The sequence below is a fragment of the Pipistrellus kuhlii genome, unplaced genomic scaffold (assembly GCF_014108245.1).
Source record: "Pipistrellus kuhlii isolate mPipKuh1 unplaced genomic scaffold, mPipKuh1.p scaffold_m20_p_2, whole genome shotgun sequence".
Classification (NCBI taxonomy): Eukaryota; Metazoa; Chordata; class Mammalia; order Chiroptera; family Vespertilionidae; genus Pipistrellus; species Pipistrellus kuhlii.
Window position 1 is genome coordinate 93,301,180 of NW_023425515.1, and position 68,325 is coordinate 93,369,504.

Sequence of the window (68,325 nt, forward strand, 5' to 3'; positions counted from 1 at the left end):
TGTAAGGGAGCATTGAGAAGAAGAGAATGGTGAGGAAGGATACAGCCTCAAGTAAAGTCCAGCTGTGGCCTGATCTAGAGATCTTTTGTAGAGTTTCCATCCCTTAGGATGAGAAGGTGGGCCTTTTGTAGCCTCTTCATAGTCAGTTATTGAGGGGAGTGCCTAGCTTTCCTGGCAAGGTAACTCCCATCAACTGAGGGCAATTCTTTGAAGAAATATGAGCCCTTAGAGTCAACAGTCATAACACCTGGGAAGTGTGGAGGGTGGTCAAACAGCTAAACAACAGTAACTATCACCCCATATTAATATACTTTCTATTAAAATGTTGACAGCATAAGATTGCATTATATTGTAATACTTTAAAAATATGAGGCAAAAAGAGTTAGCTTTGCAATGAAATTCTTTGCCTTTATGTTTTCCATTTTCTTAGATTTCTTAAAGTTAGAACTCAAGTTGGGAATCAAAACAAAATCAATCAACATGTTAACATTTACCAAGCACCTGTTATATCAGTCACATTGAGCTAAGTGCCATTAAGAATAAAAACTAAAGCAAGATGAGGATTCTGTCCTAGATCAGGAGGAATTTCAGGAATTTCTTTACATATGTATAAGAAAAAATGATCAGACTTAATCACATTAAATTAGATATAACATACAGGGGATTTCAGAGGACAGTCTTAAAATTAAGTTTTAAGTAAAATGTTTACTCTACGAATTTGAGTATTGGTGCTGAATATGTTTGGTCATTTATTGAGTGAGGTTTGAAATATTTTCCACCAACAAGTTTTAGGAAGTTGAAAAATATAATGGCAAATTGTTCTAAATAACATAAAGGTGGGGCTAAAAGAAATACCAACTATATTTATTGTGCTGCTGCTGGGCAGAGATGAAAAGGGAAAGCCACAGAGTCCTTTGCCTACATATTCATCTCCCTGGTGCTAGTGGATATTCTATCCCGTGGCAGAATTAGAAATACTGCTGGGGAACAAGTATACAAAGTTGTTATGGAAACCAGAATGCTTCAACTGAGAGTTATTTACAGAGAACTTTAAGGATTAGCACTGTCAATAAAAGCAACTCTGCTTTGCTTTACTCTGTCCCAGTGCATCCAAATTAAATACCTGTTTTGCAGGGACTTTCAATAAGCTGCCAGTGGATGGTGGTCACATTACAAAAGAGTGATTTATATTTGGCTTTTTATATTACGTGCTTGACTGTTGTTCACATTTGCCTCAACTATTGTCAAGTTTGCTAGTTTCTACCATATAGGAACAAGGTGGCTATTGACTGCTGCCATTGGCTGAGAAACGTTTCCCCAAACATAGCTGCTGTGTTGCCAATACTGTGATACTGTGGGACTTGTCTCTTCACATTCTCTCTGCTCACCTTTGAGTCTAAACTGTAATAGTAGCCTCTGCACACCATTTTTGTCCTTAATTGAAAATTGGATTTTTTTCAGCTAACCAACAGGATATTTTTTTTTAATTGTGGGGTTTGTTTTATGTGTGTGTGTTCTGTTTTTGCAGAAATGAGGATTTTCATAGCCTTTGAGGAATCTTTTGAACCATTTGAAGTTTCAGCAGATGAAACCGTTGAAGCTGTCAAGCAGATGATAAAGGTGTGTATGTACTTTGTAACTGAGTCACTAAGATGTATATTAATTTTAACTATGCAGTGAAGTTTAAACTGCACACAGGGCAGAGATTTTGCTACTGGATACATTTGCAACAAACAGGGAACTAAAAATTTTTCAAAATATCTTTGTTTGCTTACACAATCTATACTAATAAAAGGCTAATATGCTATTTAGATAGGATAGACTGGACATTGTCTGGATTTCCTCCTGGAGAATGCCACAGTGGCAGGGGCTGAGGCATTAGGGGTGATCAGGCGGGCAGGGGAGAGCGGTTACAGGAGATCAGGCTGGCAGGCAGAATGGTTAGGGACAGTCAGGCAGGTGACGTCCTGCAGTCAGACATTCCCTAAAGGGTCCCAGACTGGAGAGGGTGCAGGCCTGGCTGAAGGACGTGTGTCTCCCCTCCCTCCCCCCCGCACAAATTTCATGCATTGGGCCTCTAGTCTATATAGTAAAAGGGTAATATCCTAATTAGACCGGATGTCTTCTAGACATCATTCTAGACAGAACTTCCCCATGAAGCCTGGGTGAAAGGAAAGCCAGCCCGGGTCCTGGGTCCTGGGTGCCTGCTGGTGGCCGGAGGAGGGAAGCCCAGGACCAGGGTGCTGGCAGCTGGGAGAAGGAAGGCATCTTAGAATAGGAAATAATTTGGGTGCAATATTTTTTTGTAAACATATTCACTCTAAAATGAGAAATTAAGATAAATATTTAAGTCTTGACCATTCAATGGCATTTAACTTGGATATGATCATTCCCATTTGCTAAGGAGCATATAGTGAATCAAGTTATTTAGTGAATTACTATGACCACTGCAAGCTAGATCTTTTAACACGGAGGCTCTTAAACTTTATGGGTTGTAGATCCCTTTGGCATCTGGCAAGCCTCTGGACTCCTCAGAATACCTTTAAATGCATAAAAAAATTAAAATACATACAAAGAAAAAGTAATCATTATATTAAAATACAACTTGCAAACATTAAAAAACAAATTTGTGATATAGTGACATGTGGACTTCATTATAAACACATTAACAAATTCTAGCAGTATATCTAATAGCTATTGTAATTTCAAAGTAGTGATCAGCATATTTTGAAATATCTGCAGCAACTGTAAGGTAATATTAAAATATCAATGATTCCTATTGGTAACAGTCACATAGTATGTGTCCTACAGGCATAATTTTTTTAAAATCTCAATTTCATTTAGAATTAATAAAAATAAATTATAGTTTTTCACATATAAATTGTATCCATAAACTTTGGGGAGGTCTATAGACCCTGTCTAATACTTCTTTCCTCTGTACTAAACTCTTTTATAACGCTTAGTGGAAAATGTGAACAAAAATGTGAACATTGTTGGTCCAGTAACATAAAGGTGTACTGTTTTCATAATATGCTATTGGGAGGGGCAGGGCATGTGCAGGACAAAGGGAAGTGAGGCTGGAGCTGCAGGCTCTTTGTCTGCCCACAGTGTCTCAGATTCATTCTTAAGGAACTGAGGAGTTAACTTTCCAAAATGTCAAAAAGGCCATCTTGTGCCCCACCTCTCACCCCAATTCATGCAACACAAATGCCTAGCACACCAGGATTTGTGGGATACAGTCCATACAGTCATCTCGCTTACAGCTGCATACTGGGAGGGAACCCAGGCGCCAACTGCTGGGTCACGAGAGAATCTACTACTACAGCATCCAGCAAATAACTGGAATTGACCAGAAATGTTATCAGAGTTAGGACCTTGTGAATCACCAGCACAGACATTAAAAAATTTTTGGAATATATATATATATATATATATATATATATATATATATATATATATATATATATATATAACCAGGAATGATCATATCCAAGTTAAATGCCATTATATATAATATATATATATATAAAATTAGTGAGATCTAGATATGTATATAGAATAAAAAAACTCATTCTTTTTGGTGGTTGGTAGAGATAAAACCTCGGGCACTTAATGCTTGTACAAGGTGTAGACAAACCTAGAATTTCTAAAGGTTAAAATACCCTAGTCGAGGTGAAGCATTATCTTTCATTTAAGGTAATTGTCATTAGGCTCAAGAACTCAAGTTTCTTAGTAAAAGCTGGGCTTACAGACCTGGATTTTGTTGACTGGCCTACTAGTTTGAATTGCTACACATAATTATTTGTCTTCTGGATTTAATAGTTGACTTTCTAACTGAGATTCATTTGTCTTCAGTTAAAAAGAGAAAAAGCCGAAAGCGGTTTGGCTCAGTGGATGGAGCTTCGGCCTGCGGACTGAAAGGTCCCAGGTTTAATTCCAGTCAAGGGCATGTACCTTGGTTGTGGGCACATCCCCAGTGGGGGATATGCAGGAGGTAGCTGGTCAATGTTTCTCTCTCATCAATGTTTCTAACTCTCTATCCCTCTCTCTTCTCTGTAAAAAATCAATAAAATATATTTTTTTAAAAAGAGAGAGAAAAAGACTGTTGTGTCACATCAAAGAATTACAGAATAAAAGTTGGGTGAAATTAATTTGAAGTACCAGACTAGATATCTACAGCTAAAAGTGTGCTTATAATCCTTAGGATATGGGATATGATTTCTGTAACTGAAGATGTTTCATTTAACAGATCAACCTAAGTAAAAACAAATGTAAAAGTAAAATAAATGATAAACCTAAGACAATAAAAATTGGGTGATATACTTTTTACTTTAGAACCATATTAAACTCCTATTCAAGGAAGTTTAGGTACCAAAAAACAAATAGCTGTAAAAATGGTTTACCAAAAATAAATAAAATTAATCCAAAAGCCAAATACCTGCATACGTTGGAATATGATACTGGTGATAATTTATATAACCCGGAATAGCTGTAAACTTCTCAGTACCTGGTTTTTGTTTGCTGTATTCAGAAATAATTCAATTGCTGTGTCTTCAAAAAGCTCTCTCTGTTGTCAAGCTAGAGCAGAAGGCTTGTAACTATCAAACTATCTTGCTTAGCTTGCTAGGTTTTGTCCATTTAAATTTTTCATTTTTTTCTGCATATCAATTTCATTAGCAAATCAATGAACCAGGCACATTTCATGGTACCTGAAAGGAATTCTGACAAAGTGTGTGTAGTGTATGCATTTCACAATTTTTATGTGCATGGATACATGTTTTTCCCCTGGCATATATGTGTTGTTTCATGAGTCTAATGGGTGGCAAAGTTATCAACTGGCAAAGAACATTTTAATTTAAACTAAGAACAGAATAAATTTTGGACCATTCATGTTTTTGTTTGTTGTTGTTTTTTTAAATATATTTTATTATTTTTTACAGAGAGGAAGAGAGAAGGATAGAGAGTTAGAAACATTGATGAGAGAGAATCATCAATCAGCTGCCTCTAGCACACCCACTACTGGGGATGTGCCCGAAACTAAGGTACATGCCCTTGACCGGAATCGAACTGGGAATCTTTCAGTCCACAGGCTGACACTCTATCCACTGAGCCAAACCAGTTTCAGCTGGACTATTCATGTTAATGCAGAAAATTACTCATCCGCAATACACTAGAATAATTATATTTTAATTACTCTATACAGGCTAGCTCTTTATTATCTATGTTAATGGAATAGAAATTGTGGTAACTGTAATATTAGAAGCATTTGTATTTTGGTTTGTGTAAGCATTTTTTTTCTTAACTTGGATGTACCTGTGAGAATTCTCTCTTAATAAAGTGAGATCATTTAATGGAGAAAAAAATGCTATTGATTTTTAAGGATTATTTCTACATTCCGCTCTCTGAAGATGAACAAGGCAGACAGTATCTGGAGCTGATGTATGCTGGAGCAGCCCTGAAGAACAGCTGGAGTCTTGCTGATGTTGGAATATCTTTTTTTTCAACTCTCAAGTGCTTTGTTAAGGTTTGATGATCAAAATAACATTTGTCCAAGATATCGATATCATTTTGAATAACATTGTGGATAATTCAATGAAAGTAATTTCACAGCTTAGGAAGAGGTTTTCTTTTCTTGCCTTCTTTCTTTTTCAATTTGTGCTGTAAGGCCCAATAGGTTATGAAAATTACAGAGTCCCCCTGTTTACTCCTTCTCTCCCCTCCTTCCCTCTCTAACTTGTTGCCTGCCCCAAGGAGTCACCACAGAGCAACCTACAAATCAATATTGGAACAAGACCAAAGGGAAGATCTGAAATATTGATTCAGGTAGAGCACGTCCATGGGTCCACAATGGATTAGGATCACTCTAATGAGGAAAGAGAAGTACTTCTTAGCAACCACAAACATGAAGGGGCAGGTTCCATAATCAAATCCAGCAGAGTAGCCATTCATGAATTAGGTACATATACAATGGAGATAACGTTTTCCATTTATAGGGCCCTTAATCTGTGGTGCTTAATTTGGGGGTCCTTGGATGGGCTTTAAGAACTTGACAAAACCCTAAAATTGCAATATATGCAAAATTATTTTACTTGGAGACTTTTTGGGTGAAGGACTTTTTAAAAAAATATATTTTTAAATTGATTTTTTACAGAGAGGAAGGGAGAGATTAGAGAGTTAGAAATATCAATCAGCCACCTCCTGCACCCCACCCCCCAATGGGGATGTGCCCACAACCAAAGTACATGCCCTTGACCGGAATTGAACCTGGGACCCCCCAGTCCGAAAGCTGATGGTCTATCCATTGAGCCAGACCAGTTAGTGTGGTGAAGGACTTTTAACTTTTAGCAATTTATTAAAAAAACAGGTGGCCTACAGAGTTTATTTTATTTTATTTTTAATATATTTTTATTGATTCCAGAGAGGAAGGAAGAGGGAAAGATAGAAATGATGAGAGAGAATCATTGATTGGCTGCCTCCTGCATGCCCCCTACTGGGGACTGAGCAAGGAACTGGGCATGTGCTAAACTGGAATAAAACCATCATCTCCTGGTTCATAGGTTGATGCTCAACCACTGACCCACACCGACTGGGCCCTACAGACGTTAAGAGCTATTCTCTAGGGCAGAAGTATTATTCAGTACCAGCTGTTTTCCCCATATGAAAACATGAGCCCTAGTAGTAAAATACATATTCTCTGCTACATGAGACACTAATTTTCTTATATTTAACATTAAAAAATTTTATGGTAAACAAAGTTAACTCTTGTTTTCTGTTTAAATTCTTCCTTGTTTAAAGTATTGTATATGTATCCTTTTCCCCCTTGATCTCTCTCAGGCTGCTCCCATCCCCCTACAAATGCCCTCACCCCCCAACTGTCTGTGTCCATTGGTCCACCATTACTTCTCTTTTTTCTTTTCTTTATTGATTACATATGTGTCCTTATCTCCCCACTGCCCCCTACCTCAATCCCGCTCATGCCCTCACCCCCCTAGTGTCTGTGTCCATTGGTTATGCTTATATGTATGCACACAAGTCTCCCCCATCCCCCTCTACCTTCCCTGGCCTTCCCTCTGAGGGTTGACAGTCTGATCAATAAAGCTAACTCTTTGTTTTAACATTTTTACTGATTGACTAAGAGAGAAGACTATATAAAAGGAATATTCTAAAATATTATTATTAAGTAACTAGTGTCACTGTGCATGAAATTCATGCATGGGGGGGAGGTGTCCCTCAGCATGGCCTGCACCCTCTCCAATCTGGAACCCCTTAGAGGATGTCTAACTATCAATTTAGTCCAGATACCATTAATCTTACTTATCTTTTCAAAGAACCAACTCTTGGTTTCATTGATTTTTTTTTTTTTTGTATTCTTTTTTTAGTCTATATGTCATTTATTTCTTCTGTAATCTTTTTATTTCCTTCTCCTTACTCTGGGCATTTCTTGTTGTTCTCTTTCTAATTCTTTCAGGGTTAAATAGTTTATTATTAATTTTTTGTTTGTTACAAACAAACATATGACTCCTTTCCATATGACTCTTTTTTCCCTAACCCTAACTCTCCCCCCACACCAAGCACTCTGACCCTGCAGGACAAGCCACAATGACTGCAGGGTCTGTGTCCATTGGTTATGTTAATGTGCATGAATACAAGTCATTTGATTGATCTCTAACACCCCTTCTTCCTCTGCCTTGTCTCTGAGGTTGGTGGTGTGTTCAATGTTATCTTGTCTCTGGATATATTTCTGTTCATCACTTTATGTTGTTCATTATATCCCACATATGAGTGAGAACATGTAATATTTATCTTTCTCTGACTGGCTCATTTCGATTAGCATAATGCTCTCCAGTTCTATCCAGTTGCAAATGGCAAAAGTTTCTTCACTTTTATTGGAACATAGTATTCCATTGTCTAGATATACCAGTTTTCTAATCCACTCATCTGCTGATGGGTACTTAGGCTGTTTCAAAATCTTAGCTATTGTAAATTGTGCTGCTATGAATATAGGGGTGCACATATCCTTTCTGATTATATTTCTGGTTTATTGGGGTATAGTCCTAGAAGTGGGATTACTGAGTCAAATGGGAGCTCCATTTTTAATTTTTTGAGGAAACTCCTTATTGTCTTTCACAGTGGCTGCATCAGTCTGCATTTCCACCAGCAGTGCACGAGGGTTCTTTTTTATCCACATCCTCTCAAGCACTTGCAGTTTGTTGATTTGTTGATGATAAACATTCTGACAGGTATAAGATGGTACCTCATTGTTGTTTTGATTTGCATCTCTCAGATGATTAGTGACTCTGAGCATGTTTTCATGTGTCTCTTGGCTTTCTGAATGTCCTCTTTTGAAAAGTGTCTAGATCCTTTGCCCATTTTTGATTGGGTTGTTTATCTTTCTTTTGTTAAGTAGTAAGAGTTCCCTGTAAATGTTGGAGATTAAATCCTTATCTGAAATAGCATTGGCAAATATGTTCTCCCATGCAGTGGGCTTTCTTGTTGTTTTGTTTATTTTTTGTTTGTTTTTTTGCTCTGCAGAAGCTGTTTGTTTGTTTGTTTGTTTGTTTTAATATATTTTATTGATTTATTTTATTTTATTTTTTTTACAGAGGGGAAGAGAGAGGGATAGAGAATTAAAAACATCGATGAGAGAGAAACATCGATCAGCTGCCTCTTGTACACCCCCTACTGGCGTTGTGCCCGCAACCAAGGCACATGCCCTTGACCAGAATCAAACCTGGGACCTTTCAAGTCCGCAGGCTGATGCTCTATCCACTGAGCCAAACCGCTTTCGGCTGCAGTAGCTTTTTATTTTGATGTAGGCCCATTTGTTTATTTTCTCCTTAGTTTCCATTGCCCTAGGAGCTGTATCAGTGCAGAAATTGCTTCGGCATATGTCTAAAATTTCTCTGCCTCTGGTTTCCCGTTTTATGTTAAGTCCTGTATCCATTTTGAATTTATTTTTGTGTATGGTATAATTTGGTGATCTAGTTTCATTTTTTTTTTGCATGTATTTGTCCAATTTTCCTAGCACCATTTGTTGAAGAGACTGTCTTGACTCCATTGTATGTTCATGCCTCCTTCATCAAATATTAATTAAACATAGTGGTTTGAATCAATATCTGGGTTCTATATTCTATTCCATTGGTCTATATGTCTGTTCTTGTGCCAGTACCAGGCTGTTTTGAGAACAGTGGCTTTGTAATACAACTTGAAATATGGTATTGTCATCCCTCAAAATTTCTTCATCCTCAGGATTGTTGAAGCTATTTGGAGTCTTTTTTTATTACAGATAAATTTTTGGAGAGTTCTTTCTAGGTCTGTGAAATATGCCATTGGTATTTTAATGGGGAATGAATTGAATCTATAGATTGTTTTGGGTAGTATGGACATTTTATTTTCTTAATTTTTTTTAATTTTTTTATTACGGTATTATATGTATACATATCTTACCATTGCCCCCACTACTCCCATAGACACCCTCACCCCCCAGAGATTTGCATCCATTGGTTATGCTTATATGCATGTATACAAGTCCTTCAGTTGATCTCTTATCTTCCCCATATTTCCCTAACCTTCCCACTGTAATTTGATAGTTGCTTTGTTGCTTTACTGTCTCTGTATCTATCTTTTTGTTCATCAGTTTATAATATTCTTTATTATCCACAAATGAGTGAGATCATGTGGTACTTTTTTTTCATTGACTGGCTTATTTCACTCAGCATAATGTTCTCCAATTCCATCCAGGTTGCTGCAAATGATAAAAATCCCTTCCTTTTTATGGCAGCATAGTATTCCATTGTGTAGATGTACCACGGTTTTCTGACCCAATCATCTGCTGACGGGCACCTAGGCTGTTTCCAAATCATATCTATTGTAAATTGTGCTGCTATGAACATAGGGGTACATACATCCTTTCTGATTGGTGTTTCTATATTCCTAGGAGTGGGATTACTGGGTCAAATGGAAGTTCCATTTTCAGTTTTCTGAGGAAACTCCATACTGTTTTCCACAGTGGTTGCACCAGTCTGCATTCCCACCAATGTGAGGGTTCCTTTTTCTCTGCATCCTCACAAACACTTGTGATTTGTTGATTTGTTGATGATAGCCATTCTGACAGGTATGAGATGATACTGTATTGTCATTTTGATTTGCATCTCTCAGATAATTAGTGACTTTGAGCATGTTTTCATATGTCTCTTGGCTTTCCTTTTGTCTTCTTTTGAAAAGATTCTATTTAGGTCAGTTGCCCATTTTGTCATTGGATCATTTATCTTCCTTTTATTAAGTTGTATAAGCTGCCTGTAGATGCTGGAGATTAAACTTTTATCAGTGATAACATTTGCAAATATGTTCTCCCACACAGTGGGCTTTCTTGTTGTTTTGGTGATGGTTTCTTTTGCTATAAAAAAGCTTTTTATTTTGATGTAGTCCCATTTGTTTATTTTCTCTTTAGCTTCCATTGCCCTAGGGGCAGTATCATTGAAGAAATTCTTTTGGCATATGCCTGAGATTTTGCTGCCTGTGGATGCCTCTAGTATTTTTATGGTTTCCCATCTTATGTTTAAGTCCTGTATCCATTTTGAGTTTATTTTTGTGTATGGTGTAAGTTGGTGGTTTTGTTTCATTTTCTTTTCTTTTTTCATTTTTTTTTTTGCATGTATCTGTCCAATTTTCCCAACACCATTTATTGAAGAGACTGTCTTGACTCCATTGTATGTTCATGCCTCCTTTGTCAAGTATTAATTGAGCATAGTGGTTTGGGTCAATATCCAGATTCTCTATTCTATTCCATTGATCTACATGTCTGTTCTTGTGCCATTACCATGCTGTTTTGAGAACAGTGGCTTTGTAATACACCTTGAAACCTGGTATTGAAATACCTCCTACTTTATTCTTTCTCAGGATTGCTGTGGCTATTTGGGGTCCTTTTTTTTTATTCCAGATGAATTTTTGGAGTGTTCTTTTTAGGTCTGTGAAATATGCCATTGGTATCTTAATGGGGATTGCATTGAATTTACAGATTTCTTTGGGTAGTATGGACATTTTAATGATACTGATTCTACCAATAAATGAACACATTATATGCTTCCATTTGTTTATGTCTTCCTCTATCAATTTTTTCAGGGACCTGTAATTTTCTGAATACAGGTCCTTTACCTCCTTGGTTACATTTATTCCTAGTATCTTAATTTTTGTTTGTTTGTTTGTTTGTTTTAATGGTAAATGGGATTATTTTTTAAGAGTCTCTTTCTTTCTTTTTTTTTTATAGCTATATTTTATTGATTTTTTTTACAGAGAGGAAGGAAGAGAGATAGAGCCAGAAACATCAAAGAGAGAGAAACATCGATCAGCTGCCTCCTGCACATTCCTTACTGGGAATGTGCCCACAACCAAGGCACATGCCCTTGATCGGAATCAAACCTGGGACCCTTCAGTCCACGGCCCAATGCTCTATCCACTGAGCCAAACTGGTTTTGGCTAGAGTATTTTTCTATGAGTTCATTATTGGTGTATAAAAAAGCCATAGATTTCTGGGTGTTAATTTTGTATCCTGCTACATTGCTGAATTCATTTATTAAGTCTAGTATTTTGTTTGTTTTTTATGGAGTCTTTAGGGTTTTCTATGTACAAAATCATGTCATCTGTGAATTATGACAGTTTTACTTCTTTTCCAATTTGTATGCTTTGTATTTCTTCTTCTTGTCTGATCATCATGGCTAGTACTTCCAGTACTATATTGAACAGGAGTGGTGAAAGTGGGCATCCCTGTCTTGTTCCTCTTCTTAGAGAAAATGGTTTTAGCTTTTTCCCTTTGAGTTGGCTATAGGTTTGTCATATAAGTCTTTTATTATGTTGAGGTATGATCCCTCTATTCCCACCTTGCTAAGAATTTTTATCAAGAACGGTGTTGGATTTTGTGCATTGCTTTTTCTGCATCAATGGATATGATTATACGGTTTGTATCTCTCAGTTTGTTTATGTGGTGTAACACATTTATTGATCTGCAGATATTGTACCATCTTCAGAATAAATCCCACCTGGTCATGATGTCTGATCTTTCTAAAATAATTCTAGATTTGATTTGCTAGAATTTTGTTGGGAATTTTATTATCTATGTTCATGAGGGATATTGGCCTGTAATTTTTTTTTCTTTGTACTGTCTTTAAGTGGTTTTGGGAGTAGGGTAATTCCTTTTGATTTAAGAAAGAGCTTGGAAGTGTTCCCACCTCTTAAATTTTTTTGGGAATAGTCTGAGGAAGATATCTTTGAATGTTTGATAAAACTCCCTTTGTAGCTATCTGGTGAAGGACTCTGTTTGTTGGAAGTTTGTTAATGCTTCAATTTTCTCCATAGTTATCAGCCTATTCAGATTTTTTTATTCTTCCTGATTGAGTTTTGGAAGGTTGTATCTTCTTATGAACATTTCTTCTAGGTTGAGCAGTTTGTTGGAATAGTTGCTCATAGTATTTTTAAATAATTCTTCATATTTCTGTAGAGTCTGTTGTAATTTCACCTCTTTAATTTCTGATTTTGTTTACATAGGTCCTCTCTCTTTGCTTCTTGGTGAGTTTGGCTAGAGGTTCATCAATCTTGTTTATCCTTTCAAAGAACCATTTCTTGGTTTCATTGATTTTTTTAAATCTCTATATCATTTATTTCCACTCTGATATTTATTATCTCCTTCCTTCTGCTCACTCTGGGCCTTTCTTGTTGCTCTCTTTCTAATTCTTTAAATTTTTCTAGTTTTTGAGGTAGGCCTGTAATGCTATGAACTTCCTTCTCAGTACTGCTTTCACTATGTCCCATAGATTTTGGATTGTTGTGTTTTCATTGTCATTTGTTGCCAGGATACTATTTACTTCTTCTTTGATCTTTTTGGTAACCCAGTCATTGTTTAATAGCATGCTATTCAGCTTCCAAGTGTTTGAATTTTTGTGATTATTTTTATTTTAGTTTATTTCCAATATTTTGCCATTGTGATCTGAGAAAAGGAGTGATATGATTTTAATCTTCTTGAATTTGTATAGACTTTGTGTTTCAATATATGGTCTATCTTTGAAAATGTCTCATGTGCACTTGAGAAGAATGTATATTTCGTAGATTTGTGGTGGGATGCTCTGAAAATGTCGATTAAATACTTCTGATCTAGTGAATCATTTAGCATACTATTTCTTTGCTTTTTTTTTTTTATAGGGTTTAACCAGGGATGTTAATTCAGTATTAAAGTTTCCTACTATGATTCTATTGCTGTCAATCTCAACCTTGATATCTTCCAGAATTTTTTTTTATGTCTTTGGGTGCTCCTGCTTTGGGTGCATATATGTTTACCAGAGTTATATCCTCTTGTATCAATTCCTTTGAAATTATTAAGTGGCCTTCCTTGTCTCTTGTTATGGCCCTCACTTTGAAGTAAAATTTTTCAGATATAAGTATTTCTACCCTAGCCTGTTTTTCATGTCCATTTGCCAGAAAGATATTTTTCCATCCCTTCATGATCAGTCTCTGTGAGTCCCTTGTTGTGAGGTATGTTTCTTGTAGACAGCATATATATATATATATATATATATATATATATATATATATATATATATATAGTTTTCTTATCCAATCAGTCATTCTATGTTTTTTTGTCTTTTTTAAAAAATAAATCTTTATTGTTCATATTATTACAAAAGTTCCTCATTTTTCCCCCTCCATTACTCCCCTCCACCAGATTCCCACCCCATCCTCCACCCTTTCCCCAACTCCCATTGTCCTCATCCATAGGTACACAGTTTATATTCAGTCTCTTCCTGCATCCCCCACTCCTCTTTTCCCCAAGAATCGTTAGTCCACTCCCCTTCCATACCTCTAATTCTGTTATATTCAACAGTTAATATTGTACATCATGTTTTTTAATTCCCTTGGTTTTTAGATTCACTTGTTGATAGTTACATATTTGTTGTTCATAATTTTTATCTTTATTTTCTTTCTCTTTCTAAAGAACCCCCTTCAGCAATTCATATAATTCTGGTTTGGTGGTGATGAGCTCCTTTAGCTTTTTTTTATTTGTGAAGCTCTTCATCTGTCCTTTGATTCTGAGTGATAGCTTTGCTGGGTAGAGTATTTTTGGCTGTAGGTTCTTAATATTCATCACCTTGAATATTTCTTGCCATTCCCTTCTGGCCTGCATGGTTTCTGTTGAGAAATCAGCTGACAATCGTATGGGTGCTCCTTTATAGGTAACTATCTCTGCTTTACTCTTGCTGCTTTTAATATTCTCTCTTTGTCTTTTGCTCTTGGAATTTTAATTATGATGTGCCTTGGTGTGGTCCTCTTTGGCTTCCTTTTGTTTGAGGTTCTGTGCACTTCCTGGACTTGTAAGTCTATTTCTTTCACCAGGTGGAGGAAGTTTTCTGTCACTATTTCTTTCAATATGTTTTCGATATCTTGCTCTCTGTCATCTTCTGGGACACCCATAATTCTGATGTTGTTTCACTTAAAGTTGTCCCAGAGGTTTCTTACACTATCTTCAACTTTCTGGATTCTCTTGTCTTCTTGCTTCTGTGGAGGAGTGTCTTCTGGCCCTTTGAGTTCCAAATCTTTGACTTGATTCTTGCGATCTTCCAATCTGTTTTTAGGACTCTGTATAATATTTTTTATTTCTGACAATGTATTTTTTTATTTTTAGTTGATCCCTTATCATAACCTCATCGGTCTCCTTTATTTTATTAGCCTTTTCTAGGAAATTCTTGAAAAACCTTATAACCGTGGTTTTGAACTCTTTATCCAGTCACTTTTTTCCTCCATTTCTTTCATTGTGATCTGTTTCCTTGTCTCAACATTTTCACAGCTTCTCTGAGTTGGTAGGGTGGCTTTGTGTGTTAGGGTGTCCTATATGGTTCAGTGGGTCAGCCTCCCAATTATCTGAGGTGGACCCTCTTGGTGCACCCCTCTGTGGACTGTGTGTACAGCCTTTTGTAGTTAAGTTTTTTTTTGTTGTTGTTTTTTTTTTGTAGTTAAGTCTTAATTGTTGTTGGTATCACTGGGAGGAACTGACCTCCAGGCCAATTGGCTGTGAGGATCAGCTGTGTCTTTGCTGGGAGACAGCTTTATTCAAAAGCCTCTGTGCTCAGCTTGGCTGGGGCAGAGTTTCAAGGTGGAGTGTACAGCCTTGGCTTCCTGTCAGCCCCACCCTATGAGGTTTCTGAGCCTCAGTGTTCCTGTGTCCTTTGGTACTCAGTGCTTTGGTACTCGCTGCAAGCACAGCTGAGAGAAAGGTGCCCTCAAGTTTTGCCGACTACCAGACAGTCTAGTCTCTCCCCCAATGAACCCAGAACTGGGGTTCAGTGCAGTTGGAAGTGGGGTTTGCAGGGGGGTTCAGTGCAGTCTGAAGCTTCTGTCTTCTTCCTGCTAGAGCAGTCCAGTGGCACAGTCAACAGTTTATCCTCTGCGCAAAATGTGCGTGACTCTGGGGCTCTGCCTTTCACCACTCCCCTGAGTTTCCGCCTTACAGTTTAGAATCCCTCTGTGTGAGCCTGGGTCCCCAGGGTCTCGCCCAGAACTGGGGTTCAGTGCAGTTGGAACTGGGGCTCAGCACAGTCCGGAGCTTTTATCTCCTTCCCACTAGGGAATGTCAACCAGGCACTCAGCCCCCCCTCCTCTCTGGCTCCGTCCTCTCCCCACACGCGCACCATGTCTCTGTACCTTAGGCTTTTACAGCTCCTCTGATTTTCCTTCTGGTTTTCTCTTTCCTTCTAGTTGTAGAATTTCCAGTCAGTCAACTTTCTTGTAGTTCTAGATAATGTCCACTTTATGTTTTAGTTGTATTTTTTGAAATTGTTGTGTGGCTGGAGTTAGGCATTTACATATGCCACCATATTGGTTTCTCTCCCATTCTATGTTTTTTGATTGGAGCATTTAAGCCATTCATGTTTAATGTTATTATTGACATAGTACTGGAAGTACTAGCCATTGCAATTAGATAAGAAGAAGAAATAAAAGGCATCCAAATTGGAAAAGAAGAAGTAAAATTATCCTTATTTGCAGATGACATGATATTGTACATAAAAAAAACCAAAAGACTCCATCAAAAAACTAATAGACGAAATTAATTTGGCAATGTAGCACAATACAAAAAAGTCACACAAGTATAGAGGTTCCCAAACAACATGAACCCCAAAAGACCCACACCAAAATACATCATAATTATAATGGCAAACATTAATGAAAAAGAGAGAATCTTAAAGGCTGTAAGACAGAGACAGAGAGTTACCTACAAAGGATCCCTCATCAGATTATCAAATGATTTCTCAACTGAAACACATCAGGCCAGAAGGGAATTGAATGAAGTAAACAAAGTGATGCAAAGCAAAGGTCTGAATTCAAGAATACTCTATCCAGCAAGGCTATCAATCAAAATTGAAGGGGAAGTAAGGAGCTTCACAGACAAAATAAGCTATACACCAATAGTGCACTTACAGAAAGAGACTAAAAAAGCAATCCAATTTACCACCACACCAAAAAAATTAAGGTACTTAGGAATAAACTTAATTAAGGAAATAAAAGACTATATGCAGAAAACTACATGACACTAATGTTATTATTGATAGGTACTTGTTTGTAGCGATTTCAGTTCTTTATGTCTGTGCTCCTTTCTCCCTTCCTATTTCTTCTTTTTACTGCATTCTCTTTAGTATTTCTTGCATTGCTGGCTTGGTAGTGATAAATTCCCTTAGCTTATTTTGCAGGTAACTCTCTGTCTCTGTCTTACAGCCTTTAAGATTCTCTCTTTTTCATTAATGTTTGCCATTATAATTATGATGTATTTTGGTGTGGGTCTTTTGGGGTTCATGTTGTTTGGGAACCTCTATACTTGTGTGACTTTTTTCTTCCCCATATCAGGGAAGTTTTCTGTCAATATTTCTTCAAATAGATTCTCTAATCTTTGCTGCTTTTCTTATACTTCTGGCACCCCTATTATTTGTATGTTACTTCATTTCGTGATGTCCCAGAGCTCCCTTAGGCTCTCCTCCTGCTTTTTAATTATTTTTTTCTCCAATTGCTGTTCAGATTGGGTTTGTTTCTGTACCTTATCTTCTAACTCACTAATTTGGTCCCCAACTTCTCCTAGTCTACTGTTAAAACCTTCCATCATATATTTTTTAATTTCTTTCTGATTTTTGCATAGGCTGTTGATTTTCTTGTCCATCCAGTTTATGAACTCTATGACCATTATGCTGAATTATTTTTCTGACATATTGCATGCCTCCATTTCATTTAGTTCCTTTCTTGGTGATTCCTCTTTTTCTTTCTTTTTTGGATTTTTTCATTGTCTCCCCATTCTACTGTGTTTCCCTGAAAATAAAACATCCTCTGAAAATAAGACCTACTTACAGGTTTCCTTCTGAGTGAAATATAATGCATCCCCCTGAAAATAAGCCCCCCCCTCCCCCCCAGGCTCTGTCTCAGAATGCTATTGCTAAACATGAGAGATTTGGTCTACTGATTCTGAAAGAAATGGAGTCACAGGAAATTCACCAGGAAATTCAGGAATTGGATTGTTATGATGATGTTCCAGAAGATGATGACATGATTGTCATTGAATAAATGAGTAAATTCTTGATACTGTAGGATTCACAGTTTTTCTGGTTTGTGTTGACAACTACCGTACTACCGTACCATATACAGGTAATAAATTTCCTTTATTTCCATTTAACAATAAATGTGTACCGTATTCTTTTTCATGGAAAAATAAGACATCCCCTGAAAATAAGACCTAGCACATCTTTGGGAGCAAAAATTAATATAAGACACTGTCTTATTTTCAGGGAAACAGGGTAGCTATCACCAAAAGCTCCAAGTGCCAAGTTGTGAGGGCCAGTTCCACCTGAGATGGGAGTATCGCACCACCTGAGCACCACTTGAAGAGCTCAGACACTGAGACATGTGGCTGCTGTGGGTCAGCAGGAGCCGTGTATGCCAAGAATCAATCACCAACACTCAGTGCAGCCTTGTGTCCCCACATGTACTCTGAGAATCAGGGTCCCTGTATGTGTGCACTGAGAAACAGTCCCTGCATGTGTACACCTAAAATCCCTAATCATGCACCAGGAATCAGAGTCCCTGTGTGCACGTGCTGAGAATCAAGATTTCTGAATTTCTGGTGCTCTATGTAGCCTTGCGCTCTCAACAAGGATCAGTGTCCCTATGCATGTGTATGCTGAGAATCAGAGTCACTGGCCCTTGGTGTGTGCACGCTGAGAATCAGGGTTCCCGTGCATGTGTGTAATGAGAAGTAGAGTCCCTGAGGGTGAGTGCCAAGAATCAGTCACTGATGCTTATGCCAAGAATCAGTTCATGCACATGCACCAATAATCAGAGTTCCCAACCTGCTAGGGGAGCCAAGTTGTACAGCTGCCCTGTGTTGATGGGAGGCCTGCTTACACACCATGGATTGGGTAGGACCTATACTACTGCAGTAGGCCATCAGGGAGAAGCATGCATTCTGTGACTCACAGAAATCTGAGGCCAAGATGTCTGGAGTCTCAGTGTCCATGGTCTGCAGCTGTGGTACCAGGTCTTTGTCCAGAGTGGATGTAGGGTCCCGGTTTGAGCCTGTAACTAGATTGGGTGGTAGTGAGACTAGGACCCTAGTCTCAAGCAGTTCTGTTCTTCAAGATAGCATGGTTTCTGTGCCAGCTCCAGCTGGCTGGCAGTGTTTGCAGGGGCAGCATCGTCTCACAGCCTAATATTGTCTGGTCCACCAGCCCCTCAATGTCCTGCAGGATCTAACTGTCCCTAGCTTACACACACACACACACCATGTCCACACACTCCTTTTTTGCTCCCTCATTCTCTCACACTCTCTCTCTCCCTGCCATCTTGCCGGTCACCATCTTTCTAGTGTCAGATACATTTCTTATCTCCATTTCATTTATCTCTTCTTCTGGAGAATTCTCTTGTTCTTTCATTTCAGGGGTGGTTGTTGTTGTTATTATTATTATTATTATTATTATTATTATTATTTTGTCTCCACATTTTGGCTGCCAGTTTGGGTTTGTGATTATATATTAGGTAGATCTGTTATACCTCTCAATCTCTAGTTATGGACAGTCTCAAATGCTGTTTCTGACTAATTATATCAGGCAAAGACTCAAAGTCTTCAGAGACCCACCTCTGCCTGCAGAGTGATTGGATTCAGTCTTTTTTTTTAAAATACATTTTATTGATTATTCACAGAGAGGAAAGGAAAGGGATAGAGAGCTAGAAACATCAATCAGAGAGATACATTGACCAACTGCCTCCTGCACAACCCTCATCAGGGATGTGCCCTCAATCAATGTACATGCCCTTGACCGGAATCTAACCTGGGACCTTTCAGTCCACAGACAGACGCCCCATCCACTGAGCCAAACTGGTTTCAGAATGGATTCAGTCTTGAGTAGCCCTGAGGCAATTCATCCACACATGTGATGAGAAGTTTTGCAACATGGTGGGGCAATTGCTTATTCGTGGAGACTAATTGTTATTCTCTCTCTCTCTCTCTCTCTCTCTCTCTCTCTCTCTCTCTCTCTCGGCAAGAATACCAGTAAGGTTTTTATTTTTACAACAAAATATTTTTTAATTTAAACATCTGATTTTGGAGCACATTAGTTTTTGATTCACAGATATTAGCTACAAAGTTCAGATTATAATTTTTGGCCAAGTATCTGTTGCAAGCCTGAGATGATTGCTGGTTGAAAGATTGTTAACCAGTCGTTCTCAAGTTTTCTTCATAGATCACTTACTGTGTTTCCCCAAAAATAAGACATCCTCTGAAAATAAGACCTACTTACAGGTTTCCTTCTGAGTGAAATATAATGCATCCCTCCTCTCCCCCCCCCCCCCCGAAAATAAGGCCCCTCCTAGGCTAAACATGAGAGATTTGGTCCACTGATTCTGAAAGAAATGGAGTCACAAGAAATTCACCAGGAAATTCAGGAATTAGATTGTTATGATAATGTTCCAGAAGATGATTGTCATTGAATAGATGAGTAAATTCTTGATACTGTAGGATGCACAGTTTGTCTGATTTGTGTTGAGAACTACCATACTACCTTACCGTATACAGATAATAAATTTCCTTTATTTTCATTTAACAATAAATGTGTACCATATTCTTCTTCATGGAAAAATAAGACATCCCCTGAAAATAAGACCTAGCGCATCTTTGGGAGCAAAAATTAATATAAGACACTGTCTTATTTTCGGGGAAACAGGGTATGTAGCTCATCTTCATAAAACCATGAAAATGTATTCTGAGCTTTCATCAAGTGTCTGTATAAGAAATATCTATACCTCTACTTCTTTTGGAAGATGATGAAAGAAGACTGGGACAGTGGGGATGGAGGTAACTGTTACTGAAAGACAGTATATTGTATGGAAAGAATGAGGGCTGTGGTACTAGAAAGTTGCTAGCTTTGGTAGGGGATGTGGAAGTCTGCTTTTGGTTGTTCATGTGTTATTTTTTTAAAGATATTTGATAGGTTCATATATACCTGGCATTGTGCTTGGTCTGAAGATACAGAAGTGAATAAGACTTATTCTCTGCTCTTAAAAGAGAGATTCACTATTTAATAGGTAGATAGCAGTGTGACTCTATTGTTCCAAATTTTTGCTTTGTACCAAATTTTAGCCTTAGTTTTCTTAATTTAGACATCTCCCCTCCTACTCCTTTCTTTCTTTCTTTCTTTCTTTCTTTCTTTCTTTCTTTCTTTCTTTCTTTCTTTCTTTCTTTCTTTCTTTCTTTCTTTCAATATGTCAAGGAGCGTAAACTGGTTTGGCTCAGTGGATGGAGCGTTGGCCTGTGGACTGAAGGGTCCCAGGTTCGATTCCGGTCAAAGGCATGTACGTTGGTTGCGGGCATGTCCCTGGTAGGGGGTGTGCAAAAGGCAGCTGATCAATGACTCTCTCTCAATGCTTCCAACTCTCTATCCTTCTCTCTTCCTCTATGCAAAAAAAATCAATAAAATATATTTAAAAAATAAAAAATAAATAAATATGTCAGAGAGTTGAGAGAGAACAAAGGGAGATATCAAATAATTGATCTATCTAATAGATCCATTAACTTACACTTTATATTAACAAACTGGATATATTTCTTTACTCAGATCTATTGTCCTATGCTATTCTTTGTCTCTTAATGGACCGCAGAAACTCCACACCATGGGGCAATGTGTTTTTCAATAGGTTGTGTCAGCTTTTTTCCCCCCTGAGTAAATCTGCCTGAATAGTAAAGTTCTGCTGAACAAAGTGTCTTCTACAATGTAAAGGAATGACTCAACACAGGAGACCGGGATGTCTGCCTTCTGAGCTCTAACCCCAGAGCACCCAAACCTAGCTTCTGCTCACAGAGCCCCAGTCCACTCTGCCCTACCTCTGCTGGACCACAAAATGAGTGGCTGCACCTTAAATTTTTGCCCTTGAAGAGGGTACCTGCATTTCCAGCCATCTCTTCCTGGCAGACAGCAACCCTGTTGCTTTTCACAGCCAGATGTTATGTGGGCACCTTTCTCAGTTCTGCTGCTGTGGACTTTGGGGCTCAGCTTGGGGACTAGACCCCGGAGTTATCAGTTTCGAGCCCCCCCCCCACCCCCGCCCACACACAGCAGAGATATTTCTCCAGTACTTCAGCTGCTGTCTGTGGGAGTCCAGCAAGCCCTCTGAATCTCCACTTTCCATCCTTAATTATAGGGTTTTCTCCAGCTAGTCTTCAGTTGAATTAGTCATACTTTTTTTTTTTTTTTTTTTAGTTGTAGTTCCAGTTTTGTTCTGGGAGTGTTCTGTGTGGCATCCACTTACTCTGCCATTACTTTTAATCCTGTTCCAAGTACTTTATACTCAAGAAGCTTAGCTTGCTGGAAAACTAAGCCTCAGTGATTTGAGTTACGAAAATGGACCCTAGATTAAAACATTGCAGCCTAAACTTTCATCAATATTACTCATCAAAGGCTCTTTCAAAGAGATTTTCATATTGATTATGTTATGGCAATGTGTTATGTGGGAGATAACATGGAGAATACATTTAGTGCAATGTGTTATCTGGGAGATAACGTGGAGAATACATTTAGTGCATTATAAGCCTGAAGTAAGGAGAGCCTGTGGAGAAACTAGAGATGAATTTTGATGGGAGAAAGGGGGAGGGAAACAGGAAGGGGTCGAGGAGGCCAGTGGCTGGCTGGGGCCACCTTGAGGAAACTGGAGGCTATTTTCTGCTTCTAGGTTTTGCTCAAGGACTCGCTTGGAGAGGAGGTGGGTTACCAGGGCACACTACATGTCAACTCTGTGCACTCCCATCTGCCAGGCCAGCAACAGGGCACTGAAGAAAACTTGTGATTGACCTAAATCCTCTAAAGAGGAAGTAAAGCCAGTTTCATTTATTTTTTTGTTAGAAAAGTGGAAATGCCAATAAATTTTCCCTCCCTACCACTTTTCCATTTTTCTCATTTCCTGTGATTTTAGTTTTGGTTCTGCTTGACTTAACTGTTGCTAACAGAAGAATTAATACTTTCCCCCAATTTTCATTCCTAACTCTATTTCTGATATTTCCATTCCACTTGCTTTCCTATTAAGATTACAAAGTAAAAGGGACAAAGAAAACTTTTTTCATTCATATTTATTATTTCCTTTTTTAAATAACAAACATAAATGCACATGGTTATTTTTTTAAGGTCAAGTGGTACAGACAATGAAGAGCATAAAATGATAAAGAAAACTCCCATTGCAACCTGAACTCAATTCCACTTCCCAGAGATAACATCAAAGAAAGCACTTTTTAAGTGAAGGTATAGAATCCATAGAATCCATAGCATCTCCAAATTAAAGTGCAGCACGATGGAGGAGTTGTTTTGAAACTAACCTCCTTAAGTTCAGTGTGGATATAAGTGATCAACACTGCAGCTGGGCCTGTAGACTAAGAAGTAAAAGGATTTTAAAAGCCTGCATAGTCTCCTTTACTTTACTCAAAGCAGGAGCAAAGAGCAAGATTCAGACCAGATGTCAGGAGATGTAACTGACCTTTGCTTTCATCCTTAGCTGGAGGCACTTAAATCCACCCTTCAAAATATTTGTCCGTCCCAACCTCCAGATGGTGTTTCTTCCTAAGTTCTCTCTTTTCTCTCCCCATAGGAAGAAGATAAGCCCACTCTCTATGTGTTCAATGCTGTTACCCAAGAGAAAATGTTGATAATGGATAGCATTTCTCTTCTTAATAAAAAAGTATCTGAGCTGAGAACGCTGTTATCTTTGAGATGTGGCTTCCCTGTGAGTGTCTTCTGCCTCTGGACTCCAAGGGGACTGGAGATGTTCGACTGCAACACCCTCAGAGACTATCATACTGACATCGGTACTGCCCTCTATACTTGATACCAGCTATTATACTATTCAGCACTATGGTTCTTTGATATCAGATTCTTAACAAATGGAGGAGTTTTTTCTAAACTAAAACTTCTGTAAGCACTATGTGGTTATAATCTATCAAAACTCCTCTCTGGTATCAAGTTCTGTAGACTAAGACATAAAAAAGGTCTCCCAGTCTTGTCTTGTTCTCTTTTAAATATGTTTGCAGCATATATAAAAGCAAGTTCAAGTAAATATTCTTTTTCCTCTTTTTAACACAGTGGTAGCATATGATACACACTATTCTGAGCCTTGCTTTATGCAATCTCATTTTAAGATGTTGGTTATATTAAACTTTAAACAGAGTGAAGCGACTACTATGCAGGCTGAACTGCCTCAATAGCTGGCATTTATTCTTCACAGCAGATACAACCTCCCTTTTAATCCTGTACTGCTAGCCATACACCAGTAAAACTTCCAGGTTTGTTTAACCACATTGGAAAATGGTTCAAATCTTATAGAGATTCTTGCTTGAAACAAATGGATCTTTGCTGACAATTAGCACATTTTTAAGTGGCACCATACTGTAACATTTGTTGCAATGGAATTTGAGTTCTTTCAACTTATAATAGCTCTTTGTAGACATTTTTGAGTTAAGCAGTTTGCTCTTTATAAATTTGCATTTATTGTTACTTCTATCATATTTCTTATTCTTACTTATTTCTTATTCATACTTATTCTTTTATGGTATTTTTTATTGAAGCTCTCAAAAGTTTAACATCAATGATCATTCCTGTTTTTTTCTTATTTATTATTGCTTTAATTTAGTATAGTGTTTATTTGACTTTTTCAAAATTTACAATTCAATTTACTCTGAATATCAGTAAATAAAGTTTGCTTGCTGAAGTCCATTATTATCCAAAATGGAAACCTGTTTTTTCCAAGTTGACTCTTCACATTTCTAACCAAATTCACTCTTGGGTCAGAGCATGCTTTTTCATATCAACAATTTCTTTCTTTCTTTTTTTTAAATAATTTTTTTATTTTTCAATTGCAGTTGACATAGAATATTATATTAGTTTCAGGTGTACACCCCAGTGATTATACATTATGTAACTTAGTAAGGGATCATCACAATAAATCTAGTATCCATCTGATACCATACATAGTTACTACAATATTATTGACTATATTCTCTATGCTATAATTTGTATCCTCATGACTGTTCTGTTACTATCAATTTGTCCATCCTAATACCTTCACCTTTTTCACCCATCTCCTCAAACCCCGCTCCCAAATGGAAATACCAAAATATTATCTGTATCTAAGAATCTGTTTCTGTTCTGTTTGTTTGTTTTTTAGATTCAATGGTTTATAGATATGCATTTATTAATATTTATTATTCATATTTTTGGTCCTTTTTCTTTCTTCTTCATAAACATTTTATGTATTACTGGTTTGGTGGTGATGAATTCTAGTTTTTTCTTGTCTGGGATGCTCTTTATAGGTTCTTTGATTCTAATGAATAGCTTTGCTGAGTAGACTAACCTTGGTCATAGGTCTTTGCTTTTCATCACTTTGAATATTTCTTTCTTTTTAAATGCTCTTATTGATTTCAGAAAGAATGGCAGGAAGAGGGAGATAGAGATAAAAATATCAAGATAAACATTAGTTGACTTCTTCCTGCACACCATCTACTGGGGATTGAGCCCAAAACCTGGGCATGTGCCTGACTGGAAATTTGAACTAGCAACCTCTTGGTGCATGGGGTAATGCTCAATCCACTGAGCCACACCAGCCAAGCCATTAAATATTTATTGTCAATACTTTCTGGCCTGCAAAATATCTGTTGAGAGATAAGCTGATAGTCTTATGGGAGCCCTTGTCATCACTAACTGCTTTTCTCTTGCTGCTTTTAAGATTCTCTCACTTTAATCTTTGTCATTTTCATTATGAAGTGTCTTGGTGTGGACCTCTTTGGGTTCACCTTGTTTGGGACCCTCTGTATTTCCTGGACTTGTTTAGATCCTTTACCAAGTGAGGAAAGTTTTCCACCATCATTTTTTTCACATAGATTTTAAATTCCTTGTTTTCTCTCTTCTCCTTCTGACACCCTCATGGTGCGAATATTGGTACACTTGAAGCTGTCTCAGAGGCTCCTTTTATTATCCTCAGTGGTTTTTTTAATTCATTTTTCTTTTTGTTATTCTGATTGGGTGTTTTATTTCTTATCTTCCAAATCTCTGACCTGATCCTCTGCTTCATCTACTCCATTGTTGATTCCCTGTAATGTATTCTTCATTTCAGTTAATGTGTTCTTAATTTCTGACTGGTTCTTTTTCATGTTTTCTATTTCCACTTTTCTATTTCTGATGTCTTTGTTGAATTCTCATGAAGTTCATCTACTCTTCCCCCAAGTTCACTGAGCATCCTTATAAACAGTGGGTTTAAAAAAAATGCTTTAATTGATTTCATAGAGGAAGTGAGAAGGAGAGAGAGATAGGAACATCAATGCCAAGAGAGAATCATCGATTGGCTGCTTTCTGCATGCCCACGCTGGGTATTGAGCCTTCAACCTGGAGATGTGCCCTGACCTGTATTAAAAATGTGACCTCCTGGTTCACAGATCAGTGCTCAAACACTGAGCCATGCTGATTGGGATAAACTAGTATTTTGAACTCTGTGTCTAGTAGAATGCTTGTCTTCATTTTGTTTAGTTCTTTTCTGGAGTGTTGTTCTGTTCTTTCATTTAAGCCATGTTTCTTTATCTCCCTGCCCAACGACCAAAGGGAATGTGATGTCACAGCATCAAAAGAAGGTCATCTATTTAGGAGCAATTGATAAATCCTCCAGGAGCAATGAACTTTCATAACACAGAATGGCTCCTGTTTTTTGAAGCACAGAACAAAAAGATCTTTCAGCTCCATCCACAGCCCACTCACAAGCTGAAAGCCCAAGAAGGAGTCCATTTATCCTGCCATATTTTGTTTAGTTTCCTCTTCCAACAAAATAGCTTTAGTTTTACATGGTGAGTTATATATCATCATGGAATCAGTTTTCACAGCACTGTTTTCAGATAACTGTTAAAAATACTTTAGCATCATATGCAATCACAGTGCAGGCCTCAGCTAAGAATAACATCTCTGTCAACTTACTCCAAGGTTACTTTTGCATCTAGTCCTATGCCTCTGTGGGGGAAGTTTTATAGATTGCCAAGCCACATGATGGACTGCACTGTAAACTGCCTCTCTTGATCCACAGGCACAACGCTTCGCTTGGACGTCTGGGATGGATGGAAGGAATTTCTAATGGGTTGTCTCCTCGGACAAAAACTTAAAGTCCAACGCTATTTATCAAATGAAAAACCAGTACTTAAGTACGGAGATAAAGCAAATTAATTTAAGTAATTTTTAAAAGTAACCCTAAATTTGCATAGGACCTTGAGTCTACAATTCATTCACTGGCTGGTGTGCTGCTCCATGCCAGTTCCACTTAGCATGTCTCAACCAGACCCCATTATGGAGATATTTGTAGAATGAGGCAGCAGGGATGCCACCAGGTCTAACAGCCTTTGGGGAAGGATTGCACTTTGGGTACACATTCCTCAGGAAACACTATTTAAATGGGTGACCAGTTTGGTTTGGGTATCAGACTTTCAACATCTCTTTTTAAAGCCTTCACATTCAATTATTCTTTAAAAAATACAACACATTTGCTAATTGATTGGCTGAAATATTGGCTGCCTCCCATGTAATTTTTTAAGCTATATTTAATACAACATTCATACTTTTGTATTACATGAAGTGGAGCTTGTGTGGCCTGGCTGTGGAGGTGGGTAGGCTCAGAAAAGTAAATGTATCTCTGCAGTTTCCCAAATGCTACATTACCCTTTTGTTTTCAATTCAGTGGTATTGTAATATTTTAGAATAGTGCCCCCTCATGGGTGATTTAATTATACTGTACAGAAGCCTACATACCCACCAAGGTCTCTGTGAAGTGACAGATTGGAAAGCCACCATTTGCAATTCTACAAAATATCCAACTATTTTACATTAATTTTTTTCATGCTCTAAATCCAAAGAAATAATTGTGCTACATTGTTACACATAATGCATAATTGTGCTACTTTGTAGCAGACACTCTAGTTATATTTATTACCTAACTTTATACTTAACAATTTTATGAGGTAGATACTATTTTATCTTCTTTTATAGAAGAGGAAATCTATAAAAAAAAAAAAATGTGCCCATTGTCACACAACTAGCAAGGTCATGACTGGTTGTTGGATCCTGACAATTAAAATCTAATGCTCATGTGCTTAACCATCTCCATTTGACTTAATCCTATCTAATAAAAGAGTAATATGCAAATTGACCATCACTCCAAGGCACAAGATAGCTGCCCCCATGTGGTCAAAGATGGCTGCCCCCATGTGGACACAAGGTGGCCACCACAAGATGGCCAGCAGGGGAAGGCAGTTGGGAGGGAACAGGCTGGCAAGGGAAGGCAGTTGGGGGAGACCAGGCTGGTAGGAGAGGGCAGTTCGGGAGTCAAGGCCTACAGAGGAGGGCAGTTGGGAGAGACCAGCTCAGCAGGGGAGGGCAGTTGGGGGGGAACCAGGCCTGTAGTGGAGGATAGTTACAGGAGATTCAGGCCTGCAGGAGAGGACAATGGAGGGGGGGCACCAGGATAGCAGGGGAAGGCAGTTGGGGGGGGCAGGACAGCAGGGGAGGGCAGTTGTGGGTGATCAGGCCAGCAGGGTGGGCAATTAGGGGTGACTGGGCCAGCAGAGGAGGGCAGTTTTTTGGGGGGCAAGCCTGCAAGGGAGGAATGTTGGGGGGACCCAAGTCTTCAGGGGAGGGCAGTTGTGGGGGACCAGGCCTGCAGGAGAGGCAGTTAGGTGTGACCAGACTGGTAGGGGAGGGCAGTTAGGGGCAATCGGGCCGGCCAGGGAGCAGTTAGGCATCAATCAGGCTGGCAGGGAGTGGTTAGAAGTGATCAGGCTGGCAAGCAGAAGAGGTTAGGAAATCAGGCAGAAGCAGGTGAGCGGTTGAGAGCCAGCAGTCCTGGATTGTGAGAGGGATGTCTGACTGGTGGTCAGACATTCCTCAAGGGGTCCCAGATTGAAGAAGGTGCAAGCTGGGCTGAGGGACACCACCTCCTCCCTCGTGCACAAATTTTGTGTACTGGGCCTCTAGTATTTAAATAAAATGTAAGAGTTTAGTGACTATACATTATAACATTGAAAAGCTCCTTTTATTCCCCTACCCAATTACCAAATATCTATTGAGCATTTGCTATGTATTGGTATAATGCAAGATCCTATGAATCTAGCAATTAACAAGACATGGTCCATGCTCTCAGCAAGCTTACAGTCCAGTAAGGGAAAGAATACCAGGAACCAATTCCTGAAGAAGCAGAACTGCAAAATGTTTAAGATTACCAACTGCAGTGCCCATCTGCTAGGTTCAAAGCCCCACTCCCTCAGTGTTCAGGTGTACAAACTTGGGCAAATTATTCCATCATCCTGTACCTCAGTGTCCTCTTGTATAACATGGGAATGATAATAATATCTATTTCTTAGAACTGTTGTAGAGATTAAGGAATTAGAGAGCTCTCTGGAAGAAGGCAAGTAGGATACAAAGGTTAAATACTGTTATCAGTCAATGTGAAAAGTGTTATGACATGAGGACCATACAAGATGATATGGGAATGTATAAAATGATGAATTAACAGACTCAGGGGATCATCTTGAGAAAAGAATTGAAATTGAGGCCTGAAGAGTTGGTACTCAGATAAGTGGTAGGGAGGAAAAAAAAAAAGGGAAAGAAAAGAAAATAAAAGAAAAGGAAAAAAAAAAAACCATGTTCAAAGCAGATGGACCCACATGTACAAAGATTAGGGCAAGAGAATAAGATGTTCAAGGTTCTGAAAGAAGTTTCACATGATAGGTCAGAGTGAGAGGGAGCTAATGGCCAGAGGCTCAAAAGCTATGAAGAGGCCACTTCACTTAGGACCCACAAAAATGTAAAGGAAGTGTTCTGAAGGCAGAGAAAGGCACGTTAGAAGGATGGATGGCTTCAGTGTGAGGAATAGAGGAAGGCAGGAAGGCAGGGAGTCAGTCAAGAGATTATTATTGTTGCCGAAACCAGTTTGGCTCAGTGGATAGAGCATCGGCCTGCAGACTGAAAGGTCCCAGGTTCGATTCCAGTCAAGGGCATGTACCTTGGTTGTGGGCACATTCCCAGTGGGGGGGGTGCAAGAGTCAGCTGATCGATGTTTCTCTCTCATCGATGTTTTCTAACTCTCTATCTCTCTCCTTTCCTCTCTGTAAAAAAAATCAATAAAATATATTTTTTTAAAAGAGAGAGAGATTATTATTGTTTAGGACTAAGAGGAAAGACTATAAAAATATACATTTAGGAGGCAGGATCAATAAACCTTGATAATAAGAGTGCTTCCAGTTCCCACAATGTGGGTGATAAAGATGAAAACAGAGGTCAGTTAGTCCATCCAGGAGAGGCTTTGCTCCCAAATCAAGAAAAATGAGATGCTGATGTGCATTAATGAATTTCAAAAAAAAATTGATGTGTGAACTAAAGTGCCAGTGCATTAACATGTGCTGTGCCAGCACAGACAAGGGTTTGGTAAGCCTGAGGAGAGTGGTGGTGAAGGATTGAAGAAAAGACAAAGAAAATAAGCTGGGTCTAGGTGGATTTCCTGTGCTTGACTAAGGCCACAGAGAAAGATCCAGAAGGCAAGCTGAGCCTTTATTTTATAGCCAGAGGTAAAGAAGGTAGTGGTCACCATAGTTACAATGTTCTTGTGAGTTTCACTTGTTTTGGCAGCACTTGCTGCACCTCCCACAGCCCATTAGCTACCCAGATAGGATGTAGGGAGTGTCATAAGGTCAAGCTTAATTATACTAAAATGGCTGTGCCCTGTAAGCTGGGACTTGTTTGTGGCTCTGCCACAGGTCAATCTGAGGCTTAACCCTATATCCACTCCCTACATTAACCTATAACTCTAATTAGTTATAATCTAACTTCCAGAGGCTTCTAGAGACTCATATGTGCTGGGAAAGCCACTTACCTCATACAAGAAAATTACATGGAAGTCACATATCACATCCAAAGGAAGTCACATGTGAGGAGCATGCAATCAGACATTGCAGAATTAGTTACACATCATGTATTTTGGATGGTATCAGGCTAGCTTGTCTCCATCTCTACAATGGGGTCAGATAGCCTTGCCCAAATGTATTCTGGACAATACCTCGTGGGACCCTTTCTTGGTTTTCCTCCCTAATTCTTCTTTCACTGAACAGCTTCCCCCCATCTTTTAACTTATGCCTTATAGAGTGTTGGAAGGATAGTAAAAAGGCCAGTGTAGCTCCAGTTCAGTGAAGTAGAAGGGGACTGGTACAAAGTAGGGTAGGAAAAAGGAGCAGGGACCACATGATGAAGGGCCTTAGGTGAGGAGTTAGAACTTTAATTGTTAGAACAGAGGACAACCACCAATCCTACCTAATAAAAGAGTAATATGCAAATAACCATCACTTTGCTACATCCACAAACCACGCTCACCAGCCAATCAGAAGCAAATATGCAAATAAACCCAACCAAGATGGCTATGGCCACAGTGAGCAGGAGAGAGGCTTGGGTTTCCCTGGCAAGGGAGGAAGCCAAGATTTCCACCTGCCCTGGCCACCCAGGCCTCCACTTAAGGCTACAAAATTTCATTATAGAAGATACATAAGTCCCATCAGAAATGGCTGCCTCCACAGAGCAAGCAGAAGGCTTGGCTCCACTCCAGGCTACAAAAATTCAATAGTAGAAGATAAATAAACCCCAGATACCAGGGCCTCGGCTGGTATGTAACTGCCAGGGGGCATGGCTGGCCTGCGAACCATCACAGGCCCCTCGCCCAGGCCAACCTCGCCCCAAGGGAACCCCCACCCTGATATAGGACAGCCTTCAGGACAAACCAGCTGACCTCCACCCATGAACCAGGCCTCTATACTAACTTATAAAAGAGTAATATGCAGATTGACCATCACTCCAATACACAAGATGGCTGCCCCCATGTGGTCAAAGATCCTGCCCCCATGTGGACACAAGATGGCCAGCAGGGGAGGACAGTTGGGAGGGACCAGGCCTGCAAGGGAGGGCAGTTGTGGGTGATTAGGCCAGCAAAGGAGGCAGTTGGGAGGAAGCAGGCCTGTAAGGGAGGGCAGTTGGGGGTGATCAAGCCTGCAGGGGATGGTAGTTAGAGTGACCAAGCCGGCAGGGGAGGGAAGTTGGGGGTGACCAGACCTGCAGGGGAGGGCAGTTAGGGGCAAATAGGCTGGCAGGGGAGCAGTTAGGCATTAATCAGGTTGGCAGGAGAGTGGATAGGGGGTGATCAGGCTGGCAGGCAGAATCGGTTAGGGCCAATCAGAAAGGCAAGCAGGTGAACAGTTGGGAGCCAACAGCCCTGGATTGTGAGAGGGATGTCCAACTGCCTGTTTATACGGGGTCCCAGATTGAAGAGGGTGCAGGCTGGTCTCAGGGACACCCTCCCCCACCCCCTATGAATGAATTTCATGCACCAGGCCTCTAGTCTATAATAATAAAAGCATAATATGCTAATTCAACAGGACATCCTTTCAGACAAAGCCAGGGCTACAAGGGAAGCCTGGGTCCTGGGTGCCAGACGGAAGCTGTGTTGGCAGCTGGGGGAAGGAAGGCCTATCTTGCACAAATTTCATGCATCGGGCCTCTATTTAAGGAATAAAAAGTTAATTGAGAACAGTGTGAGGCAATGCCTGGAGAGGGATAAATGGAAGTGGGAGAGGAGATGATGGCATTGGGCATGGTGTTGGTAGGGCCCACCTAGTGGTGATCAGATAGCAGTAGTGTCTCAGAAGCCAAAAAAGTAAAGAATGATAGAAAAGAGAGAATAAGCACACACAACTTTCAAATTTCTAAAATGTGTTGAATTTCTTTGGCTACTTTCCCAATTGATATGAAACTTTGTGTTCTTCCTGAGCATTTAATTTTCACAAAAAGAAAGCTTCTCCAAGGAAAGTGGTTTGAACTATGTACATGTGCATAGTAGGATGATGTGTATAAGCAGAAACTACAGTTTAACTTGTATGTTACTGTATACCTTTTCTGAAAATTGTTTGCATAGAACAATTAGAATTGTTTTCGTAGAACAATTAGAAATGTTTTCGTAGAACAATTAGAATGTTAACTAGAATGTTTCATGGGTATTTAGTGTAACTACATCTGTCTGTTTGCTGACTTACTAAACTCCCCCACTCCTACTTGTTCCACTCATTCAGGTATCAGAGAAGGGTGGCCCTGTACATTGCCGCCTTTTATGGCTACATTGAGCTCACTGAATGGGCCCTGAAGCAGGGTGTGTGGCCTAATGAGGCAGTTGGCGTCCACCCCTACCGAGCATGGTGCCACGAAGCTCTGCATGCAGATGTCTCTAAATGTCCCATTCATGCAGCTGCAGAAGCGGGCCAGCTGTTGATTCTGAAGGCCTTTGTCAACTACAGTGTGCTGTGCCTGGAATGCAAAACTGCAGCGGGTCAAATTCCCCTGACCATCGCATCCAAACACAAGCATAAAGACTGCGTATTATATTTATTTAGTAAAATGTGGTCCACAGTTTCTTTTCTGAAGATTTCAGTCCCCATGAGGATCTATATTAAAATAAAACAGTGGGTCCTCAGAGCTCAGAGTCACAATCTTTACAAAAACCAGCTTTGTGGAGCAAGGGTTTTTGGGGCAAAAATTGGAGACCCTGTGATGGTGGATGGTTTCACCAAACCAAAGATGACCTCCAAGAGCTGGCACAAAGCTGGGAACAAGGACTCACAGAACACTATGTGCAAGCTACCACCTCTCAGGAAACAAATTACGAGCAGGAAACGCATCAATCCTTTGGCAATTTCACAGCAGGACACAAGAGAACAAACCCTCAAATGTCCTCAGCTGGTAGATACAAATACATTTCCTGAATTACAAAGACATCGACAACAAAATCGGAAAAATATGATTGCCACAGTTAGGAAAAAAGAAAAGCTCACAAAAAATACTTATCTCCCCCCAATTTCCCTTCTTCCCGTTTCAAGTGTGGGCTATTCACACCCTTCTTTTCATTATGAAACATCCCGTACAGACTTTATACTCAGATCCTCCTTCAAATCTTTCTCTGAGCACAGTGGGAGAACTCTAAGGGAAAACGCCATCTACTGCTTAGCTGTGGCCAGGTAATGTTTCCTCTTTAAAAATACAAAGGAAAACTTTTAATAGGGTAGGACTAGGGGCAGGAATTGGTCTATGAAGTCTTGTCATGCCATAGAGTTTATGCAGGATGTTCCAATGCACTTGGCTTCAGGGACCTCACCTTAGCCTCATGTCTAGGACAAAATGAACTTATTTTATTGGCCAGTCTAACCTGTGTAGTGCTTTACTCAATAAGCTTTCAGGAAGAAAAAAGACACAGTTAAAAGAGTTGCTTCAGCCGAAACCGGTTTGGCTCGGTAGGTAGAGCATCAGCCTGCGGACTGAAGGGCCTGGGTTTGATTCCGGTCAAGGGCATGTACCTTGGTTGCGGGCACATCCCCAGTAGGGGTTGTGCAAGAGGCAGCTGATTGATGTCTCTCTCTCATCGATGTTTCTAACTCTCTATCCCTCTCTCTTCCTCTCTGTAAAAAAAAAATCAATAAAATATATTAAAAAAAAAAAAAAAAAAAAAAAAAAAGAGTTGCTTCAGCCTGGTCAGTGTGGTTCAGTAGTTGAGCCTTGACCTATGAACCAGAAAATCACTGGTCAGAGCACATGCCTGGGTCACAAGGGTATGTGTGGAAGGCAACTGATCAATGTTTCTCTCTCACTCTCCCCAGTCCTCTCTCTAAAATCAATTTTAAAAACTAATAAGAAATGTTCATTAGAATTAAATGGAGAAGAGGAAACTAAAATGTGGGAGGGAGACATCAAAAGTGTATTGGAAGATTGGCTGGTAATGATGAAAGTGAAAGGAAAAAAAAGAAACTATTTAATGACCAACCAAACCACAAAGACTTCAGTTGGCTTACTGGGCAACTGAAGGTGCGGGGATATCTATATTGGAAAGGGTGATAGAATTAGCATTAATGTTTAAGGTAAGTTTTTAAAAGTTATGCATTATTATATTTAAAGACATAACTAAGTGGAGTTGAATGGATTTTTCAGGCATATTCATTTTATAAGATAAAATTTTTATATAATGTTATCAGGTTTCACAGAAAACATAACTCTGACCAAGTCTCAAGTCCCATTTATTAGTTACTAAGGGCTCAGAGCAAGGAACAGTGGGGCTTGAAGCTGTGGTGGGCACAGGGGCTCCTCCTGCCATAGTTCCCGGTCCCCTGTCTGCCAGCAGTCCCAATGCCAGCTGCTCCCATGCACTGACGTGGGCACCGGCCCCACTCGTACCTGCTGATGGCACGGAGTGATTTGAGACCAGTGCTAGCAGCGGGTTCAAGCTGTGGCCGCTGTCCCAATTGCCCCTCAGGAGCAGAGGGAGGTGGAGAAGCCCCCAGGGGCGATCAGTGCTGGCATCCTCAGCTGGCACCGCTGATGGCACCGAGTGATCAGAACTGGCACTGGGCACCGGCAGTGGATGCAAGTAGCGGCTTCATCAACAGCAGCAGGCGTGAGTGCTGTGTGGGACTGCGGCACATGGGAGCAAAGAATTTTCAGTAACCATCAGAGGATTGCAGCAACCAGTGCTCCGCCTTGGTCTGGTGAGCCCCTGCTCACCTGCTCCACCATCCCACCACAGCCAATGCTGCCATGTTCCACACTCTGCCGCCTGCTACTGACACCCGCCATGTCCCATGCAAGCCCCTTGGTGGTGAGCACACATCATAGTTACCGGTTGTTCGGATGTTCTGCAGTTTGGTTTATTTGCATATTAGGGTGATAGATAGATGATAGATAGATAGATAGATAGATAGATAGATAGATAGATAGATAGACGATAGCTAGATGAGATGTTATTGGGTGCCAGTACTATAGCAGAAATACAGATTTGTGACTGTTGTTTTTTTTTCCTTACCGAATTTATGAGAAGGAAAGAAAAAACAAGGCTAAATTGTTTTAGTTGCCCTTCTGTATTGTTTTTTTATTTCAGCTCTATTTTATTTAATGAAGTTATTGCCACCTAGTGGTGAGAGTGATCTGGATTATAACACAGGCACAACTCAGAACAATGAAGTTGATAGTACAGTAAAAAAAGAAACTGCTTAATATCTTCAATCCTTGTAATTTGCAAGTTGTCTCTGACTAGAATATAGGAAAGAGATCATCTAAAAGTCTAGAAAAAGACTAGCAAATTATTAATTTAAAAAATTATATAGCCCATCTTAAAATCAGGCTATCAACATAAGAAAGGAAATACTTGTTAGTTTTATCAACAGATGCAGCTAAAAATGAGTTAATTGTTCAAGTATCCAATAAGTGATTACTATGGCCCAATGCAATGTTATGCAGGATAGGAATGTGCAAACACATCTGTGTTTAAGATAGGCTTTGGGGGGAAGAAAGGCTGCTCTATCACTTGTACCCCCACCCCCCAGCCCTGATTTGTTTTTATTCATAGTGCTATGACAGTCTGATATTTTAAAATTTGTATTGAATTTATTGTTGGTGACATTGGTTAACAAAATGATATAGGTTTCAGAGGTACAATTCTATAATACAGCATCTGTATTTTGTGTACACCATCCCAAGCCAAATCTCTTTACATTACACTTTATCCCCCATTTACCATCTTCTGCCTCACCTCCCTCCCTTCTGATAATTTCCTGTGTCTATCCTTCACCTTTTTCACACAGCCCCCCAAATCCCTCCTTTCTGACAGCTGATGGTCTATTCTCTGTATCTATGAGTCTGTTTCTATTTTGTTTGTTCATTTGATTCCATATAAGTGAATCATATGGTAATATAGATCGATTCTATAGATTGCTTCAAGTAGTATAGATTGATTCTATAGATTGTTTTGGGTAGTATGTACATATTAATGATGTCAATTTTTCCTATCCATGAACACGGTGCATGCTTCCACTTATTTGTATCTTCTTCAATTTCTTTCTTCAGTGACTTATAAGTTTCCAACTACAAAATTTTTACCTCCTTGGTTAAATTTATTCCTTAGTATTCTTTTATGCAATTGTAAATGGGATTGTTTTCTTAGTTTCCCTTTCTGATAGATCATCATTGGTGCATAAAAATGCAACTGATTTCCAGATACTTATTTTATAAACCTCATTGAATTCCTTGATCAATTCTAGTAGATTTTTGGTAGCCTCTTTAGGACTCTCTATATGCAATGTCATGTCATCTGCAAATAATAAGTTTTACTTCCTCCTTTCCAATATGGATTCCTTTTATTTCTTCTTCTCATCTGATTAGTGTTGCTGGGACTGCCAGTACTATCCTATATAATAAAAGAGAAACATGTAAATTGACTGTACCTCCATGTCGGCCACCAGCCAATCAGGAGTGAGTATGCAAATTAACCCAACAAAGATGGCGGATTAATTTGCATACACAGGTGCCAAACAGAGAGCAGAGAGGTAGAGCCAGCAGAGAGTGGAGTGGCTTGTGGAACTTGGCTCCCCATGTCACCAGATGGAGAGCACAGAGGGAGAGCTGGTGGCTTGGAGGACTTAGCAGAGTGGGAGGCAGTGAGATGGAGACAGAGCAGGAAGGGAAAATCAAGAGTGCGGGGAGCACCAGGAATGCTGGGAATCATAGTTCTGGTGGCAGACCGATCTCCTAGGTCAGCAAACTCATTAGTCAACAGAGTCAAATATCAACAGTACAATAATTGAAATTTCTTTTGAGAGCCAATTTTTTAAAACTTAGACTTCTTCTAATGCCACTTCTTCAAAATAGACTCGCCCAGGCCGTGGTATTTTGTGGAAGAGCCACACTCAAGGGGCCAAAGAGCCACATGTGGCTCCAAGCTGCAGTTTGCTGACCACAGTCCTAGACACTAGAGCGAAGTGAGCCTGGAGCAAGTTACTGTTGCAGTGGGGATGGAGGGAAAGCACAGGTGAGAGACATAAGTAAAATGAGAGCACCTAGGAAAAATTAAAGGGAAGACATCCTAAAACTTCCAGGAAATCTCCACCGATGAAGCAAAGGGGGAAAAAAAGACCTCTATTATTCTGTGAGGAACAAACCAAACTGGGTTGGGGTCTCAGACAATTTGCTCATATGATTACAAAGACAGACAGAAACTCCTGGATTGGAGAGGGCTCCCCTGAGAGCTCCAAGATTGGAGAGGGTGCAGGTCGGGCTGAGGGACACCATCACCCCCCCCTCCCGGCCATGTACAAATCTTTGTGAACTGGGCCTCTAGTGTTGTATAAGAGTAGTAAAAGCAGACATTCCTGTCTTGTTCCTGTTCTTATAGGAATGGTTTTAGGTTTTGCCCATTGAGTATGACACTGACTATGGATTTGTTATATATAGCCTTCATTATGTTGAGATATGATCCCTCTATTCCCACTTTACTGAGAGTTTTTATTATAAACTAGAGGCCCCGTGCACAAAATTCAAGCACAGGGGATCCCCTCAGCCCAGCCCGCACACTCTCCAATCTGGGACCTCTTAGGGGATGTCCAACTGCCAATCTAGACCATCAGTCAGAGATTTCTCTCACAATTTTCTGGACTGCCTCATAATTGTTCACCTGCCTGCCTGGTTGCCCCTAACTGCCCCCTGCTTCTGGCCAGGTTACCCCCAACTGCCCCCTCCCTGCTGGCCTTGTCAGCCTGGCCACCTCCAACTATCTCCCTCTACCGGCCTGGTCACCCTCAACTGTCCCCCTGCTGGTCTGGAAGCCCCCAACTGTACTTCCCCTGCCAGCCTGGTCACTCCAACTTCCCCCTACCCTCCTACCTGGTCACATCATACTGCCCCCCATGCAAGCCTTGTCACCCCCAACAGCCTCCCTGCTGGCCTAGTAGCCCCTCACAGTCCCCCTGCCAGCCTGGTCATTCCACACAGCCTGCTTATTCAGTCCTTTGGTGGACCCTCACTAACCCCTCTGCTGACCTGCTTGCCCCATGCAGCCTGCTTGTTCAGTCATTTGGTTATCCCTCAGGCTGTCCCTGTGGCTAAGAAGCCAATATCTGAGGCTTGTCGGAGCCTCTGGCCTGCCCAGGGTGGCTGGGGGGCTGAGGGAACTGGGGAACTCCAGAGGCAGGTGCGTGGAGCAGCTAGGCCTGCCTGGGGGCGGGCCCGCTCATACCGTGAGCCTACCCCCGGTGGGGCTGAGGGGACTGGGTAGCACCATCTTGTGGCTATGGGTGCTGCCTTCTTTGAGGGTGTGGCAGTCAATTAGCATATTTCCTCTTTTTTGGCTGTGGACACTGCCATCTTTTGTGAGGGAGTGATGGTCAATTAGCATATTTCATCTTTATTAGATATGATGGGTGCTCAATTTTATCAAATGCTTTTCTTTGCATCTATTGATATTATCATATGATTTTTATCCTTCATTTTGTTTCTCTGGTGTATCACATTTATTGAGTTGCAGATATTATAGCAACCTTGCATCCCTGAAATAAATCCCATTGGATCATGTTATGTTATATTTTTAGTATATTGTTGGATCTGATTGCTAATATTTGGTTGATGATTTTAGCATCTATGTTCATCAGGGATATAGGGCTATATTTTCTTTCTTTGTATTGTCTTTATGTGGTATTGGAATTATTATAGAATAATGCCCGCCTCGTAAAATGAGCTTTGGAATCTTCCTCCTCTTGAATTATTTTAAATAGTTTTATAAGGTGTTAATTCTTCTTCAAATATTTGGGGGAAAAAATTACCTTTGAAGCTTTCTGGTACAGGACTTTTGTTTTTTGGGAGTGTTGTCACTACTGCTTCATTTTCATTAGTTGCAATCAGTCTATTCATATTTTCTGATTCTTCCTGATTCAGTTTTAATAGATTATATGCTTCTAGGAATTTATCCGTTTAGTCCAGATTGTCCAATTTGTTGGCATATAGTTGTTCCTAATGTTTTCTCACAATCTTTTGTATTTCTTTGGTGCCATTTCTTATTTCTCTTTCATTTCTGATTTTATTTATTTGGATCCTCTCAATTTTTTCTTGATGAGTCTGGCTTAAGATTTGCCAATCTTATCTTTTTAAGAACCAGATCTTGGTTTCATTAATCTTTTGTAGTTTCTTTTAGTCTTTATTTTATTTATTTCCACTCTGATCATTATTATTTTTTCTTTTTGTTCACTTTGTGCTTTGTCTTTTGTTCTTTTTCTAGTTCTTTTCAGTATAAAGTTAGCTTACTTGAAATGTTTTGTTTATTTGTTTCTTGAGTTAGGCCTGCTATGTTATAAATGCCCCTCTGGGTTGTACAGATTTCGGATCACTGAGTTCTCATTTTCATTTGTTTTAGGGTATCTTTTGATTTCTACCTTGATCTCATTGTTACCCATTCATTATTTAGTAATGTGTTATTTAGCCTTCTTTTTTGTGTGTGTTTTTCTATTTTGTTCTTATGATTAATTTCTAGTTTCATACCATTAGGGTTAGAGAAAATGCCTGATATGATTTCAATCTTATCAAATTTATTTTATTACTTTTTATTTTTATTTTATTTTGTATCACCTTTTATGCATATATGTTTATCAGAGTTAGATCCTCTTCTTATATTGATCTCTTTAGTATTATGATGGGGCCTTCCTTATCTCTTGTTATGGCCTTTACTTTAAGGTCTATTTTTTCAGATATAAGTATTGCTACCCCAGTTTTTGTTTTTTTTTCCCCATTTGCCTGAAAGATATTTTTCCATCCCTTCACTTTCAGTCTGTGTGAATACCTTGTTGTGAGGTGGAACTTTTGTAGACAGCATATGTTAATATATGGGTCATTTTTTTTTTTTATTTTTTTTTTTACCCATTCAGCCACTGGATGTCTTTTGATTGGAGCATTTAGTCAATTTCTGTTTAAAGTTATTATTGAAAGGTACTTGTTGGTAATCATTTTTATTTTTTGTGCCTGTGTTCTTTCTTACCTTTTTGTTTCTTCTTTTTACACCAGTCCCTTTATCATTTCTTACATTGATGGCTTGATAGTGATAAACTGCCTTAGCCTTTTTAAATGTCTTTTATTTAAGGTTCTTTATTCACAAATTTGAAGTAATGTGTAATGGCTCTTCCAAAACTGATTGTTTCCAATGTTATTATTCATATAAACTACATAGGATGAACCAAAAATTCCTATACTGTCATTTTCCAGACTGAAGCAAAGAAATTCTAGGTCTTATAGAGTAAAGCCAAAATGCAGCATTTGATAAAAAAAAAAAAGTGGGACTTAACACTTAATCTTCACTTTAGGAAAATAACTGTTGATATTGATCAAGTGACAGTCATCATTTAAAAGCCTGAGCAAACTACTAAGGATCGATCATCAGAACAGAACTTTATCTGCAAAAAGAATTCACCTGGCTTCCAACTGTAGGCTAAAGTTTAGCCTTTTTTTTTTTTTTTTTTTTTTTTTTTGCGTGTGCAGCCTCTTATTTCCCCTTCAAATTTGAATGATAGCCCTGACCAGAATCAAACTGTGATCTCCCGGTTCATAGGTTGACACTCAATGACTGAGCCATGCTAGCTGGACTTATTGTTCATGTTTTAATCTTTTTTTCTTTTACTTCTTATTCTTCTTAAAGAAGACCTTTATTTCATATAATACTGGTTTGGTGGTGATGAACTCCTTTAGTTTTTCTTATTTGTGAAGTTTTTCTTATCTAACCTTCAATTATAAATAATAGCATTGCTGGGTAATCTTGGTTATAGTTCCTTGCTTTTCATCACTTTAAATATTTATTGCCACTCCCTTCTGGCCTGCAAGATTTCTGTTGATAAATCAGCTTACCATTGTATGGGTGCTCCCTTGTAGATAACTAACTGCTTTTCTCTTGCTTTTCAGATTCTCTATTTGTCTTTAACCTTTGGCATTTTAATTATGTTATGTCTTTGTGTGAGCCTCTTTGGGGTTCCTGTTGTTTCATACTCTCTGTTCTTCCTGTACTCTTAAGTCTATTTCTTTCACCAGGTAGGGGAAGTTTTCTGTCATTATTTCTTCAAATAGGTTTTCAATTTTTTGCTCCCTCTATTCTCCTTTTGGCACTCCTATAATGTGAATATTGGTATACTTATAGATGTCCCAGAGACTCCTTATACTCTTCATATTCTGGGATTCTTTGATCTTTTTGCTCTACTTCCTCATATTTCAAATCACTTATTTGATTCTCAATGTCCTCTATTCTACAATTGAATCCCTGTAAGCTATTCTTTTTTAAATGTATTTTTATTGATTTCAGAGAGGAAGGGAGAGGGAGAGAGTTCTCATCAACATCAATGATGAGAGAGAACAATTGATTGGCTGCCTCCTGGACACCTCTACTGTGGATCGAGAATGCAACCTGAGAATGTGCCCTTGACTGGAATCAAACCCAGGACCTTCAGTTCATGCTCTATTTACTGAGCCAAACCAGCTAGGGCTACAAATTATTCTTCATTTCAGCTAGTGTATGCTTCAATTCTGACTGGTCTTTTTTTTTTTTTATGTCATTGATGTTCTCTCTAAGTTTCTTGAAGATCTCATTAAATTTATTGAGAGTCCTTACAACCATTGTTTTGAACTCTGAATCTGATAGTTTGTTTGCTTCTATTTCATTTAGTTCTTTATTTGCAGATTTCTTCTGTTCTTTCATTTGTGACATGTTTAATTGTCTCTGCATTTTGGCTGTTTCCCTGTGTTTGTTTCTATGTATTAGTTAGAGTTTATATGTTTTCTAGAATTGGTAGAGTGGCCTCGTGTATTAGGTGTCATGTAGGGCTCAGAGGCAGCCTCGCCAGTCACCTGACCTGGGCATTCTAAGTGTGTCCTTGTGTGGGCTGTGTGCACTGTCCTGTTGTAGTTGAGCCTTGCTTGCTGTTGGCATCACTGGATTGACCCCAGGCTAATGATTGGTTGCATGGACCAGTTGCAACTAGAGTGGAAGAGCTGCTGTGTAGGAAATGCCCCTACGGAGCAGGACGTGCTTAAGTGGGGCCTTAGTGGTGCTCACTGAGTCTGTCCCGTAATTGTGTCACTCATAGATGTAGTAATGTTATGATCCTGTATGGTCTAAAACTTACCACCAGGTGTACTGGTTCTGGGGCCTCCCAGGAAGTAGAAAGTCAGCTACTGCCTATGTTCTGGGGCCGCCTAGCACAAACTATAGAGTGATCTGCAGATGTCTGCTACTTGTTTGGGGAATGGAGGTGCCCAGGAAAGGCCAAGCTATGAGTCTTGGCAAGCTGCTGCCAGTGTTGGGCCTGGAGATTCTTATTGAAAGGTATGGGCATGCTGAGGTAGCTGTTGCTTGTTTGAGGGATTTTAGAAAAGTTTGAAACCTGAGCTAGGACAAGCTGTTTATATGGAATGACCACCTCAAACAGCTTGGGTGGGGCTGAAAATTGGGTGGCATCTCAGGGAATCACCAGGACAGGTTGAACAGTATGATCCAGGTTGATGGAAATTCATATATGGCACCTGCCAGAATATTCTTTGGCAGGGGAAGTCTCAACATAGGAACAATGACCTCTGCCAGCACTTTTGTCTGGGAAAAAGCTGCCTGCCAGTTCTTACCCTGATGCCTGACAATTTAGCTCTTCCCATACTTCCCTGGATCTTTTCAAGCTACTGCCTTAGTGCTGAAGTTCAGAGAGCAAGAGTCTGAGTAAGTCTATGCAATGGTTCTTTAAGAGTACTCCAGCAGCCTCTGTGCCACTCATTCAGGCACCATCCCCACTGGTTTTTACAGCTAGACGTTATGGGGCTTCTCTTTCTGGCACTGGAACCCTGGCTGAGAGGTCTGGTGTGGGGCTTAGACCCCTTGCTCCTAACTTAGGCCTCACAGCTAAGATATCCCTCTGGATTAATAAAATGCCACTTATGGGTGTTGGACCAGCCCATTATGTGCCTCTACCCCTCCTACCAATCTCAATATAATTATTATTATGTGTGTTGCGTCTAGGGCTTCTTGGGGAAGACTCTGGTGCTGGCTAATGTCAGTCTGTGGCTGGCCCTGGGCTACCTTTTAGGTTCTACAAAGCTATCTGTAGTTTGTGGTTGTCTCTATTGAGCCTGTGTGTGCATGGGAAGGACCAACCTACACACCAAGGCTGGCTTTTACCAGTACTGGGCCTTAGGGAAGATCAGCAAAAGTCCAAGGCACTCTGAGATACACCTTGCCTGCCTCTGCCTGGTGGTTGCTTGTTAGGCTCATTCACTGAACAAGTTGCATGAGGTAGATTCTTAGTGAGTCACCAGGTAGGGGCGAGTGATGTTCAGCAGATTGATAGAGGTTCAATATGTGCCAGTACTAACTCTGAGGCCACTTAGCAAATGTCCCAGGGTAACTAACTGCTATCCACTTGGTGCTTGTACACTTGTATGGTGGGCAAGGATCTCAAGGAGTCATCAGTATGAGACCAGCAGAGTTTATCAGGCCCAAACAGATCAAGATTTGGCCCTCTGAAAGAAGGACTCTGCACCACATAGGCATGTGAGGGAAAAATGGCCCTTATCCTAGAGCCACATAACCCAGTCTATCCTAGATTCTGACAAGATTTCAGTACAGCAGAGCCACCAGGAGTCAGTGGAATAAAGCTTTCAAGGGCCTGAAGATTAGAGCTAGCAGATCTCACATGAGGGGAGACATCAGTCAAGCTCACTGGAAAGTTAGGGTAATGACCCCAATCCAGAGCCACACAACTCAGTCACTGACAACGACAACCCTTGAGTCTTCTCAGACCTCTACACTCTGGCCCAGACAGCTGATTTCTCAACAGGATAGGGCTATATAGAGTTCAGAGTGTGGGGCCATTACATTCCCCCAGGCTGAAGCCATATGGAGGAATGTGCTCCACCCAAGAAAGATGGTGTCTGTGGTTTGGGAGAATGACTCAGCACAGGTATCTTAGCAGCTGTTCCTTCAGCTCTCTCTCCAAAGCCACAAACCCCAGTTGTATTCTAGCCCACTCTGCTCCCTCTGACTCCTCCAGAGCTCAGGGTCAGTGACTATGAATGAGATTTTGTGTGTTGGCCCTTTAATGGGTTATCTGTGTCTCTAACAGACTCCTGTCTATCCCTGGTGGACATCCTGATTTTCACTGCTGGATGTTATGTGGGTAACTTCCCAGCTTTTGTGCTCTGGGTTGGGGAGCTCTGCTTGGGTTGACACCCTACACTTTTCAGGAGAAACCTCCACAGCTAAAATATTTCTTCAGAAGCTCAGCCTCTACTGGTAAAAAGTGGGGCCAGTCCTTTTTGCATTTCTATCCTTGTTACCAGTTGCAATGTGTCTTCTTTTGTAAATCCTTGGTTATAAGACTTCTATTCAGCTCTTCTGTTGTTTACTCAGGTTGATTGCTCTACATTTTAGTTGTAATTCCAGTTTGGTCCTGGGAAGAGTTGAGTGTAACATCCACCTATCTGCCATCATCTTGGATCTCTCACAGACTGATATTATACTAGCCCTTTATTTTGTATATTTGCCTCCTCACTAGAATGTACATTCCATGAGGGCCTTTTTTTCACTTTTTGTTTTTTTAGTACATGGAATACTGTTTGACATGTAATGTGTTCAATGAATCATTTCTGAATAAATGCAGAAAAGCCAGAGTTCAAATGCAAGGTGAGCACTGAGCCTAGGAAGAACTAAGGCATACATGAAAAAGGTGACAGGACTTCAAATCAAGTCAGGTGGTATATGGGGAATGGCTAAACATGATTTCCTTAAGGTTAAGGACTTGATTTTATGGGCAACATTTATGGGTTAATCCCATTTAGAGGTCCCAAGGAGTCATCGCCATTGTGGTAAAGCATGTAGTTGATACAGAACATTAAAGAGAAAGCAGGCCCTAGCCAATTTGACTCAGTGATTGAGCATCAACCTGCAGACTGAAGGTCCTGGGTTTAATTCTAGTCACGGGCACATACCTGGGTTGTGGGCTCAATCCCAAGTAGGGGTTGTGCAAGAGGAAGCTAGTCAATAATTCTCTCTCATATAATCACATATATATATGATGTTGATGATGAAGAGTCAGGCAAATTTGGATATAATTCAAATGTTTGAAATAATAAGTTACTTTCATGATAGACTGAGTGAAAGCCCTTTAAATTTACAGGACTTTGCCAGATAAAAGAGGTGGTGGTATGGAAAAGGAGCCAAGCAGAGGTGGAAACATGGTCAAAGGTATTGACTGTTCTGTGAAGAAGCAAAAAAAAAAAAAATTTTCAAGAAAGTAAGTGGATTTACACAAGGCATTTTAAAGGATATGAGATAATGGCATGAGATGAAACTGACAAGGTACATTATACCTATATTGAGAAGCATCATGTGTGTCCAAGTGGAGAGTTTGCTTCGTATTCCTTTTCCATGGGGTAGGAAGTAAGTAGGAGATCACAGAAGTAATTTTTTATCAGGCAAGTGAGATAATCAGTTTTTGTTTATTTTTTAAGATAAATCTGGTAAGATATGTGGAAGACTTGCTAGAAAGAAGTAATTTTGTGGGTAAGAAGGGACTACAATAAAGTTAGGAGACTGCAATAAGAGAAGCAAAGGCAACAAAATAGAAGTAGTTGGTAAATAGAAGAAAGGCAAAATGTGGCATATTTATAATGAATAAGCTGCAAAATTTGTTACTAACTGGATGTAGGAATGGACAGATAAGGAGGAATTGAATTTTGTTCATAGCTTTGGAGATGGTAGGGTAACAAAATAACCATGTAAGCAAGAATACTGAAGGGGAACAGATTTAGGAAGAAGATATAAGATATATAAGTTGGAAGCATTTGTGGGTGTTCAATTACCAAATGCTATGTATACTAATAATAGAGGGATATGCAAATTATCTGGGATGCTGTCACAGTAACAATAACAACCGAATAGCAGGCTATGTGGGGTGACAAGGCCAGCAGAGGGGTTAATGAGGGACAACCAAACAACTGATCAGCAGGCTGCATGGGGTGACCAGGCCAGCAGGGGGGTTAGTAAGTGACAACCAAATGACTTAATAGAAGGTTGTGTGGGGTGACCAGGCTGGGAGGGGGAAATTGGGGGTGACCAGGCTGGTAGGGGGGCAGCTGGGGTTGACCAGGCTGAAAGGGGGGCAATTAGGAGTGACCAGGCTGGCAAAGGAGACAGTAAAGGACAACCAGGCCAGTGGATGGGTCAGTTGGGGTGACCAGGCCAGTGGGGGGAGCATTTGGGAGTGACCAGGCCAGTGGGAGGGCAGTTGGAGGTGACCAGGTCATCAGGGGGGCCAGAGGGACATAGTTGGGGTTACCAGGCTGGCAGGGGAGACAGTAAAGGACTACCAAGCCAGTGGGGAGCAGTTGGGGGTGAACAGGCCAGTGAGGGGGCAATTGGGGATGACCAGGTCAGCAGGTAGAGGCAGTTAGGGGTGATTAGGCTGGCATGGGAGGGCATTTAGGGGAGATCAGGCAGCTAGGCAGGTGAGCAGTTAGGAGCCAGCAGTCTCAGATTGGGAGAGGAATGTCCAACTAAACCGGCAGTCGGACATCCCCCAAGGGGTCCTGGATTGGAGAGGGTGCAGGTTGGACTGAAGGGAAACCCCTTCCTCCATGCATGAATTTTGCACACTGGGCCTCTAGTTTTTTACTAATTGGAAGATATGTACTTTTAAGAAAGCCCAGGATTTAGAAGTCATGGGTGTGGGCAATTAATAAATGAGGCCGCCTATGTTGAAGGTGCAGAAAGAAAGGAAGGAAGACAAAAGATAGAATTTTGGAGGGCCCCAATGTTCAAGGGAATATAAAACCCTTCTGTAGTAAATCTTATTTGCATCCTACAAACTAGGAGCAATTACTTTCAAATTTACAAGAAAAGATTACACAGTAACTGGTATCCTCATAGCTATCATAAAATATTAACTTTCATTGCATTTCAGTTAAAGTCTATCAGAATATTTACTACCTTACCAGTGCAAACTGTGTGCTTGTCTTGGTGAGAAGAAGCAGAAGGGAGAATAGGTTAGGGAATATGTTATGTATAGGATACCTAGAGAACAGATAGAAAAAGTTTCAACTTTTTGAGTGGCTTTCTATATGACATTGAGTAGCTTTCTGTTTCTAGTTGTGGGTTCTAAGTTTATGATACATATTGCCTTGAGAAATACCATTCCCATGGCTTCAGAATGAACTGGTTTTAGAAAGATTACTCTTTCCTGTTTTATATCTTAACTCATGTGATAAGATAAACTAGCCACAGCTACAAAAATCAACCTAAAGATTTCCATCATTTCTGCTATAAATGAGACAAGATTGGACCTCCTTATAAATTATGTCTTGGAGATCCAAGATGGTGCTGGAGTGGGTGGATATCACACTAACCTCTCACTAAACCAAACTGGAATTACAATTAAAATGTAGAGGAATCAACCTGAAAAACCAACTGAAGACTAGCTGGAGAAAAGTCTTATAACTAAAGAATTACAGAAGAAGCCACATCAAGACTGGCAGGAGGGAAGAGAAACCAAGATGGCGGCATAGGGTAGACACCGGAATGCAGCCTACCACAACAAATTTGAATTTAGAACTGAAAAACAGGGGAGGCATTGCCCTGAAGTGCCAGACGGCTGGCTGAGAGGAGGCTCTGCCATCTGGGAAGGAGAGAGAAGGCACACTGAACCTCAGGAATTGTGAAGGTACAGAGAACTGTGTGCGCGAAAAGGCGCTGGCTTAATCCCGGTGCAGAGAGGAAGGGCCGGACCGAGATTGCTGCTGGTTTACTCCCTGCACGCAGAGAGGGCGGGCCGGGCTGAGTTCACTACTGGCTTACTCCTGGCGCAGAGAGGGCGAACAGCTAACACGGCTGGCTTTCTTGTCCGAGAAGAAAACAGAATCACCCTATTGCTCTGATAAACGGCCCCAGAAAGGGAGAGGCCAGACTGTCAGGCAGTGGGCAGAGATCTCTTGGAGGTGTGTGAAGCCAGAGGCCATTACTGCGGGACTTGGGGAGGAGCCGAAGGGAAAACAAAGATTGTCTGCACCAACCTGAGACTCCGCCCTACCTGTGGCTGAGCACAGAAGCTCTCCCAGAGGCTGGCTTTCTCTAAGGAGGGACTTGCAGGAATCCAAAGCTTGTCTGCGCCTTTACCAAAGAGGTGCGCGGGCCTGCAACCAATCTTCCAAAACTCTCCACGAACAGGACTTTTCTAAGGCGAGACTGACAGGGAACCAAAGATTATCTGCGCCACCCTGAGACCCCGCCCTATTCAAGCAGAGTACGGAAACCCTCCTAGCTGAGACACTGCTGATCCTCACAGCCAACTGGCTTGGAGATCAACGCTTCCCAGTGATACCAACAATAAGCAAGGCTTAACAACAAGACTGCACACACAGCCCACAAAGGGCTACACCAAGACTGTCCACTGCAGGTAACTGGGAAGGCTGTGCTACTGGGCTCTACCAGAACACCTAGCACACAAAGCTATTCCATCAAATCAGGGAAACAACTAAAATGCAGACAAGAAGAAGGACACAAAGGAAGGAGATGGAGGAAAAGAAAAGATTGGACATTGAGTTCAAAACTACAGTTATAAGGTTATTCAACAATATCCTAAAAAAGGCCGATAAAATAAATGAGACCTATGAGGATATGAAAAGGGAGCAACTAGAAATAATAAGGGATCAACAAGAAATGAAGAAAACATTGTCTGAAATAAAAAATATTATACAAAGTCCTAAAAACAGACTGGAAGATCGCAAGAATCAAGATAAAAATTTAGAACACAAAGAGCCAGAGGACACTCCTCTGCAGAAGGGAGAAGATAAAAGAATCCAGAAAGTTGAAGATAGTGTAAGAAACCTCTGGGACAATTTCAAGTGAACCAACATCAGAATTATGGGGATTCCAGAAGAGAGAGAGCAAGATACCGAAAGAGTACTAGAAGAAATAGTGACAGAAAACTTCCCCCACCTGGGAAAAGAAATAGACTTACAAGTCCAGGAGGCCTACAGAACCCCAAACAAAAGGAATCCAAGGAGGAACACACCAAGACATATCATAATTAAAATTCCAAGAGCAAAAGACAAAGAGAGAATATTAAAAGCAGCAAGAGAAAAGCAGGTAGTGACCTATAAAGGAGCACCCATAAGATTGTCAGCTGATTTCTCAACAGAAACCATGCAGGCCAGACGGGAATGGCAAGAAATATTCAAGGTGATGAATAACAAGAACCTACAGCCAAAAATACTCTACCCAGCAAAGCTATCCCTCGGAATCAAAGGACAGATAAAGAGCTTCACAAATAAAAAAAAGCTAAAAGAGTTCACCACCACCAAACCAGAATTATATGAATTGCTGAAGGAGGTTATTTAGGAAGAGGAAGAAGATAAAGATAAAAATTATGATCAACAAATATGTAGCTATCAACAAGTGAATCTAAAAACCAAGGGAATTTAAAAATCTGATGAACAATATTAACTGGTGAATATAATAGAATCAGAGGTATGGAAGGGGAGTGGACTGACGATTCTCAGGGAAAAGGGGAGTGGGGGTGCGGGAAGAGACTGAACAAAAACTGTGCACCTATGGATGAGGACAATGGGGGATGGGGAAAGGCCAGAGGGTGGGGTGGGAACCTGGTGAAGGGGAGCAATTGAGGGGGGGAAGAGGATCACATTTGTAATAATCTGAACAATAAAGATTTATTTAAAAAATAAAAAAATAAAAAAAAAGACTGGCAGGAGGGCAGGGAATGAAAAGGGATTTCCCTGTTCCCATGGTGAAGACAGGAGAGGTGGCTGAGATTTCAGATTCCCCTGATAAGCATGGGATTTCGACCCCAAGCCAGGCTGGGTGAAAAAGGTGAAGAGATTAAGCAAAGGGAAAACAAACAAACTCACAGACACAGACGTCTAATGGTATGGTGATTACCAGAGGGAAAAAGGGGTCAGGGAGGTAAAAGAGGGTAAGTGGTGGGGGGAGATAGGTGGTGATGGAAGGAGACTTGACCTGGGGTGGTGAACACATAATACAATGTACAGATGATGTATTATAGAATTGTATACCTGAAACCTATAATTTTATTAACCAATATCACCCCAATAAATTCAATAAAAATTAAAAATTAAATAAAAGCTTGAACTTCATCAGTGAAATAAATAAATCAATCTTGTTTTCTTACAGTGCTTTTAAAGAGAAACGATGGCTTCAGCAGTTAGAAATAGCTAAAGTCTTAGCCAAAAAGAGCATTTCTAACTTGACTACCCAAGAAGAAATGACAGCATGTGAAAATCCTCTGGAAACTGCACTTTGAAAAGTCATGCTAACCCTTGTTTGGGTGAAGAATTGGTCAGATAGGATCTCCAGTTCTAATGTTAAAATTTCTAATAACAATTATAATGCTGTAATTTCTAATCACAGTTCCAGTGCTATATATCTGTCAATAAGATATCTCATGTTAAGCACCATATTTTCTTGGACTTATCAAACTTAAGGCATTTGTTTTTGCATAAAGAGTCTGAGGAAGGAATTCATAAGAAACTGAGAATAGTAGTTGCCTCTGGGAGGAAACTGGGAGGATTAGAAACAAGGACAGAAATAAGAATTTTTACTATTTCTCCCTCCACTCCCAGGATTTGTTTGAATGTTTTTGTTTTTTAAACCGTATGAATGCAGTTTATAGTGAAAAAATAAAATTTAAGAAATTCTACTTAGGGACAGTTCCAAGGAGAGTTAAAAATACAATCTAGCCGAAGCTGGTTTGGCTCAGTGGATAGAACGTTGGCCTGCGGACTGAAGGGTCCCAGGTTCGATTCTGATCAAGGGCATGTACATTGGTTGCGGGCACATCCCCAGTAGGGGGTGTGCAGGAGGCAGCTGGTCGATGTTTCTCTCTCATCAATGTTTCTAGCTCTCTATCCCTCTCCCTTCCTCTCTGTAAAAAAACAATAAAATATATTTTAAAAAATACAATCTAAGTCTAGTACTGGTCTCAGACATCTTTTGAACATCTACTAAAATATTGCTTTCTATTAATTATCTTAACTGAGGTAAAGTTTACATCCAGTCCAGTAAGTCACACAGATCTTACATGTAAGACTCAATGACTTTAACAAATATACATATCTATGTAACCAGTATTCCAATCAAGAGGTAGAATAATCCCATTACCCCAAAGTTTCTTTAAGCTTCTTTCCAAATCTATCCCAACCCCCAATAGGCAACCACTATTCTGATTTCTATCTTCATAGCTGAACTTTCCCAATCAAATTAATCATATAGGTTCTCATTTGTGTGCCCAGGTTATTTTGCTCAATTTATTATTTTAAGATTCATTTACATTGTTGCATGTCTTAGTATGGCATTCATTTTATTTTTATTGCTGAGTAGTATGCCATTCTATGGATAGATGCACTATGATTTATCTATTCAACTACATGGACATTTGGGTTGCTTCAGGTTAGGGGACATTGCCAATAAAGCTGCTATGAACATTGTAAAATATCTTTTTCTGGATACATGTTTTCATTGCTTTTGGTCAAATACCTGGAGTGGAATTGTTGGATAATAGAGTAAGTATAAATTTAACATTAAAAGAAACTGTCTAACAGCTCTTCACAGTAGTTTTATAATTTTACACTTCCACTAACAATGTACAACTGCTCTGGTTGCTTCACATACTCGCCAAAATTTGGTGTCATCAGTGTTTTTGACTTTTAATTATTCTAGTGGATTTGAAATGACATCTCTGGAAGATGGCAACAGCCAAGGCAGCTGGAGTTCCTTATGGTCAAGCAGAAAACAGTGAGAAGCCCAATGTTCTAGACATGACCTCCAAAGATTACCATTCTGACTCCTGCCCTCATTTTGGCATCCATGAGGAGATGCTAAAAGAGGAAATGTGCACCTCCATGTTTCACAACCAGCTCCTCTTCAAGACCAAGATGGTGCTGCACGGAGCTCAGGCATGGGATTCTCTATATATTTTCTGCGAAGATTAGGCCCACAAGGTCATGGAAATTGATAATTCCAGTATGTATCTCTGATTATGCAGTGAAGACAATCAAAGCCAACAGGTTAGATTGTGTGGTGACCATCATCAAAGGAAAGGTAGAAAAGATGGAGCTTCCAGTGGAGAAGATTGACATAATCAATGAGTGGATGGGCTACTGTCTCTTCTATCAGTCAATGCACAATACTGTGCTCTATGCTCAAGATGTGGTGGCACCCAATGGCTTCATCTTTTCAGGCCCAGCCACGCTGAACATGACAGCCCTGGAGGATTGGTAATATAAAGACTACAAGATCCACTGATGGGAGAACGTGTATGACTTTGATATATCTTGCATGAAATACCTGGCCTTCAAGGAGCCCTTGGTGAATGTGGTGGACCCCAAAGAAGGACTAAGAGAGTTTATCACTACCAAGCCAGAAATGCAAGAAATGCTAAAAGGAGTACTGTAAAAGGAAAAAAACAGAAAGGCAAGAAGAAACACAAACATTAAGGAAAATATGACAAAAAAAACAAACATGTACTTGTCTATAATAACATTAAACGTAAATAGGTTAAATGCACCAATCAAAAGACATAGGGTAACTGAATGGATAAGAACAAATGACCCATATATTTGATGTCTTCAAGAGACCCACCTCAGAACAAATGATTCACACAGACTGAGAATCCAGGGATGGAAAAACATATTTCAGGCAAATGAAAATTAGAAAAAAGCTGGGGTTGCGATACTTATATCTGATAAAATAGACCTCAAAGTAAAGACCATAATAAGAGATAAGGGAGGCTACTACATAATACTAAAAGGAGCAATTCAACAAGAAGATATAACTCTGGTAAACACATATGCACCCAATACAGGAGCACCCAAATACATTAAAAAAAAAAAAAAATTCTGCAAGGTATCAAGGAAGAGATTGATAGCAATACAGTCATAGTAGGAGGCTTTAATACACCACTGATACCACTGGATAAAACAACTAAACAAAAAAAATCAGCAAAGAAACAGCAATCCTAAATGACTCACTAGATCAGATGGATTTAATTGACATCTTTAGAACATTCCACCTCAAAGCTACAGAATATACATTATTCTCCAGTGCACATGGAACATTTTCAAGGGTAGACCACATATTAGGACACAGGCAAAGTCTCTTCAAATTCAAGAAGATAGAAATCATATCAAGCATCTTCTCAGATTACAGTGGCATAAAAATCATTATTATAGTGGAAATAAACTACAATAAAAACAATCCCCAAAAAATCAAACACTTGGAGACTAAATAGCATTCTATTAAACAATGACTGGGTTACCAGATAGATGAAAGAAGAAATAAAAAACTTCATGGTAACAAATGACAATGAAAACACAACAATACAAAATCTATGGAACACAGTGAAAGCAGTCTTGAGAGGAAAGTTCATAGCTCTAAAGCCTACTGCAAAAACAAAACAAAACAAAATAAAACAAAAAACAAGAAACAAGAAACAATGATAATAAGGGAGAGAAACAAAGATAGAGGCATAGGTAAAAGCCTAACTGCAGCCTCACACAACAGTTTCAAAAAAATACAATTAAAATATAAAGTGACCGAAACTGGTTTGGCTCAGTGGATAGAGCGTCAGCCTGTGGACTGAAAGGTCCTGGATTAGATTCTGGTCAAGGGCATGTACCTTGGTTGTGTGCACATCCCCAGAAGGGGTGTGCAAGAGGCAGCTGACCAATAACTTTCTCTCAGTGATGTTTCTAACTCTCTGTCATTCTCTCTTCCTCTCTGTAAAAAATCAATAAAATATATTTAAATATATATAAAGTGGACATCATCCAGAACTATAAGAAAGTTGACTGACTGGAAATTCTACAACTAGAAAGAAAGAGAAAACCAGAAGGAAAATCAGAGGAGCTGTAAAAGCCTAAGGTACAGAGACACAGTGCGCACGTGGGGAGAGGACGGAGCCGGAGAGGAGGGGGAGGCCGAGTGCCTGGTTGGCGTTCCCTAGCGGGAAGGAGATAAAAGCTCCGGACTGTGCTGAGCCCCAGTTCCGACTGCACTGAACCCCAGTTCTGGGCAAGACCCTGGGGACCTAGACTCACACAGAGGGATTCTAAGCTGTAAGGCAGAAACTCAGGGGAGCGGCGAAAGGCAGAGCCCCTGAGTTGTGCACATTGCACACAGAGGACGGACTGTTGACTGTGCCACTGGATTGCCCTAGATGGAAGGAGACAAAAGTTTCAAACTGTGCTGAGCCCCAGTTCCTACTGCACTGAATCCCAGTTCTAGACCAGACCCTGGGGACCCAAGCTCATATGGAGGGAATCTGGGTTGTAAGGCGGAAACTTTGGGGAGCGGCGAAAGACAGAGCCCCAGAGTTGCTCACAAAGGATGGACTGTTGACTGTGCCGCTGGATTGCCCTAGTGGGAAGGAGACAAAAGTTCCGGACTGAACTGAACCCCAGTTCCGGGCTCATTGGGGGAGAGACTAGACCATCTGGTAGTGGGCGAAACTCGAGAGCACCTTTCTCTCAGAGGTGCTTGAAGTGAGTACCAAAGAACACTGAGGAACACTGAGACTCAGGAACCTCATAGGGTGGGGCTGACAGGAAGCCAAGGCTGTAGGCTCCACCCTGAAACTCTGCCCCATTTAAGCTGAGCACAGAGGCTTTTGAATAAGGCTGTCTCCCGGCTTAGACACAGCTGATCCTCACAGCCAATTGGCCTGGAGGTCAGTTCCTCCCAGTGATACCAATAACAACTAAGACTTAACTACAGCCGAGACTGGTTTGGCTCAATGGATAGAGCGTCGGCTTGGGGACTGAGGGGTCCCAGGTTCGATTCCGGTCAAGGGCATGTACCTTGGTTGCGGGCATATCCCCAATGGGGGGTGTGCAGGAGGCAGCTGATCGATGACTCTCTCTCATCGATGTTTCTAGCTCTCTATCTCTCTCCCTTCCTCTCTGTACAAAATCAATAAGATTAAAAAAAATAAATAAAAGACTTAACTACAAAAGGCTGTACACACAGTCCACAAAGGGATGCACCAAGAGTGTCTACCTCAGATAACTGGGAGGCTGACCCACGGAACCATATAGGACACCTTAGCACTTAAAGCCACCGAAGCTGTGAAAATACCGAAACAAGGAAACAGATCACAAACAAAAGAAATGGAGGACAAGAAGCGACTGGATATAGAGTTCAAAACTATGCTTATAATGTTTTTCAAGAATTCCCTAGAAAAAGCCGATAAAATAAATAAGACCTATGAGGATCCTGGGTTCGATTCCGGTCAAGGGCATGTATCTTGGTTGCGGGCACATCCCTAATACGGGGTTTGCAAGAGGCAGCTGATCGATGATTCTCTCTCATCAATGTTTCTAACTCTCTACTCCTCTCTCTTTCTCTCTGTAAAAAATCAATAATATATATATATTTTTAAATCTACAACCAAGCTTATTGTCTGAAAGAAATTGAAGAATTCATTAAAAAGATCCCAGCAAATAAAAACCCAGAGCCAGCTGAAACCAGTTTGGCTCAGTGGATAGAGTGTGGGCCTGTGGACTGAAAGGTCCCAGGTTTGATTCCGGTCAAGGCCATGTACTTAGGTTGCGGGCACATCCCCAATAGGGGGTGTGCAAGAGGCAGCTGATTGATGATTCTCTCTCACTGATGTTTCTAACTCCCTATCACTCTCTCTTCCTCTCTGTAAAAAATCAATAAAATATATTTAAAAAAAAAAAAAAAAAGCCTAGGCCCAAAGGTTACACAGGGGAGTTTTACCAAACATTCAAGGAAGAACTAAAGAGGAAGGAACACTTCCAATCCCATTTTATGAAACCAGCATCACCCTAATACCAAAATTAGATAAAAACAACATAATGAAAGAAAAATTCAGGCCAATATCCTTAACAAACATAGATGCCAAAATCCTCAACAAAATTCTAGCAAATCAGCTCCAGAGTTACATCAGAAAGATCATATACCATGACCAAGTAGTATTTATTTGAAGAATACAAGAAGGGTACAATATTCACAAGTCAATAAACGTGATACATCACATAAACAAATTGAGAGATAAAAACCACATAGTCATATCAATTGATGCAGAAAAAACATTTGACAAAATCCAACACACATTTTTTTATGAAAACTCTCAGCAAGGTGGGAATAAAAGGGTCATATCTCAACATAATAAAAGCCATATATGACAAATCCATAGCGAACATCATACTCAATAGACAAAAACTATAACCATTTCCCATAAGAACAGGAACAAGTCAGGGATGTTCACTTTATCCACTCCTGTTTGACATAGTACTAGGAGTACTAGCCATTGGGATTAGACAAGAAGAAGAAATATAAGGCATCCAAATTAGAAAAAAAGAAGAAAAACTGTCCTTAATCACTGATGACATAATACTGTACATAGAAAACCCTAAAGACTTCATAAAAAATTATTAGACTTAATAAATGAATTCAGCAATGTAGCATGATACAAACCCAAACAGGAAGCCAAAATTGGGAGAGAGAGAAAAAACAACCCCCAAATGAAAAAACAAGGGAATTCTCCAGAAGAGGAGATAAATGAAATGGAGATAAGAAACTTATCTGATATCAAGTTCAGAATAATGATGGTAAAAATGCTCTACAGCATTAGAAAAGATATAATAATCATAAAAATAACAACAGTTAGAAATAAAGAATGATATAGCACTAATAAAGGACACATTGGAAGGAACACACACCACATAAGGGAAAGTTAGAGATTGGATCAGTGAATTAAAAGGGTAAAAAAAATCACTCAATCAGAGAAACAAACAAAACAAAAAACAATTAAAAAAACAGGAGGACAGCTTAAGGGAGCTGTGGGACAACATGAAATATAACAATATTCACATAAGATGTGTGCCAGAAGGGGAAAAGGGGGAAAAAGGATAGAGAATGTGTTTGAAGAAATAATGGCAGAAAACTTCCCTAACCTTGTTGAGGAAAAAGTCATACAAATTCAGGAGGCACAGAGAGTCCCACACAAGAAGAACCCAAACAGACCCACACTCAGACACATCATAATTAAAATGCCAAAAATTAAAGACAAAGAGAGAATCTTAAAGGCAACAAGAGAAAAGAAAATACCTACAAAGGAGCTCCCAAAAGGCTATCAGCTGATTTCTAAACAGAAACTCTATAGGCCAGAAGGGAATGGCATGAAGTATTCAAGGTAATGGAAAACAAGGATCTGAAACCAAGATTACTATATCAAGCAAGGCTATCATTCAAAATATATGGTCAAATAAAGAGCTTTTAGAAACAAACAAACAAAAAAAGACTAAAGAAGTTCATCACCACTAAACTAGCACTGCAAGAAATGCTTAAGGGCCTGCTGAAATGACAAGAAGAAACACAGAGTGAAAGAAACCTAGGCATATAGAATTAAAATGGCAATAAATAAGTACCTATCAATAATAACCTTAAATATAAATGGATAAAATGCTCCAATAAAAAGACATATGCTGGCTGAATGGATAAAAAAACACAACCCATATATATGCTGTCTAGAAGAGATCCACCTCATAACAAAAGACTCACACAGTCTAAAAATGAAGGGTTGGGAAAGTTTTTTTCAGGCAAAAAGAAATCGGGGAAAAAAAGTTGGGGTTGCAAAACTCTTATCTGATAAAATAGACCTCAAAGCAAAGGCCATAATAAGAGATAAAGAAGGCCACTTTATAATACTAACCAGATGGATACAACAAGAGGATATAACTCTGGTAAACATATATGCACCTAATACAGGAACCCCCAAATTCATTAAAAAAAAAAAATACATCTGTCCAGACGTGGCGGCAGCCGCCGCCATCTGTCACTACAGCTTCGGCTCAGGCTCCGGCTCCCCCGTCGCCCCCGCCCCGCCTCCGGTCTCCACGGAGGCTGCTCCCTGGCCCCGCCATCGCTCCCGTGCTCGAGGCTGGTTTCGTCCCCGTATGGATCTGGTCGGAGTGTCATTGCCAGAACCCGGGCCTGCAGCAGCCTGGAGACCCAACAAGTGTCCATGGGCTACTCCTCAAAAGACAATATCCTGTTCTTTGGCTGATGTCATGAGTGAGCAGTTGGCTAAAGAGTTGCAATTAGAAGAAGAAGCTGCTGCTTTTCCTAAAGTTGCTGTTGCTGAAGGACCATTTCTTACTGGAGAAAACACTGATACTTCTAGCGACCAGATGCTACAAATGGAATTTGACAGAGAATATGATGCACAGCTTAGGCGTGAAGAAAAAAAATTCAATGGCTATAGCAAAGTTTCCATTTCCTTTGAAAATTATCGAAAAGTGCATCCCTATAAGACAGTGATAGCTCTGAAGATGAGGATGACTGGCAGGATACTCGAGATGATCCCTATAGACCAGCAAAACCAATTCCTACTCCCAAAAAGGGTTTTATTGGAAAAGGAAAAGACATCACCACCAAACATGATGAAGTAGTATGTGGGAGAAAGAATACAGCCAGAATGGAACATTTTGTACCTGGGTTTCAGGTAGGAGATGGAATTGGAATGGATTTAAAACTATCAAACCATGTTTTCAATGCTTTAAAACAACATGCCTACTCAGAAGAACGTCGAAGTGCCCGCCTCCACAAGAAAAAAGAACACTCTACTGCAGAAAAAGCAGTTGATCCTAAGACACGCTTACTTATGTATAAAATGGTCAAATCGGGAATGTTGGAGACCATCACTGGTTGCATCAGCACCGGGAAGGAATCTGTTGTCTTTCATGCTTATGGAGGGAGCATGGAAGATGAAAAAGAATATAGTAAATTTTTACCTACAGAATGTGCCATCAAGGTATTTAAAACAACCCTTAATGAGTTTAAGAACCGTGACAAATATATTAAAGACGATTTCAGGTTTAAAGATCGCTTCAGTAAACTAAATCCAAGTAAGATCATCCGAATGTGGGCAGAAAAGGAAATGCACAACCTCACCAGAATGCAGTAAGCTGGAATTCCTTGCCCGGCAGTTGTGCTGCTCAAGAAACACATTTTAGTCATGTCTTTCATTGGCCATGATCAAGTTCCAGCCCCTAAACTGAAAGAAGTAAAGCTCAGTAATGAAGAAATGACAGAAGCCTACTATCAAACTGTTCACCTGATGCAGCAGTTATATAATATAACTAATGCACCTCAGTGAATATAACATGCTGTGGCATGCTGGGAAGGTTTGGTTGATTGATGTCAGTCAGTCTGTAGAACCAACCCATCCTCATGGCCTGGAGTTCTTGTTCCGTGACTGTAGGAATGTCTCACAGTTTTTCCAGAAGGGCGGAGTAAAGGAAGCACTTAATGAACGGGAGCTCTTCAATGTTGTGACTGGTTTAAACATCTCAGCAGACAACGAGGCTGACTTCTTGGCTGAGATAGAAGCTTTGGAGAAAATGAATGAAGATCATGTTCAGAAGAATGGAAGGAAAGCTGCTTCATTTTTGAAAGACGACGAAGGTCCTCCAGTCCCACACGATGAATAGCCCAGATACCCGCTGCTCTCAGTGGTGACCCAGCGGCAACTGCCAGCTGCTAACGCCTAATGAAGTTACGGGCAACGTGAGACCCCAACACGAGGAGTGTACAATGGTGCTTCTGTGCTTTCCCCCGGTATCCCTGCGCCAGATGTGTGCAATTTTTAGCTCGGCATTGAGAGAATAAAATGTCACTACCTCTCACAAACAGGATAATATAATTCTTTAACAGTTACAGGTTATTTAGTTGAAATCGACCGGATTTTACAGGATTCGTGGTGTAAAATGTTTTGATGAGAATTTTTAAAATGTGGTAACGTTTTCAGATATGGGAGGAAAGGCAGACGTTTACAAGGGAGGCTATTATTGCCACCTACTTGTTCTGACACATCCCTGCTTTGAGACTCATCTTTCCTCGAATATTTTATTGGCCTGAAATTGGCCCTTCTCAATTACTTCTCCAGATTGTGACCATGATTCTAAAGGAAAATATCTTCTTTAATAGGTGTTTTAAATGGAATTCTGGTTTCAAAATGGCTGATGGAAATAGACATAAGCCAAATACTTTATTGGTACATCGTGAATATGAACTGAGTTCTTTTCCATATTCACAGCCAAGAAAAGGATTGTAGGTTTCTGAAAGACATATATATATATATATATATATATATATATATATATATATATGAACCACCCAAATTCTTAAAAATTAACTTCCAGCATTTCTACATTTGGGTGAAAGGGATAGAGCGTGACGCGTGGTGCATCTGCTCTGCATTTATAAGGAAAATGTAAGCTACCTGGAAAGGTGGGATGCTAAGATTTAACCTGTTTGACACATTTTAATGAAGTAAGTGATACAAAGTTCAGTTTCCATCACTCAAACTCTGTTCTTGCACATTTTGAGAGAAAGATACCAAGTCAGATGATGAACACTGAGTCTGAAACAAGTTGGGCACCAAATTAACAACTGACTTGAACCATCTGACCTCACTTTTAATAATTTTTAGACTGGTCAAATGCCACTTCTTAAGTAAAGCAAGCAATGTACTGGTTTTTCTAGACTGAAGTTCATTAACTACAATGTAATCATTCCTCCTATTGCTGATTTCAGACTGGAACCACTAGAGACCCAATCTGTTCACCGAAAGTAAAGATCTAAGCATTACTTACACTTGAAAGTTTCTCCTTTAATATTATTTTAAAATGCCAAATATGTTCTTTCTTGAAAAAATACTTTTTATTTCTGTTGTATACATTTTAAGAGAAATGTGATTTGGGGTCAATACTTATTACATTTCTTAAGTGTTTACTACTATAAAACAGATTTCAATGACTGATGATTATTGGTTTTACAAAAATTTCAAAGACCTATTTTTTAAAAACCATTAACCACTTAATATGTGTTTTGTTTTCTGACATACTCTGACTAAGAGCAGCAAACCGTTGCTGTATAGCATTCATAGAGTGTGCTGTGAACATGCTTTTTAAGAAATTAAAAATGAATAAAAAAAATACATCTGGGAGATGTCAAGATTGACATTGACAGCAATACAACTATAGTGGGGGATTTTAATACCCCACTGACATCACTAGAAAATCTTATAGATAAAAAAATCAACAAAGAAACAACAAGCCTAAATGATTCACTGGAACAGATGGAACTGATCTTCAGAACATTACATCCCAAAGCTACGGAATATACATTCTTCTCAAGTGCTCATGGGACATTTTTACAGATAGACCACATATTAGGACACATGCAGAGTCTCTTCAAATTTAAGAAGATTAAAATTATATCAAGCATCTTCTAAGATCACAATGGCATAAAGTTAGAAATCAACTACAATAAAAAAACAGATAAAGACAATAAAAAAAATCAAACACATGGAGGCTAAATAGCATGCTATTAAACAATGATTGGGTTACCAAAGAGATTAAAGAAGCAATGTTAAAAATCCTGGAAACAAATGACAATAAAAACACAACATCCAAAATCTATGGGACACAGTGAAAACAGTTCTAAGAGGGAAATTCATAAGATTACAGGCCTACCTCAAAAAAACAAGAAAAACTGGAAATAAATTATCTAATCTTACAACTTAAAGAATTAGAAAGAGAGCAACAAGAAAAGCCCCAGGTAAGCCAAAGGAGAGAATTAAAGATCAGAGAGGAAATAAATGACATAGAGACAAAAAAAAAAAAAAATCAAAACAATAAAAAAGATCAATAGAACAAAGAGCTGTTTCTTTGAATGGATAAACAAGATTTATGAACCTCTAGCCACGCTTACCAAAAAGCAAAGAGAGAGACCCAAATAAATAAAATCAGAAATGAAAGAGGTGAAGTAACAACTGACCCCACAGAAATACAAAGGATTGTAAAACGAAACAACAACAACACAACAATAAAAAACTATGAACAACTATATTCCAACAAACTGGACAATATAGATTAAATGGGAATATTCCTAGAAAAATACAATCTTCCAAAACTCAATCAAGAAGAATAAAAAAATCTAAATAGCCTGATAACTATGGATGACATTAAAGCAGTAATTTAAAAACAAACAAATAAAAAAATTCCAGCAAACAAAGGCCCTGGTCCAAACAGCTTCACGGGGAAGTTTTACCAAACATTCAAAGAACTAAAACCTAACCTCCTCAAAATATTCAGGGGAAGGAATACTTTCAAGCTCTGTTTATGAGGCCAGTATTACCCTAATCCCAAAATCACATAAAGACACTAAAAAGAAAGAGAAATACAGGCTAATATTCCTGATGAACAAATATGATAAAAATCCTCAACAAAATTCTAGCAAGTCAGATCTAGCATTACATTAGAAAGATCATACACCATAACCAAGTGAGATTTATTCCAGGAATGCAAAGCTGGTATGATACCCACAAATCAATAAACATTATACATCACATAAACAAACTGAAAGACAAAAATCACATGGTCATTTCAATTGATGCAGAAAAAGCATTCAACAAAATTCAACACCCTTTCTTGATAAAAACTCAGCAATGTAGGAATAGAGGGATCATACTTCAACATAAAAAACCTTATATGACAAACTACAGCCAACATCATATTCAATGGGCAAAAACTTAAACCACTTCCCCTAAGACCAGGAAAAGACAGGGATGTCCACTTTTACCACTCATGTTTGACATAGTACTGGAAGTGCTAGCCATAGTGATCAAAGAAGAAGAAGACATAAAAAGCATCCTAATTGGAAAAGAAGAAGTAAACCATAATTATTTGCAGATGAAATGATATTGTGCATAGAAAACCCTGAAGACTCCATGAAAAAACTACTTGATTTAATAAATTAATTTAGCAAAATAGCAGGATACAAAATTAACACCCAAAAATCTATGACATTTTTATACACTAACTAGAGGCTTAGTGCTGCACAGCATTCATGCATCGGGGGGCAGGGGGGCTGCACCCTTGCACATTCTGGGACCCCCTCAGGGGATGTCTGCCTGCCAGAGGGCAGCTTCTGAATTAAGTGTCTGCCCCCTGGGGGTCAGTGTGCATCATAGCAACCGGTTGTTCCACCACTTGGTCGATTTGCATATTAACCTTTTATTATATATAGGATAATGAACTCACAGAAAGAGAAACTAAAAATAGAAAAGTAACATTTACCATTGCAATAACAAAATTAAGGTACTTATGAATACACTTAACTAAGGAGATAAAAGACCTGTACTCTGAAAACTATAGGATGTTGAAAAAAGAGATAGAAGAAGATATAAACAAGTGGGAGAATATACTATGTTCATGAATTGGTAGAATCAGCATAATTAAAATGTCCATACTATCAAAAGCAATCTATAGATTCAATGCAATCCCCACTAAAATACCAATGGCATATTTCATAAACCTGGAACAAGCCGAAACCGGTTTGGCTCAATGGATAGAGCGTCGGCTTGGGGACTGAAGGGTCCCGGGTTTGATTCCGGTCAAGGGCATGTACCTTGGTTGCGGGCATATCCCCAGTAGGGGGTGTGCAAGAGGCAGCTGATCGATGACTCTCTCTCATCGATGTTTCTCACTCTCATCTCTCTCCCTTCCTCTCTGTAAAAAATCAATAAAATAAAAAATAAAAAAGAAAAAAGAACATAAACCTGGAACAAACTCTCCAAAAATGTATATGGAATAAAATAAAATAAAATAAACCCTAAGTCCTAACCAACTTGGCTCAGTGGATAGAGCATCAGCCTGTGGACTGCAGGATCCTGGGTTGGATTCCAGTCAAGGGCACAGGCTGGATTGTGGGCTTGATCCCCAGTAGGGAGTGTGCAGAAAGCAGCTGATCAATGATTCTCTCTGATCATTAATATTTCTATCTCCCTCTCCCTTCCTCTCTAAAATAATAAAAATATACATTTTTTTAAAGTCCCCAAATAGTTGCAGCAATCCTGAGAAAAAAAGAACAACATTAAGGGATCACAATACCAGACAAAATTATATTACAATGCCACTCTTCTCAAAACAACATGGTACTGGCACAAGAACCAACACATAGACCAATGGAACAGAACCAAGAACCCAGAAATTGACCCAAACCATTATGCTCAATTAATATTTGACAAAGGAGGCAAGAGTACACAATGAAGTCAAGACAGTCTCTTCAATAAATGGTGTTGGGAAAATTGGACAGATACAAGACACACACACAAAAAAAAGTTGGTAGGAACTTGACTACCAACTCACTTCATTCACAAACATAAACTCAAAATGGATAAAAGACTTAATCATAAAACAGGAAACCATAAACATCTTAGGAGATTACATAGGCAGAAAAATATCAGATACTAGAAGCCCAGTACACAAATTCGAGCATGGGTGGGGTCTGGCTGGCCCAGCCCCAATCGGAGCAGATTGGAGCTGGGTCTGTAAGGAGGAGGAGTTGTCATGAGGTTGGCAGGCTGGCCCGCCCCCATTGGGGCCCAATCAGGACTGGGCTGGCTGGGGTGATGGGCCCCAGGCGATTGGCCAACAGGCCCCATCCCTGATTGGGGTGAGAGGGCTGATTTGGGGTCAGTGGCCAGGGGAGGGGCTGTGGGAGGTTGGCCAGCCAGCGCCACCCACGATTGGTGTGTGTAGGGGCAATCAGGGTCAGAGCTGGCTGGGGAGAGAGGCAGCAGGCTTATAAGGGGGGGGTGGGGGCTGATCTGGGTGTGGCCAGCCATGAGGAGGGGCTGTAGGAAGTTGGCCGGCCGGCCCCACCCCCTGATAGGTCTAGTTGTTGGCCTCAGTGGGCGTCATAGCAACTGGTCATTATGGTTACTGGGTTTTTATATATATAGATAGCTCGTAGCAATATGTTTAGTAACACATCTCCTAGGACTATGGAAACGAAGGAGAAAATAAACAAATGGGATTACATCAAAATAAAAAACTTCTGCACAGCAAAAGAAATCATCAACAAAACAATAAGAAAACTCACTGTTTGGGAGAACATATTTGATAATGTGACATCTGATAAGGGTTTAATCTCCAAAATTTATAGGGAAAGAGGATATAGAAGGACAAAGGACAAATGAAAAAAAAAAATGCTCAAACACTAATCATCCCAGAGATGCAAATTAAAACAACAATAAGGTACCATCTCTCATCTGGCAGAATAGCTATCATCAACAAATCAACAAACTACAAGTGCTGGTGAGGATGTGGAGAAAACAACACGCTGTTGTCTGTCATACACTCTTGCAGGAATACAGACTGTTGTAGCCAGTGTGGAAAACAACATGGAGTTTCCTCAAAAAATTAAAAATGGAACTCCTATTTGACCAAGTAATCCCAATTATATGGATATATCCCAAAGAATCAGAAATGCCAATCAAAAAGAACATATGCATCCAAATGTTCAAATAGCACAATTTACAATAGTGAAGATTTGGAAACAGTCTAAGTGCCCATCCGCAGATGAGTGGATTAGAAAACTGTGGTACATCTACACAATGGAATACTATGCTGCTGTAAAAAAAATAAAGAACTCTTACCATTCACAACAGCATGGATGGACATGGAGGGCATTATGCTAAGCAAAATCAGCCAGTCAGAAAAAGACAAGTATCACATGATCTCACTCATTTGTGGAATATAATTAACAACATAAACTGATATAACAAAAATAAATCCAGAGACAGAGAAGCATTAAAGAGACCGTCAAACCCCAGAGGGAAGGCAGAGGTGGTGGGGTCTAAGAGAGCAACCAAAGGACTTGTATGCATGTATATAAGCATAACCAATGGACACAGATATTAGGTGGGTAATGGCATGTGCTGGGGGGTGGGAGTGGTCAGGAAGAGGTCAATCAGGGGAAAATGAGACATAAGGTAATACTTTAAATAATAAAGCATTTTTTAAAAGCACATATATATTTAAGGTTGACATTGCTGAAGAAGATCATGCACAATTTTTAATGTTACTAGACAATGCAAAATTATTTTCTAAAAGAGAATAAAACTGTTTGCAATGTGAGTAGAATAAAAGAAATCCTATCAATCCTATCTTTTCTAAGTACTTGATTTTGTTGGAATTTTATATAGTTGACAAATTGGCCCACGAAAATTGTACCTTGTAAATTGTAGTTTGCTTTTCTGACAAATTTATTAGGTTGAGAAGATTTTTGTTTATTGATATTTTACTTTGAGAATGCTAAAAGGGGCTAATTCCAATGTAACCATGATATTTAGGGGATAGTGATCTGAATCCATGTCAGCATGCTCAGTGTACATTCTTGATAACCTATAATTAAGTCACTACCTCCTTCCCAAATACCGGTCTTGTAGAACCCGTTACTATGAACAGTGCACTGCCCTGGAGGGAGGGTTATTAATGCTGGTGCCAGGCCAGACCATTAGATATGGCCTGGAGACCTCCAACACCTGGGGGCCTTCTTGCAAGGCCTGTGAAAAGGACCGGAAGCATAATCCATATTTGTAGAACAAAGACCACAGTGACATATAAAGGAAAGCCCCATGCATGTTTCTTCACTCAGATTTGGAAGGTTGTTCCCTGAGTCCACCAGTGTATTAAACAGTGTCTCTCCTCTTCTTTAAGGCTGCACTTGGTTTGTCTTTGGTCTTCTGCAACAATTTCAATTTTGTTAGTATCTATTCATGTCTTTGCCCATTTTGCTTTTGGGTTGTTTTTCTCTTCTAAGTTGATTTGCAGTTCTTATATATTCTGCTTTCTAATCCAGTATCAGTTATTTGTATTGTAATATCTTCTCCCAATTTGCAATTTATATTTTTACTTTAAAAAATAATGCCTTTTAATTAATTTTTTTTTTTTTTAAAGAAAGAAACTTTTAATTTTAATTTTTGCCTAGGAGATTCATACTATGGAAAGTTATCTTAATCCCTAGATGCTATAAGATAAATAAGAACTCTCTCTCTGTACATTTCTCCCAACCAAACACAAAGAGGGTGAGATTTGGACAGTCATATTCCTACCAATGAGCAATTGTATACTCTTACATTTGAACCACAGCAGTGAAAGGGACAGCTGGGAAAGAAATTGAATTTTCACACCATATTCAACAAAAATAAATTGCTCTGAGCTCTACAAGATAAATCTTCTTTATCCTAATTTATAATCACTCACAGAACTTGTTACAAACCTTTAGCTTTCATCCTCCTGTGTAGAATGATGGGCTTTGGAACAAGTGGTCAAGAGATCTGATTCTCTCCTTCCCGCTGTCACTACCTTAATATGTAATTTGGGAGCTTTGAGTCTTCATCTGTAAGAACAAGTTAAGGGCTATTGAACATCTATCTATCTATCTAAAAGCCTAAGTGACTGTTATGACCAGTCAACTAATCGACCAGTCGACAGGTTGCCATGACACTCACTGACCACCAGGGGACAGATGCTCAACACAGGAGCTGTCCCCTGGTGGTCAGTGTCCTTCCATAGCCAACCTCCCATGGCCAGCCAACTCCCTGGTCCCTCCCCCTGGCCAGCAGGCCCCAATGGCCCTGATCAGCCCCTATAGCAGGCCAAGTAGAGGGACCCCACCCATGCATGAATTTGTACACTGGGTCTCTAGTATTAAATAAGAGAAATAAGGTAACATATACAAAAGCTCTGTGCAAACTAATCCTATATAATAAAAGGCTAATATGCAAATAGACGAAACAGTGGAACAATCCAACAACCAGTCGCTATGACATGCACTGACCATCAGGGGGCACGTTCAGAACATGGTAGGTATCATCTGGGGCAGTATGGTGAAGCAGGGCACCGGTTGCTGTCATCAGGGCAAGCCTCTGGTGGTTACTGAAAATTCTTTGCTAATCTGTACCTTCTTACTTTGTGAAAGAAATGT

General features: G+C 39.7%; 2 protein-coding genes and 1 pseudogene across 2 annotated transcripts; all 3 read left to right on the plus strand.

Moving 5' to 3' along the window:
• The first annotated feature begins 1,393 nt into the window (after positions 1-1,393).
• On the plus strand, positions 1,394-50,767 carry ANKUB1 (ankyrin repeat and ubiquitin domain containing 1). Its single transcript, XM_036444821.2, has 6 exons — positions 1,394-1,620; positions 5,381-5,524; positions 23,146-23,362; positions 26,617-26,731; positions 32,684-33,622; positions 50,638-50,767. The coding sequence occupies exons 1-6, from the start codon at positions 1,504-1,506 to the stop codon at positions 50,765-50,767; spliced, it is 1,662 nt and encodes a 553-aa protein (XP_036300714.2). The 5' UTR covers positions 1,394-1,503.
• Positions 50,768-52,208: 1,441 nt separating this feature from the next.
• Positions 52,209-55,003, plus strand: LOC118723001 (annotated as a pseudogene).
• Positions 55,004-58,427: 3,424 nt separating this feature from the next.
• LOC118722816 (serine/threonine-protein kinase RIO3-like) lies at positions 58,428-60,173 on the plus strand. Its single transcript, XM_036444818.2, is given in 3 exon segments — positions 58,428-58,794; positions 58,797-59,625; positions 59,627-60,173. Coding segments are annotated over 3 exon segments (1,533 nt in total). The 5' UTR covers positions 58,428-58,442; the 3' UTR covers positions 59,979-60,173.
• Positions 60,174-68,325: the final 8,152 nt, after the last annotated feature.

What these genes read in the sequence shown, in the direction of transcription:
- ANKUB1 (XM_036444821.2), top strand. Translation starts at nt 1,504, where the DNA reads ATGTGTGTGTGTTCTGTTTTTGCAGAAATGAGGATTTTCATAGCCTTT. An exon ending in AGACTATCATACTGACATCG is followed by an intron (nt 23,363 to 26,616) that starts GTACTGCCCTCT and finishes CTTGATCCACAG; the next exon opens with GCACAACGCTTCGCTTGGAC. An exon ending in TACTGCTTAGCTGTGGCCAG is followed by an intron (nt 33,623 to 50,637) that starts GTAATGTTTCCT and finishes GTTTTCTTACAG; the next exon opens with TGCTTTTAAAGAGAAACGAT.